At 43.3% G+C, this 66,645-nt stretch overlaps 2 protein-coding genes across 7 annotated transcripts; one reads left to right on the forward strand and one right to left on the reverse strand.

The window, feature by feature from the left end:
- Positions 1–7,881: 7,881 nt before the first annotated feature.
- Positions 7,882–47,852, reverse strand: WDFY1 (WD repeat and FYVE domain containing 1). 6 transcript variants are annotated; one of them, XM_036254808.1, is made up of 12 exons: positions 47,620–47,852; positions 32,042–32,109; positions 26,477–26,550; positions 23,288–23,342; positions 21,326–21,476; positions 19,259–19,371; positions 17,298–17,424; positions 16,003–16,108; positions 12,147–12,248; positions 10,520–10,650; positions 9,076–9,184; positions 7,882–8,343 (listed from the first exon to the last, which is right to left on the reverse strand). In XM_036254808.1, the coding sequence occupies exons 1-12, from the start codon at positions 47,754–47,756 to the stop codon at positions 8,284–8,286; spliced, it is 1,233 nt and encodes a 410-aa protein (XP_036110701.1). In that variant the 5' UTR covers positions 47,757–47,852; the 3' UTR covers positions 7,882–8,283. The 6 variants fall into 6 exon arrangements, with proteins under 6 accessions (XP_036110701.1, XP_036110704.1, XP_036110703.1 ...); XM_036254811.1 differs by lacking the exon at positions 47,620–47,852 and adding an exon at positions 42,704–42,923; XM_036254810.1 differs by lacking the exon at positions 47,620–47,852 and adding an exon at positions 39,626–39,647.
- Positions 47,853–51,498: 3,646 nt separating this feature from the next.
- MRPL44 (mitochondrial ribosomal protein L44) lies at positions 51,499–59,663 on the forward strand. Its single transcript, XM_036254256.1, has 4 exons — positions 51,499–51,674; positions 53,364–53,832; positions 57,629–57,807; positions 59,261–59,663. The coding sequence occupies exons 1-4, from the start codon at positions 51,499–51,501 to the stop codon at positions 59,430–59,432; spliced, it is 996 nt and encodes a 331-aa protein (XP_036110149.1). The 3' UTR covers positions 59,433–59,663.
- The last annotated feature ends 6,982 nt before the right edge of the window (positions 59,664–66,645 follow it).

Below are 66,645 nucleotides of genomic sequence, written 5' to 3' on the forward strand. Positions count from 1 at the left end.
AGCTAGACAAGTAGAAATAAAGTTTACATGGGAAAATTAAGCATGCCTGAGCAGTCAGGAAATATTTGCAAAGACCTATGACATGTGACTGGCCCTGCCAGGCACTAACACATCCTCTCAAGTCTAAAGTGAAGCAACGCAGACCAGGGGAACTGTACATTAAGTCTAGAAATAGAGCCGAGTACATTTGCAACTTGACAACAAAGCTGGTGTCTCATATCACTGAGGCAAAGACAGGATTCTCAAATAAATGGTGCGGGAATACTGACTTACCATTTGGGAAAAGATAAAATTAGATTCATACTTCACACCACATATGAGAATAACCTACATAGGAATCAGGTGGGAAATAAAAGAAAAATAGAAGGAAGGAAGGGAGGGAGAGAGAAAAAAGACAGAGAGAGAGAAACTATATAACTACTAGGAAAAAAGATACATAAATTCCTCTTTAATCTGTGTATAGGGAAGGGTTTTCTAACAAGAGCCAGAATCAATAAAAAGCAAAAATATATATGAAATAATACACATCACATATGGCATACAGTTGTGTTTCAGTGCTTGGGAAACTGAGAATTCCGATTCAGGACTCTCCGTGCTCTGGTCTTGGTACATAACTTGCATTTTATAGTGAGCAAAAACATTTAAAAAATTCGGTGTCCTCAAATATGGCCAATATAAAAATCTGGATATGCTTACTTCAGACTGAGTTAGTTCAAAACCAACGTCAATGTGGCGAAAGGAAGATCTAATGGGGTACTTCGGAGTATAAGCAGGGGGCTTGGTGGCAGAAAGGCGGAGGAAGTCTGAAGTAGGAGGACCATGACCCAAAGCCGTGGGCTCTAGAATATCCTTATGGAAAAATTTTTTAAACAAATTTTATTTTTCTTTATTGATTTTAGAGAAAGGAAGGGAGAGGAAAAGATAGAAACATCGATGAGAGAGAACATTGATTGGCCACCTCCTGCATGCCCCCCACTGGGGATCCGGCCCACAACCTGGGCCTGTGCCCTGACCGGGAATCAAACCGGTGACCTCTTGGTGCATGGGCGATGCTCACCCACGGAGCCACACTGGCCAGGCTCGACTTGTTTCTGAAAGCAGTACTTGATCTGTACTGTGTTGCCTTGTGTCATTACTTCTCTTGCTTGGCATGGGGGTGGGGTGCCCTGCTCTGTGGCCCCCAACCCCCATGAGGAATTAAGGGTCCAGGGACATACTGTTCAAGTTACTGTTAATGTGTAACAAATCACTTCACAATTTAGCAGCTTAAAACAACCATTTTATTTTGTTCAGATTTCTGTGGGTCAGGATTTCAGGACTCCAGGGGCAGCAGTCCTGCTACCGCAGTCACTTGTGGGCTGGCTCGGCAGCCGTCGGAGGGCTCAGCCGGCTGCACATCCGTGGGGGCGCGTGCACACGGCTGGTCGTTAATGCTGCCTGGCAGCTGAGCCCAGCCGCCGACCTGAACTCTGCTGGTCTCCAGGCAGCGGGCCCCCCGAGGACAACAGGTGGAAGCTGCAGAGCATTTTCTGATCCGACCTCAGACGCTGCCGAGTCACTTCTCACCTCTGCCAGTGAGTCACTAACGTTGGCCCGACTCAAGGGAAGAAAACGTGAATCCCACCACCCAGTAAGACAGGATAAGAATTTGCAGAAACATTTTGAAATCGACATGCCCACCCAAATGGAGTTGTCTTCAAGTTAATGTCTTATGTGATCAGACAACCAGAATTAGTGGTGGTTGTTTCAAAAAACAAAAAAAATATCTCATCGTGTCCCTTGTGTACTTATCCTCTATAGCCTGTCTCCGGAAATGTTAACAGCACATTGGTGAAGGAGATGGGCAGAAATGATGGGGAGCAGGGGCCGGGACAGCCACAACGAACTGTTTCACTCGCTGAGAAAGTTCCTTTTCATTTATCCACATAGCACCCAAACTGTACACATACAAGCATCATTATTTAGTGTCTTCTCATACACTACACTCAATGCTGGTTGTATGTACACACTCCCTGCTTCATAGAAGTCAGAGGAGGGCTAGACAGGAGTAAGCAAGGAGAGCATCATGATGTCAGGGAGATGAGGGGTCGTTGTAGCATGTGGGCTTCCACTGGGATGGGAGCTCTGAGGGTTTGTGTACAGGAATGGCATGATCTGAGTTGTGTTTTAACAAGTGTGTTAAGATAGGCTGTCAGGGCACGGGCAGGATCAGGGAGACCGGGTAGGAGGCTACTAGAACAATCCAGTTGACCGGGGACTGGACCATGATTAACAGCAGTCGAATGGCGAGGAGAGTTCTGGGATACACTTGACGGTACAGCCGATAAGCTTGTACTGAGGTTTGTGTTTGCAAGCTCGTCTGTGTTTCAAGCACACATCTGCAACTGGGTTTCATTTGCTAAATTAGCAGATGTGACTGGTGAAGCTAAAAGATAATCAGATGTCATATCTGACCATAAAATATAAGAAATATCAAAGTACATTAATGACTTGAAAATAAAGCCCCCATATTTCTTGTATAAAAAATTATTTTTACATAAGTAAATCCAGAAATGAACACATTTCAGTTTGATCATATGCTTTTTCCTCTCCCTTTCTTCCTCTTTTTAGTACCACGTGGGGTTAAATCAACCAGATGTTCCTACTTATTTATAGACGTAGGTATCCAATGAGTTCCTCTAACTCCAGGTAACAGCTCAATGAAGTACACATAACACAACGTTTTTGCATATTCGGCCGAATGTGACATTGTCAAAGGATGGGAAGAACCTACCTAGGTGTGCCCTCTAATCTGTTGAATAAATAAATGAAATACAGGAAAGATTTCGAGAATCCAAGGGCTAATAAAGCCTTTAAGGACTGAACAGGGCTTATGTGATGGGCACTGAGGATACAGACATAAAGTGGGTCCCTGCCCCACAGAGCATCGGGCCAGAACCAGGCACGTGTCCAGTCTCACAATGTGAGTCGAAGTGTGTGGTAGGTCCAGGAGCATGTGCCATTGTTCAAATACAATTTTCCTTTCTGTGACTGGAGAGATCTGGAATTCAATAAACTGCGCAATCAGGCAAGTTTCGTCATTACCCATAGAATTAACTGAAAGAATTCATAGCTATTGAAATATCTGGTTGTTTACTATCTCTTGTTGAAACTTAGTATTACATTTATTTAGTAAGGAAATGATACCTGCAATTCTGAAATACTGTAATCATGCGACTCTTTTGTGACTTTATTAGTTGGATTTGATTTTCATGGTAGTCTACAGGCTATTGGCTGCTCTTAAATCTTATAGGCATAGAGGATAATCCCTGTTATGAGGGTAGATTTAAGTAATAGTCTCTTAAGGGTGTTACAAGTCGAACTGCCATCTTTTAGGAGAGTGATTTCTTAAGTTATTTCAAATTCATCAGCTTGATTTGGGGATGACTTTATATTCTTTACTGTCCATTAAATGTTAATCTGGTTCAGATAAAAACAAAGTTCACTTTCTAAAAGAAATGACCTAAAAATAGTCAAATATCATAAGGTACAGATTAAGGATCACGGCTCTTCAGAACGGGTGAGAAACAAATGACGGGAGGCACGTCATCACGTACGCCACCTCTCGGTGCCACCACTGACTCATGATCCCAGGACAAAATAAAACGGCAAGTCCAGTTCTAAGGCCCCTCTTGATCTTCAACTCTAGGGTGTGTGAAAATCTGCCATTGTTAAGGGTGTAAAGAAATTCTTATTACTTTCTCTTTCCCCAGAATGTCAAATCAGGATCTGAAATGTCTTTACACATGAAAGAACCAGACGGGGACTGGGAAAAGGGGCTGGGCCTCGAGGTCAGACCAGAGTTCACGCCGTCAGTCTGCCACTTGGGCTTGACCTGGGAAGTCCTCTCCCAGGCTCCATGTCTGTACTACAAATGATGAGAATGAAGTCAGGAAGGTGGCCCCAGAGTGTACTGCTCACCTTCCACGGGAAATCCTACTTATCAACACGGACCAGCTTCCCAAGGGGTGGTTTGTAAGTGAAGCACAGATCTCGCATCCACTGCCCACGAAGAACTACGTGGAGCACAATTTTCTGGCAAGGCAACTGCCCGTAGTACATCAAATGGGGGGAAACATGGCTCCGTTAAAAATATAGCCTGGCTCTGGCTGGTTTGGCTCAGCAGTTAGAGCATCGACCTGCAGTCCAGAGAGACCCAGGTTCGGTTCCCGCTAAGGGCATGTACTTCGGTTGCAGTTTGTCCCCAGCCCTGGTTGGGTCGTGCGGGTGGCAGCCACTCGATGTGTCCCTTTCACGTCGATGTTTCTCTCTCTCTCTCTCTTCCTCCCACTCTAAACAAACAAACAAACAAACAAAAAAATATATATATATATATATATATATCTCCTGAGTGTGTGAGACACGTGTACACACACATTACAGACACTGGAAGGGTATACAGCCTGTATTTAACAGTGTTTTCTCCGGGTAGCAGGACTAAAGTTTTTTTTAAAAATCTTTTTTATATATATTTTTGGTACTGTCTTTTTATTTTCTTTTTCTTTTTATTATAATAAACATATTCTTTTGAGGATGAGGACAAATAAAACTCTATCTCTTTAATAGCATAGCAAACTGCCATTGTGGTTTCCAACCAGCCTCTTACCAGTTAAGCCAAGGAATCACTTCTCCTAGGTCAGAACCATGTTTACTGACACGACAGCTGTGACGGGGAGACTGGGGCACAGATCTGGTGTCTCTTCATGGTTCAGTGCAGTCCGAGCGCCTGGGTGTGCTGAGCCACCTGACCCCAGGGCTTCACATACTCCCACAGAAACATAACACCCACTTCCCTTACCTAACACACTCACGACGCACCAGCACGTCAAGGCAGGTGGTATGAAGAAGGCATGTGCTTTCAAGTCAGACAGACAGGAAGACGGACAGGACCGTCTCAGTTTTTCCATCTGTCAATGGGGACAATACGACTGGCTGAAGTGTTCCCAGGATTGAATAACATAGTCAGCAGACCACGCAGCATGGGAGGGGGACCAAACACATAGTAGCTACTATTACTGCCCTGTGTCCAGATCAAACAAAACAAGCTAAATTAAGCAACAGGGTAACAAGCAAGGAATATTTTATTGTACACATTTTCCCCCCAAAAAACCCACACCAACAGAACCCACAGACAGGAGCAAAGGACAAACTTCTCTAGCTCTCTGGGCTCCGCAGGCACCGCATCCCATAGAAACGCAGCTACTACAGGGACTAGATGGACGAATCAACATCGCCCTGCCTCCCCAGTCAAAAAGGCTACAGAGAATACATTTTAAATTGTATTCTAATGCAAATTTGTCGCACAAACTAAACTTCAACTTACTCAAAGAGTTACTGTATAATAAACCGCAGAAAATAGGAGTTGGCATTCAGGAATCCGCTCACATCAAATAAATATAGCCTGTGCTACATCTTTGTTAAGCTTCACATTTATAATGAGCAGATGGTCTGTCATTCGTAGTAACTGGTTTTACGAGACAGCAGATCCAGTCATGGAAGTAGAAAGTAATGTAAGAAAACTAAGTTTAGAAAACAGCTCTTTGGGTGTGAGCCACTATGGAGTTTATTACCTACTCAGGCCAGTTTCAACAGTTTAGAAATGTGGGCATTAACAAACTGACTTCTTGACGGAGAACCAAGTGACGCCAGCTGCAGCCACGTGTGCTGGGCAGCAGCACAGGACGGGACATGACAAACAGACGGACAGGAAAATGAGTGTCTCCACCCAACACTAGACTGGTATTTCTGCCACTTGAACTAATAAAGGGCCATTTAGAGAGACGTTTAAAATGAAGACTTGGCATTTTCTTATCCTGTACATACTAGAGCTAAACATAAGGATCTTCTCTAACATTCTGTACTTCTTAATCCGTTTGTACAAGTGAGCACGAGTATGCAGGAATGAAAAAACGAGTCAACGTTACCTGAAGAACTATTTTAAGTGGTCCATTTAAGAGTAACACTGTCAAAGGAAGGCAGTAACTATAAGCCTAGCTGTACTTTCCTTATGGGCCCAGTCAGTAAAATAGAGAAAATAATTTTTGCCCACCTCTTTAAAAAATATTACACTTGCTACTTGGTGTGTGGCGGAGACAAGGCGGCCAGGTGTGTCTCAAACAGAAAGATGAAGGCAGTCTCCGGCAGAGAGAACTACACTGCAACACCGCCTTTCCTGTTCCAATAGCACACCCGATTCTTCCTCAGATACACATTTCCTCTTGGATTTATATTAGCTTAACCCCTTCGGAGGTGCTATCACCCCTTCCAGTCTCTATGAAGCACTGGGGTTCTTCACTGAAAGAAGTTTGGAAGTGCTGGCATATTCTCGACAGCTGTGATGTTCTGCTCAGTCAACCACAGACATTTAAAAAAAACCACAGTTTACAGAATAAAGGAACACAAAATCACAGTTCCACACTCTTCATTGTGGCAAGGAATCGATGATATTACATTTTCCTTTCAGGACTTCATAAGATCCCCAGGATAGCACCTTTGGGTGGGCTGAACCCTAACTGAACACAAGTCAACATTCAGCAGTGCCATTTAGAGTCACTATCACTCAATTTTCCTTCCATATGATATTAGTAATGTACATTTTGCAGAAAGCCTAGAAAAAAATTTAAAGGAAAGATCTTTTTCAGGTGATATAAGACTAAAATTACAAGGAGCTAAAAACCCTCTGGTCTTATTTCTGAAGGCAAATCAATTTCACTGCGGATCATTGTAAAACAGAATGAGCCTGCCTCCTTCCCTCCCCTTAAAATGTGTGTCCCTTGGCCATTAAGACATGTCAGTTTGTCTGTCAACTGTTACAGTTCCTCTTAGCGACTGTTAAAAAACAGATTGAGTCCCTCAGTTGTATCACATAGAATAACATGTGGTCTTCATATGATCCCAACATAGTAATGCAGTACTGAGCCTTTATCAATATCCACTAGTAAGACTAACAAAATACTGTTGCTATTTTTAAATGTATCCTTACAAAAGATAGGCTTCTTTCCACCTCCATAGTCCTAAAGTAACAGGTACACGTACTACTCTGTTAAAAACAATCAAACAATAAATATCTGAATATTAAAAGTAGGTGCCCCACCCCCATCCTGGTACTAAGTGGCCAAAACCCTTTCAAAACACCATTTGATACAACAGATTTTGGAAGTTGTTAAAAAAGGAATTTATAAACTGGGAATCACTGCAGGACCTGGCTAATGCTTACTGCTCTGGGTTACCAGCTTCCTTGTATGAAATATTTAATATTAGTTATAATGACAAGCCAGCACTGTTTACAAAGCTTTGGAGTTCTTGTCTGGGGCGGACACTGAATTGCCAATGTCACGGGGGCGCATCTTGGAGCTAGAAATAGAACGTGTCTGTTAGGAGGGCTGGGCTGTCCCATGGAACAGAATGATCACCTCCCACCACACGCACGCTGGCCACTGGGTTTTCCATCCGTCCGTACTAACTGCAATGACAAAAAGTCAGGCGGCCTGTGTGACTCCCGTGGTAACAGCACCACAAAAACGTCTTGTCCGCGGGGCACGGGGGGAGGGGAGAGCGTGGACTGCTCGCTTAACAGAGAAATTCCACCCGCCACCGCTGCCCACCGTGGGGCTCGCTGCCGGCAAGGAAACCAGTGAAACGAGCCGCATGGTGGGTCAGCCCTGACGAGGACAGACATCTGGAACAAGTCTGTCAAGAACTGCGTACCCGCAGCACGCGAGGGAGGCATCTCAGGATGTAAAGTTCCTACTGTGTCCCCATGGATCAGGGGGGGGAGGGGAGAGAGAGAGAAAGAGGGAGGGGGAGGGGGGGAGAGAGGCCCTCCCTTCCCCACCCCACCCCACAGCAGAGCCACAGGTGCCCTGGGAGGCGCAGCAGGTGGAGGGGATGTGTGCTTGCAACTGCTGTAGAACCTCCTGGGCGCTAACTCTGTAGTTCAGTACTTTTCTCTACAATTCATTGGCTAGATTCATCTTGTCGTCACACCAGCTCACTGCTCACAAGGAAGTGTCGTCGGAGGCTTCCCATTCCTCCAGAAACCACTTCAGCTGAGCCTTCAGTCCCCACAGGTAGGTCCACAGATGCCCCGAAGCACACCTGCACATGTATTTTCCTGTGAAAAGTGTTGATCTGTGTTTAAGTGGCTACTCTCCATGCACGTGACAGTGACGGTGGCACCACAGGGACGGGTGGCATTGGGTTCACGCGGTGGCTGGGAAGGTGTGGACCTCGCTGGCTCCCGGGTCAGTGCGGAGAGAAGCCCGTGGCCAGGCTGCAGCCCACCACAGGCGTCATGTCCCATATCTGCAAGAAAGGAGATGCCGGGGGGCAGCACTGGTCACCTGGTCTGCCCGTGGGAGCCCACACTGCCACAAACAGCCGTGACACCGGAGAGGGGCCAACGAGACTCATCCTCGCGTTCTCTGCGATCACTGCCAAGCCGCCCCAAGACCGCACAGCGCGGAAACTCTAAGTGTGAAGGGGGCTTCTAGGTAGTATCTAGACACCTGAAAATTTATCATAATGGTGTTCTACTATTTTATTTTATTTCAAAAAAGTCCACTGGGGAAAAGCCCATTTTTGTTTTTATTATGAAATAATATATGTCACAGTTTCACAACTCAAGTGTGATACTAAGTACAAAACAGTTTCTTTTAGTTTCTGTGTTAGTGGGAATTAATGAAAAGTAAGTGTGATGATTTCTTATGACTCGAAGCCTTCCGCCCAGGATGAAAGAAACTTTAGCACAGGAAGGAGTAACCAGAGCATGCTGGGGAGGAGGAAACTGGGGGCTCATTCAGCCACATGGCAGCGACAAGGGGGCGCCAGGCCAAGGGAAATGCCAGGGGGTGCTCCGAGGCCAAGGGCGTGCAGTTTGTACTTCAGGCTTTCAAATGGCTGTGGGCTGCTTACGAAAAGGGAATGCAAGCTTGCCAACCAGAAAGCGAGAATGGACTAGAAATGTCTTATGCTCATTAGTAGCATGATGAAGGAGCAGTCAACAGAGATGCTAATTGGGACAATTAAGCCGGTTACCTTTACAACGCGATCGGTCCCACAGGTCACCATCAGTCCCCTAGCAACATCCATGGACATATGGGAGATGTTATGTTTTCCTTCATGAAAGGTTGCTAGAGAAGTCCGACTAACAAGGAGAAAAGAGACCATTTAGAACTCATCTGATTGTATCTAGAGCTGAGGGATACATTTTCTTAGTAACATAAAGGAAATACAGTTGCCCATGAACAACACAGGTGTGACTACATAGGTCCATTAACATGAAAATTTTTTTCAATAAATACATACAGCACAATAAATGTATTTTCTCTTCCCTATAGTTTTCTTAATAGCATTTTCTTTTCTCTAGCTTATTTTATTGTAAGAATACAGTAGTACACAATACATATAATGTACAAAATATGTGTTACTCAATTGTTTATGTTATTCATAAAGCTTCCGGTCAACAGTAGGCTATCAGTCGTTAGGTTTTGGGGGAGTCAAAAGTTACTGGTGGGTTTTCAATTGCCATAGGTTCAGCACCCCAAACCCCCACGTTGTTCAAGGGTCAAATATACTCATAATAACAGTGTTAAAATTTGCTCCCAAAAATGGGGCTACAGTTTTGAAAACTAACTTATAATTAAGGGGTAAGAAAAGTATGATAAGGTGTAAAACTGTTTCATAAAAGATTTATAAAACTCCCCAAATAACTGTTTTTGTTGTTGGTTGGTTGGTTGTTTTGTTTTAGTGGGAGGGGAGCATGTTCCTGGACATAAAAGCAAGCACCTTTCGTGCAGACGAGATCACCGGGAGGGCAAACACTCCCAAGCAGGCTGCAGGCTCCTGGGCCTCCCTGGCGCCCGCGGAGCTACTCTGCTCTGCAGCCCACAGCCCGGCCTCTGCCACCAGCTCACAGACAACACCAACAGTGCCCACTAGCTTTCCAGCTCGGGCCTCTGCCAAGGTTGGCCTGTCTACTACTTTCGAAGATGAATCAAAGCGAAGGGAAAGCAAATGACGGTTCTGCCCTAATGGATCTGCCTGGGTTGGGACAGGATGGGGAACAGACAGAAATGCCTTAACACAAATAGTTATTTAAGAAACGATTGCTAGATCAGATCTTGGTGGGGAAAAACCAACGGTCTCTGGAGTTTTCCGCTAATAAAATTTCCATGCAAAGGCGAGAGCATCAGATGCGTTTGGAAAGAACCAGCTCAGCCACTGCGTCAGTGTGCACGAGGCCATGACCCGGCCCAGCACCCTGAGTGCTCGGGGCTCAAATGTCCACTCAGCGGCTGGGCTGGTCCTAGCGACACCATTGCTCGCAGTGTTCAGGAGAAAGCTGTCCCATGTCAGAAAGCTAGAATGGGGTCCTCTCTTCAGAAGTCATTTCTGAAACTGGCAAACACGTGGGCAGAAGCACATCCACGTCACTCCCCATTTCACATGCGCAGTAAGACAGAGACAGGCAAACACTCACTCCTCATCTTTGATGGAGTCGTAACAGGAGTCACACATCCGGACCTGGAACTCGAAGCCCATGCTGGGGTAGCTCGAGCGCTTGCCGCTGCACTTGCCGCAGACAGCCTGGCCGCATTTCCTGCAGTGGTGCTGCGGGGCAGCCAGGGGAGAAGACGGTTCAGCTTGTGCTTCAGAGCCCGTGGCTCCCCTCGGAGGAGGGGAGTGGATGGGAGTGGGGAGGACTAGCCTGAATCACAAGCATCCCAATTCCATGCGGCAGTTACCAAGCAAAAGGTAGACAATTTCAGTATCTGACAAGCATTTCCAAATCACCTTACGGGATTGGCCAAATACTGCTTTTGTTCATTCATATTATGCCTTAACGTCAACAAACATTAAAACCAAATTCAAGTTCACTTAGGAGCCCAAATGACTAGAGATTTGGGTAATGATTCCTACATCAAAGGAAAGTTATGAAATAAGGTTTTAAATGTAATACGCTCTCATTAAAAACCCAACATCCATAATCAGATGTTTTACTATTTATTTCAGAATTTCAAATTGTGACTCTGCAAATAACCTTCAAGAACATTCCAAAATACTCCAGCCATTGTTACTGACTTGGACATACTCTTTTACCACCAAAAGACCTGTCATTTCCTCTGCTGTTAGTTGTTAACTCCTAAGAGTAAAACTAATGTCTTCATATTCCATTAGAAGTAGGGACTTCACCCATCAATTACAATGCACTAGTTACCACCAGGCATGCATTTTCAGAACTAGCTAACGAAACAATTCGGGTGCTATTTTCAGAGCATCAGAAAGTTTTAAGTGCTAAAATAATTCCCGTGTTGCCTGACAGTCTCATATTAGACCTTGCTGGAGAACAGTTTTGTAAGTAAAGTCTAAGAAAGTTTATCACCACACACACACTTCAGGCCAATTCTTCATAGAGGTGTAACCAGGAATAAAATAAGTAAAATCAGCATTCCTTTTTACTTATTTGCACAAATTCATATTAAACCTGAGTGAGTGGCTGGCTACCTTCAAGTCTGCTGTAAAAATGTATTTTTTTTTTTTGGTATAATTTTAGTATTATGTGAATACCTAGTGATAAGAGCATCTTTGTAATCTAAAGGCTATTGGGGACATGTTTCATTAAACAGAACTTGAAACATGCCTAATGAAAATATTCCAGATAGTTTTATGTGGAACCATTCAGGAGTAATTTACAGTATTTACAGGGTCACAGTATTCCAGTGAGGGCTGAGTTGTTACTTTGTAATGTGTGTGAAAGCAGGAGACTAGTATGCCCTAATTCATCCTAATTTGGTGCTTCGCTAGTGTGAAACAGAGATTTTAACGGCAGTCTAAGGGGAAACACCTGTATCTATTTACAAACAGGCTCTCGGTTTCCTACGCTCCCTGCTCTTCCAGTGCAGGACGAGCACGGGATAGTCAGGTAACAGTGTCTCTGGCCCCAGGAAAGGTCTTGCTCGTTATTGTCAGACAATGACGGTGACATGAAAAAAGTAGGAATTAATAGCATGCGTAGGGAAAAGTATGATGCCAAACAAAAGGACAGATTAACTACACAGATGACACAATACAACTAACCCTGTGGTGACTCAGTGCTGGCTACGCACCTGTCTCAACCCCAGCGTCTTCGTGTCCCACATCTGCTTTATGTTCCAGAAAAAGGGCTGCTCACACTTCTGGCAAGAATCACTTTCTAACCACTGAGGAGCCTGGGAGGAGAGAGACAGAGCCAACATCAGCACAGCGGCAGGTTGACCCTGAAATTCACACGACAGGTCTAGACATTGTTGAGGTTAGCATTTTTATCAAAAATCCCTCCATATATTACAGCTATTGCTGTATTCGATATTATGTGTGTGTTTTGAGTCATCTTTATCATTTTAGTAATGTTTATAAGATTGTTCAATTTCCGATCTATAGAAAAGAGGAAATAATTCCATTCTCACTGTGACCTCTTAGAGTTGTCTTTCTATATCTCTTTTTTAAATGCCAAACTTGCTTGAAATCTTGAACAAGTTGAGCAAAAACCCAATTCTTGCAGAATCTGGCAAACAACCACTTGGGGCAGTTTGGTGACCAACTGGAAAGTTCGCCTGGGTAGACATCAGGTCAGACAGATTTTCCGCCCCCTTTCCCAGGTCTCCCAGTGGGTCCCCACTCTGTACATCTACAGAGCCAAACTACAGACCTCATTCCAGCCATGAACTCTCTCCTACAGTTCTTTTTTTCATCCTCACCTAAAGACATTTTTGCATTTATCTTCAGAGAGAGCAGGAGGGAGAGAGGGAGGGTGAGGGAGAAACATCGACGAGAGAGAGACACATCGAGTGGTTGCCACCCACATGCCTCCAACCGGTGCCGGGGACAAACTACAACTGTGGTACACGCCCTTAGCAGGAACCGAACACGGGACTCTCTGGTCCACAGGCCGATGCTCTAACCACTGAGAATAACCGGCCAGGGCTCTACTGCAATTCTTTATGAACATTTATTCCCGCCCTCCTCCCCCACTTACCTATGAGTTACTCATTGGTCTTATCCATCTTTATATAAGTACAGCCTGTCATGAAGTAGGTTCTCAATACATTTTTGTTGAAAAGGACAACCAAAGTCTCAAAATTACACCCTGGCCAGTTTGGCTTAGGGGTTAGAGCATCGGCCCATGAACTCAAAGGTCAAAGGTTGGATTCCCAGTCAAGGGCACATACCTGGGATGCAGGTTCGATCCCTGGCCCTGGTCGGGGTCATGTGGGAGGCAACCATCGATGTCTCTCTCTCTCTCCCCCTCCTCCCTTCCACTCTCTCAATGGAAAAATATCCTCAGGTGAGGATTAACAACAACAAAAAAAGTCTCCAAATTACTTTCTTAAAAACTTAGAAAATATATCTATGTACAAAACACTACAAATTGTATTCAATAACAAGATGAACCTGTCAGAATATACTGATTATATAGTATACAGGGAATAAAAATAGAAAATATTAATATCTATAAATTAAACAAACAGAGATTATTAAGTAAGAAACCATCTTGAACTTGGAAGTTAACACTGAAGGAAAATGTCTCTGGGAGAGGGAGCCCGACGGGCGGGCAGACACAGCGCACGGACCCACTGACCGCGAGCACGCGCAGTGCGGTGCGAGCTCCCAGGCTGCAGGGGGGACGCTGGCGCTCGAGGATGGGTGCCCCTACTTCTGTTTCCCGCTGCACCGAAATGGCTGGCTTTCCTACTCCTTACTTTTGATGTGTCACTAGAAATACTTCTACGAATGACAGTCATTGCCAAGGTCGTGGGCAGGGAGCAGGGGCACACACACAGAATGCAGGGGGCGGAGCTAGAAGACAGGTCCCTCTAGGGAACTGCTGGAAGTAGGAGGGGGGGCAGGGAGCGCGACAGAGATGTGTCCTGCGGGAGAAATCACTGTCCTGACCTGGGGTGCAGACGGCTTCGCGTTGCTGAGATCAACCGGACAGGAAGGTGGTTTGGGACTAAATACTGTGCTGCCTGTGAGCACGCCCCTGGTGGACACAGACGACAGGGCAGGTCCATGGGGACGTCTAAGTGCAGGGGAAAGGAAAGCGGGTACTGACGACTCATCTTAAGTTTGCAACCACAGGCCGGCGTGACTCCTGCAATACCGCACATATGTGGAACAGAAAACCGTGCAAAGTTGTTCCGGGCGGCCCCAATCAAGTACGAGTACACACCTCGTGAGGACTGAATGAGTCAACGTGTGTGAAGGACTGAATGAGTCAACGTGTGTGAAGTGTTCACACAGTGCCTGGTGCACAGCAAGTGGGTCACAGAAGTCCAGGCACTGTGCCAAGTGCTCTATATGCTGCATTTCATTTAACGTCCATCACAAGCCTAAGAGATATGGGGCAACACTGTCCCCATTTACAGGCAAAGAAGTTGCCCAGAGACTGAAGCAGTGGATAAGTATAAAACACAGTTCAATAAATCTCTGCAGAGAAACAATGCCTTATTTTGTAATATTAACCAATGTTACATGTTTCATAACAAGTTACTCTAAGCCCTACCAAAATATTTTTAGAAAATTCAAAAAGAGAAATTAATCAGTACACATATGATCAAGATTTCCTCTACTTGTCTTATAAAGTCACTAAAAAAACCCGGCAATTGGTACTTGTCCATATCATGGCTGCATCTGACTATTTATAGGGTAGTCTGTCCACCACTAGATTACAAGCTTCCTGCAGGCAAGAGTCTCTGTGTATAGAACATGGTAACCATAAAGTCTGGAAACGAGTATCACTACTTTTTTAATAGTGTGAACCTCCTGGATTGCATCTTTTTTGGGGTATGCTAAAGATGCAGGTCTACCAGCGAGGGGCAGACTCACAGTACCCACAGCACACACAACGACACGCGCATGGGGTGGTGGGGACCCTGCACGCACACCTGGTGCCCACTGCAATGGTGCGCAGCACACGGAGCCATGCACTGCCGGAGGGCAGCCCCTGAAAATGCACCTGAGGCCAGGCGACATACGTGCATGGCCATGGGGTGCCAATAAACCACGTACGTGCACGTTCACCAAGTTCCCAGACTCCATGGCCACCCTGTAGGTGCCAAGTCCTTACATCCCTTACTCTCAAGTCTCCTCCGGAATCAGCTCTTTTATTCTCTACGTCACAGGCTGTCAATGCCTTTGGGAAAGGTGGATAACACTCATGCTGCAGCGGTGAAAATGGAAACCCTGCCTGGAAATCATCTGACATCTGTGAAAACCTTCAAGAAAGTACGTATCTTTGGCCCAAAAGGTCTGTTTCCAGAAATTTGTCTGAGATAAATACCTGAACAATCACAATGACAAGGTCAAGAATGTTCACTGCACACTATTTAAAACAGAAGAAAAGACAAGATAGTTTAGACAATGTGTCTGTCTGAAGGACTGAAAGGGCCTTGGAAGTCATCTCATTTGAATACTGCACTCTATGGAGGAGGGGACGGAGACCCGGGAAATGATGGCACTTCTCTAAACCAGGCCTCCCCACTAGGCAGTGGCCCAAACAAGTCCGATTCAGGTCTCCTGAAAGAACACCGTGTCAACATGGACTTGGCGGAACAGAACTCAGCAGAAAATAAAAGCAGAGAACAGAGACATATTTTTCCGGGAAGACATCAGGCACCCAGCTGTGGCCCTGGTGTAGCCACCTCTGAGTTTCCGGAACAGGTGTGCTGTGGGACCATCACAGTGCAGTCGTCCCCTGTGCTGGACACTGTCTCCAGTGTCCCCTCAGTGATTCTCAAGGCTGAAAATCAGCCTACCCGCTGTCTGTGTGCTGCCTGTCACTGTGGAAACTCGAATGGGCAGAGGATGTGGTGCAGACACGGGCACTGTCTACCTGCGCGGGCATTTACGGCCGGCAGGGTGGGAAACCGAGAGGCCAAGATCTTGGGGACAGCCCCTCGTCGCCTTGCCTGCCCCTTCTCTTACCTCCTCTCTGCTGACATCCATGTTCCACACGGCAATCCCACCATCCGAGGAACAGGAGACGAGCTGCCTCGTGAGCTGAAGGTAACACAGCGCCTGCACCCGGTCACTGCGGACGACACACACCGGCGCTCGACTCAGTGTGGGAACAGACATTGTCCTGGGGAGCCACTCTCTCCCGTCACAATCAGCCATTGGCACGTTATCACTGACGTTGGTTTGGTAATATGGATTTTCGTGTAATTACTTGGCTTTCTGTACCTTATTGTAGGTTCGACAAGACAAACACTACTTTCAGGTCAGCTGCTAAGAACTGCAGGACAGGAGGAGATGGTGCCTAGGGTTTCCTGAACCAATCACCATCCCGTGATTTCCCTGTCAGATGCACAAGATTTAGCTACTCATTCGGAAATGAAGAACAAAGGAGGCGTAACTCTCACCGGACACAACCATAAGAACAAGCGATCACACGCTATGGAGCTTACTGGTACACACGCACTCACGAGTACACACACATGTGCACATACTCACAAGTACACACACACACATGTGCAGACACTCTGGACACCCTGGGAAACAATCTCCTGGCCTGTCGGCTTGTATGGAGGGTGTTTCCAGGCCACCTTTGGTGTGCTTCCAGTTATGGTAAGCAGCAACCAGACGGCAAGAGCCTGAGTATTACAATGTCACAGCTCAGCCGATGCATCAAACCATATGTTCCTTCTTAATGACGTACGTTTTGGACTTTAAGACAGTTAGGCATTCAGTTCGAGAATGACTTAGTATCACATTATACACAATCTCCGTGGTCAAAGTCCTTAAGCTGATTATCGCAATGGGGTGGCTCACTGGGAGAAACTTGGGAAGTAATCTTTGGATGAAGAAGGAAGAAAATCCTGTGCTCTTTTTTGTCCCTTTTTTGCTACAGAACACCAGACACTCAGGACTAACAGAAAAGCAGTAAAAAGTGGACTCGGCCCATCCAGTGTGGCTCAATGGCTGAGCATCGACCCATGCACCAGGAGGCTGCCGGTTCGATTCCTAGTCAGGGCACATGCCCAGGTTGTGGGCTTAATCCCCAGTAAGGGGCATGCAGGAGGTGGCCAATCTATGTTCTCTCTCACTGATGTTTCTCTCTCTCTCTCCCTCTCCTCCCTTCCTCTCTCTGAAATCAATAAAAACATTTAAAAAAATGTAGACTCAGTGAGCCGTATCAAATGGCCATCTTCAAAACAGTAATGTTTCCCCTGCCTTCCCCAAACTCAGATTCCCTCCCCACCCCCAGAATAGTCACACACTGATGGCCCTGGAGCAAGAGCGTGCGGCCTTTTCTTCCTCCAATGTCCCACATGATGATGCTGTTGTCAGAGGCTCCCGAGAAGAGTAACCGTTGGATAGGGTCCCACCAGAGGGAGGCGACACTACCTGGGGGTGGGGGAGAGAAGGGAAGGAGGAGATAGGAAGGGGGAAGAGAGAGAGAGAGAGAGAGAGAGAGAGAGAGAGAGAGAGAGGACTGGTTAAATACAACTCTGTATTAGGACATACACATTTGACAGCGGAAGTCCTAACTAGCACAGCTGAGTCTCAGGACAAAAATATCTTTGCTCTGCAAAGGGCCCTTCAACACTTGCTGACAAGCTGTGGGGGAGACACAGCACGTCCACGCTCCCGAGGGGTGAGGCTGAAACCTCCCATTGCACACCAAAGACGACGTTCCCGTAAATGTTTCCGTGTTCTATACCACGAAATTATAAAACAGCTGTATGTGAAGGGTTAGCTCAGAAAAAGCTTTTGAAAAAAATTGCTGTTGATATTTAATGAGCACAGACAGTTGTGTTCACTGTGGTCATCTTATATAAGACAGAAATCTAGACTACTGCAGATCTCTGGGACTTGCAGGTGGTTTTACCCCAAGATGCCCATATTTAAGAAAAGCAAGTATCTCAAAGAAAACGTCTGCAGCTATACCACACAACTGTGCCAGAGAATTTAGATAAAAAATCCAAACCTTACATTTCACACTCTATATTGGCTAAATTTATCAAATTAGATGACCCTTGGGAAAACCAGATTTCTCTTTCAACAGATCTCGTTGTTATTCCTTTTTTGCTGCTTACCTAGAACAAAACGATTAACAAACTTAAAAATGAACCAGCCATACAAGCGAATCTTTTCGGTGGATATATAGAAAACAAATGAAGTCATATTCGAAAGCAAACAACACAGCTTGTTTCTCACAGAAACTTCGAAGTGGGAAAGAAAGTATTCTGCAAAACCGGCTTTAGAGATAATTTTGTACGAATCCTGACCCTGTGTAAGCCCAGGCCCCACACACTTCAGCTAGAGGTCTAACAGCAGACAAACACGATCTTTCTATACGGACAGGACCAGGTAGTTACCAGAACCCGCTCTATCCTAGCAACACAGAGAACACGTAAGAGCCTGGAGTCAGGAGACTGTTATCCATACATGGAAAGCGGTGTCCTCAGGGGCTGAGCTTCCCTGCCCACGTCCATTCTAACTTACGGTTCTTCTCTTCCTCTTTCTTCTACAAGGTCCCTGTCTGATGGACTTGGTTTCACCTAAGCAGTTCAGACAGCACGGAGAATATTTAACTTGCTATAATTAAGACGCTATTTTTGTGAAAGTCCATCATTAATTCTTTTCAACAAATCCCCAATTCTTCAATCTAAACCAGATGGCCTCAAAACTTCTAATTTGTCACCTAATACAGCCAATTGAGTTTTAAAACCCTTTCCTGGGGCCTTGCCCACTCACCACACTGCATAAGTAATGAAATTCCACCTGATCCCTCTTTTCCCTCAGTCCCTACCCAGGGGCGGTTTCCCAAGTAGCGGCCGACCCAGCCCATACATTGCTTTTCATTGTTCTGATCCACTGGTTAGGTTTTGTTCAGTGTTCCAGAAACTGACAAATTGAAAATAATAATAACATTCTTGAACAGATTTTACCATTTACAAGTAACTTTAAAAGATCTTCTGAAAATAGTTTAATTGAAAAAGATGAACAAAGTAGAAAGTATTATCCACACAGCAACCTAGAAGGGGTTCTGACCATACGAAACCCAGCCCAGCACCTACCTTCACTTAGCCGTCCCTCTGTGAGATCCAAATCCCTGTCTGTCCAGTCAAACTGAGATCTGACAGCTCACAGGGAGCTGCTCATCCATGAAACCAGAGCCGAGAACATCTAAATGCCCAAATCGGGTGGAAAACCTGTGGGAGACGACGCAGCCTACCTTCATGCCCTTTGAGGGTTGTGATAACTGAACAGGTGTTCTGTTCCATCTTCAGCAAGGTGATCTGTCCAGAATAATCGCCAACAAAAGCATACTGAGTATCGAAATCGTATCTGTGGGGCAGAGGTCAAGGATCTCGAACACAATTTATCTCAAAGATATAAAGCAGAAAATGTGCGCTTTGAAGAGAATAAGCACAAACTGAAAACTCTAAGGAAGGAAATACCCAACTGAAAATCATGCAATATGTAAACATTTTACAAAGAGTTTTAAGCTGGAATCATGGGGAAAACTAATACTCAATCATTCAACAAGAATTCATTGAATACCTGTTCCTCCTTGAACCAATGTCCTAGAACTTGGCAATAAAAATGCTAACAGCTGACTGAGAAGACAGACATGAAAACAAGTAGTTATAATCAAATTATAACAAAATGCAAAAAAGTACAATACTCAATAATGAAAAAAGCAAGAAAGAACTGGAAGAAAATGGCTATTTATGGAATGTCTCTGGAAATAATGTTAAGACCGACAGCAAGTACAGACATGAACCCATCCTTCCTTTGGCCCAGATGATTTAGCTTGAAGCCAAGAGGATGGTTCACTTCACATTGCTGTGGAGAGTGCATCAACCAAGAGGCAGTTATTTGGGGCAATAGTAAATTTAAATTGTAAAAATATATTAACTCATCACTTTTTCAGTGATGTTACGGCCGTGGAAATTTGTGGCAAATCAGCAGTTGACACACAGCAGGGCAACCACCACTTAAAGGTCAGAAGGAGCACTGTGGCTGGGCCACAACCGCGACTCTGTGCCATTTGCTCCCAATGCATATGAAAAGCCTAACTCAGAACAGAAACACTTATTTCACACATAACATATCTGAGTATTTTCCCTTGTTTGAGTCTAAAGTGTATGGTACCATTTTAAATGCTTAAACATCTCACGCTGCACATTAATTTGTAGCAAACCTTTTTTTATGAAGGCTTTCAATGGAAAAAAAGAATTTTACTACGCCAGATGTCCAACTCTGACAGCCCTGACTTTGCTGACACTAAGATACACTGCGACCACAGCTAGTCTTCGGCAAGGGCCAACTCCACGGGCAACATTGCATTTACCCGTAAAACATGTTAAAGCAGCAATTTCTTAACATCTTGGAGGTGCTGAGGCACCTTTGAGAGTATTATAAGAATTATGAACCCTCCCCACACACACAAACTATAAAATTTGTAGCCCATTATGAACTCCAGGGTCACAAGCCTTATTATATTTATATTCTATTGCAGGGTCTCCAAATAACCAATTACTAGAAAATCAATTCCTTTTTTCTTTTCTTTCTTTAACAAAAAGTCTTTCCTTTAACTTTGAAATGTAAAGGAAGAAGGGGAGGGGTTTGCATTAATAAGGGTTAGGTTCTCCAAGACTTGGTATTAAAAACGTATAGTACTTCCCAGCAGGGAATGATAAATCATTTAATAATTATTTTTAATAAACCAATTTTATACCAAGCAAAGTAGTTACACCAATTCTTAGATTTTAGGTGAAAAATCAGAAATCATCCAGTGTTTGGAACTCAATTAACAATTTATTCTTTGTTTATTTTTGTTTTTTTCTTTTAATTTTTTTTCTTTTTGCGCATTTCCCTCTTTCTTTTCTTTTGTCTTTTTTAATTTTTTCATATTTTGTTTTGGATTTTCATTTCTTAAAAATTTCTATTTTGGTCAATTAACAATTTATTCTTTTCTTTAACTTTTTTTCTCTTTTTGTGCATTTTCTTTTTTCGGTTTTTTTTTGCTTTTCATTTCTTAAAAAATTCTATTTTTTTGTGTTTTTGTCAATTATCAATTTATTCTTTTTTCTCTATTTTATTTTTTGTGTTTTGTTTTTATATTTTCTTTTCATGAATTTTCCTTTTATTTTTTTCATATTTTGCTTTGTTTTTCATTTCTTTAAAAAATCTATTTTTTGTGTTTTTTGTCAGTTAACAATTTATGACCCGGTTCAAAACGAATTATTGAGACAAGGAGCCCAAGCAGGCGGAGGCCCAGCCCTTCAAAGGACACTGCAGACAGGAAGCCCAGGACGTGAAGACGTGCCTCCCGAGCACGTCCCCGCTCCGGGTGCACATCCAGCTGACACACTTGTCGTGACCGGTGCTGACCACCCACTCTGAAGTCACGCTGAAGATGATCGCAGACACCCGGTTCTGATGAGCTGTAGGAACAGAAGGGAAGAGTCTGTGCCCTTCAGGAAGAAATGCGACCTTCAGAATCCAGTCTCGTGGGGTGAGAACTGAGGGTGACCTTCTCGACCTGGCTGGCCCAGGGAGGCGCAGACAGCCCGGTCACGGGATTGCCTGACTGTGAGGTTATCAGATCTGCTCTGCCCCGGCTCCCGACTCGGCTCCCAGGGCCCTGCCCCGCCTCGGACCCGCTGGACAGTCAGAGCCACAGACCATGGAAGAGTATGCTCAAGAGGGATTCCAATAACAGATCAGAGGACAGATGTTCACTTTGGGTAAAAACCCTCCCTACTAGTGAGTCCCATATGGAAAGCAGCAGCCGTTTCTTAAAAGAGCAACTTTTTCATTGTTCATACTTTAGTGTTTTGTCTCTTTAGAAAATACTGGCATTGCACACAAGAGCAACGATATTTTCTGTAATTAAGAAGTAGTGTAATTTGTGTGTAACTTTTTATTATTTATAAAGTATTGTGAAGTTCTATATTCCAAAATAACAGCTAAGAGTGAAGAAAGTGTTCCAACTATGACTTAACTTATGGAATATTTGTGTTTCCAGGTTAACGTAAGCCACGTAAGTGACAAATGTCTACTGCACCTGGCTGTAGACCTTGCGTGCAGCAGGTGTTTAATAAGTGCCTGGTCTGAATGAAGTCAGAGGCTAGACAGAGAAACCTGGCTCTCAGCTGTACAGGTTGCTTCAGAAGAACTGAGGAAGTCTGTCTATAAATTAATTAGAAAACACTGCAACTCCCTGGGAATATGGGCTAAAGCATGAACAGACATTCATAAAGGATGACAGAAGGGTTAGCGTTACATACACCCTACATAATCATTTTAACTTGGGAGCTCTTGTGACTATCAAACTGGCAGAGAGCACTTACAAAGAGCACTGTTATAAAGGTTTAGAGAGCAGGCACTCTCAGCCTCCACTCATAGGGTTGCAAAATCTGCACACCTGCTGGGAAGAGGTTTGCAAATAAATCTAGAGCATTAAAAACTTTTTAACATTTGACCCAGTTATTCCACTTTTATGAATTTGTCTTAGATAGAAGTAATTAGAATCAGAATAACAGTCAAAAACACACGAACATACATATATATGAAATGCACACACAGATATATATACACACATGCACACACATACACTATCATATCTGTTAGTGAGTGGTTGTCATCAAAAAATGGAAGTAGTATTCATGTTCAAAAATAGAAGAATGGCCCTGGCCAGTTTGGCTCAGCGGTTAGAGCGTCGGCCTGCGGTCCGGAGAGACCCGGGTTCGGTTCCCGCTAAGGGCACGTACTTCGGTTGCAGTTTGTCCCCGGCCCTGGTTGGTCGTGCGGGTGGCAGCCACTCGATGTGTCCCTTCACGTCGATGTTTCTCACTCTCTCTCCCTTCCTCTCTCTCCCTCCCACTCTATCTGTACAAAAAATGGAAAAAATATCCTCGGGTGAGGATAAAAAAAAAAAAAAAAAAATAGAAGAATGGTTAAATCTGATACATCCACCCAAATGGACTAGTATACAAAATGTTAAATGTTAATAAGCAGGTAAAGAATAGTAAATAACACCAAAAAACTAATAGTCTCTCACATAATTGGGGTAACATAACTAAAAAGTTAATGTGAAAACCTAATTTTGATCATATGAAATGGTGTCCTACTCTTGAATTTTTTATACTCTTGTATTTTCCAAATTTTGTGTCCTAGTTTTGTGTACGTAGATCTACTTCTGTGTTTGTGTGTTGTGTGTGTGTGTGTGTGTGTGTGTGTGTATTATAATTACCTGGATAGGTCTTGATAAAGTTCATTTTATTAAAATCTTCAGAAACATGAAATTCCTAAAAACAAAAACACATGCAATAAGAAAATAATTGCGATTTAAAAAACAACAGTAACTTAACTTTGACAACAAAGTGAGATCCAGAATGAACTATCATCAGAACCGGGGCTGGAGATCAGCTATACAACAGTAATACAGATTGCTCTTTCTATCAGACCTGTCCTCAGGCTACCCTTTGGCTTGGGGACCAGATCAAACTAAGCAGTGCCACGGACCAGCACAGCATTTCTGTCCAGTTCTTCTTCCACCAGTGGGTGCTTTGAATCCCCTTCTCCTTCTAACTGCAAAGGAAGTATCTTGCTGATTTTTCCCTCGGCTACACCAAAAATTCCTCAAGATGATATGCATAAAGCAAAATTGCAAAGACCCCATTACTAAGAGAGTTCTCAGCTACAGTGAAAATAAAACAGGGTATTTCAGCAATGTAAGGGAGAAAACTAGACATATTTAATATAAACACAAAAAAAGAAAATTAAGAGGTTGTGGGTGGTTTTCTTTTTTTATACTCTTGTATTTTCCAAATTTTTATACACTATATAATACTTTATAACTAGAAAAATTAGAAGCTTACTGAAAAAAATAAGCTTCAACATACAACCAAGAACATAAAATTCTAAAAAAAAAAGCCCTAATAAAACATTCTGTCGACCAATATACTAAATTGGTAAGTTCTTAAGGCTCTAGGCAACATGGACTTTATAAATTGTTGACTGCTCAGACTGAAAAAACAAAAATACTAATTCCTTGTTCTCCATCTCGGTTTTGCAAACTATAAAAGAGTATTAGCATTTTAAAGACAGTAATCTGTACTGGGTAGAAGATCAATAGATCAATAGCTAACTAACGATAGAGTGGATTTACATTGCCCTTTCCACTGAAGAGTTATAAGAGTTTCTATAGGCCATCCTATTACTTATCCCTTGAACCAGGAGCCACAAGAAGGTCCCTAGAAAAATAAATGCTCCACGGTTGCCACCACTTGAGAAAGAATTTGAGACTGAAGTTCGTGGGCCCTTGTTATACCTGTACAAGCACATCACCAAGATAGCCCTGTAAGATTTTCAGAAGGAGAAGAGCCGGAATGTGCATATTCCACTACAGAACGTATTTACAGCAGCCCCAGGCTCACAGGGCACCGAGCTCATCAATCCCCACCTACAGCCCCAAGTCCTTACCATCTGCCTACTACTGAGTGGATTGTTCATGCTGAGAACCTGTCTTTGTACTGGCTATTTCCTTCTTGGCCCAGAAAGACATAAACAACAAATATAAACTGAAGAAGAAATAGAAAATTTATAACAAGTGAGTGAAGGGATTAAATTAGTAGTCAAGAAACTTTCCACAATGAAAAACCCAGGACATCAGACGGTTTCTCTGGTAACTTCTTCCAAGCTTCAAGTCTGAGTCTCTTAGTACTCAATAATTTTTTTTTTAATTTTATTATTTTTTTATTTTTTTATCCTCACCCGAGGATATTTTTCCATTTTTTGTACAGATAGAGTGGGAGGGAGAGAGAGAGAGAGAGAGAGAGAGAGAGAGAGAGAGAGAGAGAGAAACATCGATGTGAAAGGGACACTTCGAGTGGCTGCCACCCGCACGACCAACCAGGGCCGGGGACAAACTGCAACCGAAGTACATGCCCTTAGTGGGAACCGAACCCGGGTCTCTCTGGACCGCAGGCTGACACTCTAACCGCTGAGCCAAACTGGCCAGGGCTTTTTTAAATTTTAAAATGGGCAAAGGTCTTGAATAAATATTTCTCCAAAGAAGAATTACAAATGACCAACAAGTACATGAGATGCTCAACATCACTAGTCGCTGGGTAAACGCAAATGAAAACTATAATGAGATACCACTGGGATGGCCACATTAAAGACAAAATAACCAGTGCTGGTAATGATGTAGACAAACCAGAACCCTTACAAGCTGGCCGTGGGAATGTACAGGGGTACAGCCACTTCGAAACAAACAGCTTGGTGGTTCCTCAGTGAGTTAAATACAGACTTAACCATATGACTCCCAATTCCATTCCTAGGTATATATACCTAATAGAATTGAAAACTTGGGTTCACATACAAACTTGCACATGCATGTTCATAGCAGTATTATTCAGAAAAAAAAAAAAGTGACAACAACCCACATGTCCATCAATTGATGCATGGATAAACAAAATATGGTCTATCTACATAATAATAAAAAAGAATGAAGTACTAATTCAAACTATAATGCAGATGAACCTAAAACATTACGGGCTAAGTGAAAGAAGCCAGACATGAAAGGCAACACATACTACATGATTCTACTTACATAAAAGGTCAGAACAGGCAAATGCCTGGGCTCAGAAAGGAGACTGGTGATTGCCAGGAGCTGGGAAAGGGGAAGGGGGTGTGACTGCTAATGGGCTTGGGGTTTCTTTGGGGGAGGGGATGTGATGAAAATGTTCTGGAATTAGAGTGTTAATGGTTGTATAATCTTGTGAACATACCAGAAAACCATGAAATTGCACACTTTAAAATGGTGAATTTTATGGTATATGAATTATATCTCAATTAAGAAAATATATATATGTATATATACACATAGATGCACACAATCTGACCCACAAAATACCAATCTACAATAAATTAGGAATGTAAATATCTGATCCTTCACCAAACATATCTTGTGAAGCACTGCCCTAAAAAGCTAGACAAGTGGTTGGTTGAATGACTAATTACTAATGTCATTCTCCTTCCCCCTTCCTGTAACAGGTGTGCATGCATGCATGTGTGCGTGTGCATGTGTGCGTGTGCATGCATGCATATGCACACACCCAGGTTCCCCACCATGCTCTCCTGGCCCTGGCCCCCTTTGTGGTCAGGGATGGGGCTGCTACCGGCTCGAGTCCACTGCGCGGAGACCGTGCCTCGTGGGCCTGCACACCCTACCACCCGTCATGACAGCATTGAGATCCATGGAACTTATTTAAAATTAAGCGCTCATTAAAATTAATTCATGTTTCGGTCTAATAGCTATACTGAATTCAATATTTTCTATGCCAATCAGGCATTCACTGTTAACTTTATTTAAAATGTCCAACAGACACGAACATGGGGAGGTTAACATAATGAATAGGTGCTGAAAAGTACCTACCATGACGGCTCCGTTATCCTGGCCCACAAATATCCGTCTGCTATCGTGATGGTAAGTCATGGCTGAGCAAGGAGCTGCCAGAAAGACAAAGACCGTATTACCAGCAAAGCTAAGCACTGGGGCATTGTTCAAAATTCATTATCAAGCCCCGCCGGAGTGGCTCAGTGGACTGAGCACCGTCCCATGGACTGAGAGGTCCTGGCTCGATTCCTGGTCAGGGCACATGCCCGGGTTGTGGGCTCGATACCCGGTAGGGGGTGCGGGAGGCAGCCGATCCATGTTTCTCTCACGTTGATGTTTCTCTCTCTCTCTCTGTAAAAAAAATCAATAAAAACGCTTTTTAAAAAAAAAATCATTACTAAAAAGAGCTAAACGATTTACGTTAATAAAAAAAAGAGGGCAGCACTGGCCAGTCAGGCTCAGTGGTTAGAGCGTCGGCCTACGGACCAGAGTCCTGGGTTCGGTTCCCGCTAAGGGCATGTACCTTGGTTGCAGTTTGGTCCTCAGCCCTGGTCGAGGTCGTGTGGGTGGCAACCAGTCAATGTGTCTCTCTCACATCCATGCCCCCCCCCACTCTATCTGAAGATAAATGCAAAAAAAGAGGGTAAAATGGTTTTGTAAAAAATAATGATGTAAATTGAAAATGCTATTAAAGATCTTTCTGTTGTTTTAATTTAAAATTCTCATATAGAGTTATTTTTAAAACTTTGGGTGAAGCGATCCAGGACGAAGTTTCATCTGACGCTTCCGGAAAGTCTGGGACCAGTGCTTACAGTGCGTGATCCACCCTCAAATTCAGCAGGCCATCCCCCCCCCCATCACAGGTAAGAGCAGCTGTGATGTGTGGAAAGAGGGGCTCCCAGTACTGGAATTCCCACTCTGAGGCAGATGTGAGCAAGCTGAAAAAACCACTTTGGAATTACTTTTCCCCCTCAACGGCCAAAAAAGGTTCCCTTGTACAATGACACAAACCCCAGTGTGTAGTAAGTGAATTTGTGAGGTGAAGACACTTTTCCTTGTCCACAGCAGGAGCATGTGACTGGGTAGCACCTGTTTCCTCATGTACAGACCCCTCCGGGTTCTGGCTACCCCTCCAGACAGCCTGGGCCAGATAATGAGTTTCAGGAAAAAAGAAACTCTACCTCATCTCCTTCTGCTACAAATCAGAATTAATGTGATTTAGAAAATGGAACATTTGGCAGAGGAAATGTTTGGGTTCATTTCAGCCGAGGAATTTTAAGTGACCAAGGAGGAGCCACAACAAGGAAATGCATGCCAAGAAAAAACAACAACAAACTTAAGTTTACTTTGAAATAAAATTGCTTATGAAAAAGGAAAAAAAACATATACATAAAGTCACCATTTGAAAATTGTTTAATTTAATTTCAAGTTCTCTCTCTATAATGGGCTAATATTCTTCACCAAAGGAAGAAAATAAACCATAATACTGGATTGCATTCAAAGGCAAGAACACAGCTACCTGCATGATCAACCTACAGAAAGTGACTGTTTGAGTTGCAAAGAACCACCTGCTTGAAAGATAGGTACCGCTTTTGTCTGTACACAAAACAATTAGAAGTGACAAGAAGCCTGTACATCCTTATTCACCATATTGCTGAATAATTTGCAGCCCAAGCTGCAAAAAATGATCATGTTTAAGAATTATAACCAAAAGCTGTGGTACATATACACAATGGAATACTATGCAGCTGTAAGAAAGAAAGATCTCTTATCCTTTGAGACGACATGGAGGGACATGGAAAGTATTATCCTAAGTGAAATAAGCCAAGCAGAAAAAGACAAATACCACATGATCTCACTTATATATGGAATATAATGAACATAACAGTCTGAGGAATACGGTAGACCCAGAAACATGGAAGTAGGGCACAGACTGACATCCCTCAGAAGTGGGGGTGGGGGGGGTGGGAAGAGATAAACCACAGAACTTATATGCATGTATGCATGACCAATTGACATAGACAACAAAGCCGGGGACGGGGCAGGGGTGGGGTGGGGAAGGGGGTGCCAATGGGGTAAAAAAGGAGAAACATCTGTAACAAATAAATAAATAAATAAATTTTTTAAAAATTTTAGCACAAAAAAAAAAAAAAAAGAATTAGAACCAGTGTGGCTCAGTGGCTGAGCATGACTCATGCACCAAGAGGTCACCAGTTTGATTGCAGGTCAGGGCACATGCCCAGGTTGTGGGCCTGATCCCCAGTGGAGGTGTGCAGGAGGTGGCCAATCGATGTTCACGCTCATCAATGTTTCTATCTCTCTCTCCCTGTCCCTTCCTCCCTCTCTTAAATCAATAAAGAAAAAAAAAGGTTTTTAATTTATAAAAGAATTATAACCACAAAGATATATATGTATCTTCATATACAGCCCTCTTTAATAACCACACATAAAATTATCATTGGCAAATCAAATCACGCTTTGATGATTTCAAAGATTCACTGTCATCATTTTTACTCCCTTTTCAGCTGGTACTAAAATCTTAATGCTTTAAACTTCTTTTTAATTCTTTTTATGCCTAACCCTCTAACAAACTGTTCGTAAATATGTAAGTCCTTTTTTGTGTAAAAAATACACTGTGCCGAGTTATTTGGTGAGGCTGTAGAATTCTTGTAGTTTAAACAAAAAGCTTCCCTAGTTTATTTGTCTTGTATATAAAGATGTCTTGGCTTTTATTCCTAGAAGAGAAGCTTCTAGTGAGATAAGCAATAAATTTTTTTTTTAAAGTTTGGATATTCTCATAGTTTTATAAACGAACAAAATATAAATCTGTGGCCTACTGCTGTCCCAAATCATCTGCTTCAACTCTAGTTTTGTAAATAAAGTTTTTGTTTTGTTTTCCTGCAAGACAGCCAGGCTCCTCCTTTTTGCATTGTTTGTGATCACTTTGTGCTACAAGGGCAGAAGAGTTAATAGTTGCCACAGAGATTGTTTGGTCCAAAAAGTCTTAATATTTACTGTCTGGCCCTTTCAGAAAAGCTCAAGGACCCACCCCAGAACTGTGGTGGGGAGCACAGTTTTGGAGTCAGACACGCGTGGCCTGGAATTCCTACCACAAGCAATCAACTTAACCCCCCTGGCCTCCGTTCCCTCACCTACTAATGGTGAAAATATCACCTTCCTTCCCCAGTTGTTGTGATGGCTTCATAAAGTGACATTTTTTTTTTTTTTAGGTCATGAGGTACACAATAGATACAGAAACTAAGGGTTACTGTTTTTCTTCAGCTAAGGCAGATTGTGAAAGTTGTTTTTGTTATGGGAGGTAATATTCTGAAACATAATCAGATTACATATAGCAATACACAAAGGCCTGGCTCATTGATCAGTCAGGTCCTGGGAAAAAGTCTAAATTAGTATCTTAAATTGGGTAAATCTACAGACAGCATTTAGAGCCAACCTGCACTTCTCTTCTCATATTTTGAATTTGTTTTAATAAAAGTCATGACTTTTATTATTTGTAAAAGTCATCCTAAAACAGACAAGCAATTATTTCTCAGAATTCATTCATTCTGTTTTCTCCTGGCAGTGTTCCTGCAGCTGCATCAGTAGATCCATCTCCAGATGAATGCAGTAAAGAAGCTTCTGGAAGCAACAAGCTAAATACGTGTAAGTACAAACATGCAGCAGTCAGCAGAGACGCTGGGCCTGTTCTTTCCAGTTTCTATGGTCTCTCCAGCCACAGTGTTCTGGGAACTATTTCCAGGGGTACCATTAAGCCAGGTTAGCAAGGAATGGCCAAAGCCACGTGCCCTGGACCTAAGAGCCAAAGAAGAGTAACCTCTTCTGCCAGGTTTCGGTGCCTGGGACAGAAATTAATTACAACGCTGTGTGCTAAACATCTGGGCAAACTACAGTCAAAGAGTAACTGAACTGAATGTAGAACACACTCCGTCTCAGTCTCTCTCTATCTGAATGCGCATGAACTAACTCCAAGGCTCCTCACCTATGGAGATTAACCTATGGCCAGAATGTGAAGAGCGGGGAAAGGAGAGATGGGAGGAGTCACGGCAGCAGCTTTACCAAGACTGTCCGCACACGCAGTGAAATACCCCAGCACTGCACGGTTCCTCGGGTTTCACTACTTCCAGTTATCGGATCCATCCTCGGGCCGCTGGAAGGCGTTATCAGTCTGAAAGAAACCCTTTGTTTCGTTGGGTAAAGGGTGGGCTCAGAGGCCCAAGGTTTCCCACTCTCCTCTGCCCCCCACTCCAAAAATATCCCAAAGTAAACTGATCGGACAGGCCCCATGAGCAGGCTGATGATGACATCAGTCACTTCATATCTCAGAGGAGTAACCAAGGTTATGCTTCCTCAGCAAATACAACAAATTATGATTAGATATGCTTCTAACGTGCTCCATATTATAAAGTTTTATGGTGCCTTTTATAGCAGTGACCTTTACACCAGTAGACCAACAAGCTGACTTCATTTTCGGCGAGTGGCGATGGAGACAGGTGCTGAGAAGCCTGCCCGCACTGCAGGTGCAGACAGAACAAACGGCGCCCTGGCCCGCTGCGCGCGGTGTGCAGCGACTGACCACAGGATCCGGGCAGTGCACGTGCACGTGCACGGGAACACGTGCAGATGAGAAAGTGCGGGCCCAGAGAGGGTGCCGGGGGGATGACACCCTGACTGCAGAGAATGGGCTGAATAACCGGCTGCCCTGTGTTTCCAACAACCCCGCTGCCCCATGAACAACCCCGAAGAAGGCTGTCGCCAGTGTCTGGAACAACTGGCAAGAGGTCTTCCTCGGAGAACTTGACAATGGCCTTCAGAAGCAAAGCCATCCCGCATGCCCTAAAGCCTCTGTTCTTCTCCCAGGGGGTCCTCTGAATACTGCAACCTTCACTGAGGAAAATCCTCATTAGAGACCAAAACCACAAGGAAGTTAGCAGCTCTGGACGCCTTCTGTGTGGCCATTTGGGATAACACAGTCCAACCCAGCTGCACCCCGACAGGGCTCTCTCGCAGAAAGGATGAAGAAAGAGGGGGGAAGGGTGGCCCTGCTGCTCACATCCACAGGAAGCACTGGAATTTAAATTAACTTCCTGTCGCTACAGCCAGGGCGGCCTTAAAAACCTCAATGCAAAAGAATGATCTAGATTTATTTTTAGAACACATTTAGCTACTGAGAAAACTCTCTGTTTAGAATGTGCTGTCCGTGGGACCAAATCTTCATTGGAACCCAGAGGGCTGTGAGAGGGTTGGGCACAAGGCCAGTGAGGAGGGTCTGGGGTGTGTGCAGAGCCCCTTTTCAGGTCAATACCAGCTACTCCTAAGTATAAAGTCACTACCAGGGTAAGTTGGCAAAATTAAGGAACACCTGTGGGGGGAGGGGAGGCCCCTCCCTTTTTTATTTCGTTTTGCTCAAGTTTGCTTCAGTTAAGCCAGTAAACCCAACTTCCTCTGCAGCTTTCCTGCAGTTGGGCACAGACTGCGGGAGGTATCGGCAACTGAGGACCTCATTCCGAAAGCCAGCAGCACTGGTCCCTGAGCCGCTTTGAAATTAAATCACCAAGGACATGAGAGACCTGTCCCGCTACTTACAGGCCATTGTGTGGTAGATGCTGGGCCAGTACTGGCCGCTGTCTCTTTTCAGCCATACTCGGATGGTTCTGTGGAGGAAAGGAAAGAAACAAATAGCAATTGTATCTTCCTGTATGCTCCTGTAAAATGTATTTCTTTTATTTTCAATACTGTGTCCCAATTAACTTACAAAGTTAATCAATTGGACAAACACATACAGGAGTGGGCAAAAGTAGGTTTACAGTCCTGAGTCCATGAAACAGAGCTAATAAAGGTCCTGTAATCAGCATAACCTGCATGTCTTCTTCCACACAACAACTGTAGACCTGCTTTTGCCCATGCCTGTACATACACACATTCATACAGTATATAGTACATTTACATACAGCACGAATACTCTATATACACACCTATTACATATAGTCATACTGTATATCATATGCCCATATGTGGTAAGTCAGGAGTCTGGATTTGAAATCACTAACAATATGGAAAATGCTCATGATCTACATACAAAGAAAACGGAGACTCATTCACTGCTTCTTGGTAGAACCGAACTGTGTGGACGCAGTGGCCCGACGTGTGAGCCATGCGGAGAGCCGGTGAGCGTGGCAGGGACGTTTCTGGAGATCCTGGAGACGCGCGTGCAAAGCAGAGCCCACGCCACAGCTCGCTCACCCAGAACCCCCGTCTCCACGCCAGGCCTTGGGGACTCTGCTTTCCTCAGGGAACACACAGATGAGGACATCCGGCGCACGGGCCGGGAGTGACAAATCGCTAAAATAGCCCAAGTTCCACGTTTTGGCTAGTTTCTCGAGGAACAGCAGGGAATACTGTGACCCCTGCTCGGCCATGTGACCCCTGCTCGTCCGCTCGCAGAACCTCAGAGCGCTCTGCCCCGTCTCCTGTCCCTGTTGTCAGCGCTGTCACAGTCATTCCTGCGTTCCTAACAGTGACACAGATTCTGGCACCCAGCCAGCACCGGCTTACTGGCGACAACCCCGACTAAATGCTGGCATTAGTGTGTGTCCATTCTGACTGAAGTTCAAGACAAGTAAGACTGGTCCATGAGGATCTGATGTTTGCTTCTGGGGGGCACAGAATGCTAAGGAGTATGGGGGAACTCGCTGGGTAAATGGCAGGCTCCAGGGGTTGGTGCCATGGGTGCACTCACTTGTCAGAACCCATCCCACCACGCTGAAGGTCTGTGCAGATTCCCGTGTGTGACTGGACTGTGACAAAAGAAAACAAAGACTAGATCTTAACCTTCATTCATCCGAGCAGGTCAGATGATAAGTCAGATGACCCAGCAGCACAGTGGGCATCATGCTGGTTTGTACGTGAACTGTAGGCATTTGTACAACATGCCCTCTCTTCCGGCCACCGCCGTTGGCCACAGAGGAACCTTTGCCAAGCTGAATCATTCGGGATTTTTCTTTATATCCCAACCCTGATTACAGCTGGCTAGACCGAAATGGGCGTCTGATGCTAGGTGAATAAATCGGTTCCTTCCCTGGGAAATCGGAAACCAAGAAAGAGAACAATAGATCCGTATGTCTCTAGTAGCTGAAATGGCTGTTTCTGGTCATGTTTTGCAACTGAGACTGGAGGACTGCATACATTAAAAAAAAAAAAAAAAAGTTTAAGAATGAGGCTGAGCTATGGAGAGAACCAGAAATGAGTTGAAGAGAGTCGAGGTGGAAAATCCATCATGCCAGCTGATCTTGATGTGAAGCTATGTCCCTAGACTTGGCTTCTGGGAGGCAGACACCCTGGCATATTCACCATAATACCCACAGCAGCTTAAACCAGTCTAAGTTATTTTGTTGTTTGCTATAAGCAGGTACTAATACACTATGTCTGCATGAGACACCAAGAAAAGTCCCAAACACGGTCTCTTCATTCAAACACATTTAACAAAGTAAGATAACGAGGCAGGCTCTTTTCTTTCTCTCTCTCTCTCTTTTTTGAGGTGCCTATATTGTGACAGGAAGTTCTAGAAAGTCCAAGTTCATATCCAAAATTAAAAGACAGAGAGAGGGAGATCAGACTAAAGCGTGTATAAACAAACGTTTGATTTTTACAGTTTCTAATTCAATACCTTAATTCAAAATCTAACACTCGTGGAGGAAACGTTTAAACACTCTGGTGTTACTTGGTTACTGTGCATGATTACTTGGCTTTCTTCTTTCACAAACCTCAAAGGTTAAAACTTTCTCATGATATGCTTCTTTCTTGTTTGGAACCATTTAAATCAAGTTATGAAAAATACTTAAAGCATGGGAAAATACTCATGACATGATGTTAAGTGAAAGCCCTATACAAACTGATAAATTCAGCATAATACCAACTGTGTTTTATTTATTTATTTATTTATTTATTTATTTTTTTATTTTTTAATCCTCACCCGAGGACATTTTTCCATTTTTTGTTCAGAAAGGGTGGGAGGGAGAAAAAAGAAGAGAGAGAGAGAGAGAGAGGGAGAGAGAGAGGGAGAGAGAGAGGGAGAAACATCGACGTGAAAGGGACACATCGAGTGGCTGCCCCCTGCACGACCCCAACCAGGGCCGGGGACAAACTGCAACCGAGGTACATGCCCTTAGCGGGAACTGAACCCCGGTCTCTCTGGACCACAGGCTGACGTTCTAACTGCTGAGCCAAACTGGCCAGGGCGATACCAACTGTATTTTAAAATGCAATCTGACCAAACTTCTAGATCCAACTACCAATTTACAGAAAATACAGAGAAATATAATAAACACTACCACAGGGGTGCATTTAGCAAAAACTGAGATTGTAGGAAAGTCTACAGACAAATAACTCCATTTTCCTGCAAGTAATTTGCGAAGGAGGGGGAAAGAGTGATAGAGGCCAGCCTGTGAAGAAAATGGTTTCAGAGGCATATTAAGCGATCACAGTGCACAGACTTATTTGGATTTCAGTTCAATCAAGCTGTTAAATACACGTACATCATTATGAAACCACTGAAAATATGAATACTGACTAGGTATTTCATGTTATTTATTTTTATTTATTTATTTATTTTTTATCCTTACCCGAGGATATTTTTACATTTATCTTCAGACAGAGTGGGGAAAGGGGGGAGAGAGAGAAAGAGAGAGAAGGAGAGAGAGACAGAGAGAGAGAGAGAGAGAGAGAGAGAAAGAGAGAGAGAGAAAGAAACATCGATGTGAGAGAAACACATCGATTGGTTGCCACTCACACAACCCCAACCGATGCTGGGGACAAACTGCAACCAGGGTACGTGCCCTTGGCCAGAATCAAACCTGGGACTCTTTGGTCCACAGGCCAACGCTCTAACCGCTGAGCCAAACTGGCCAGGGCTATTGCATGTTATTTAAAAAGTGCTGTTCATTTCCTTAGGTGTGATAATGGTGTTGCAGGTTTTTGCCTGTTTGCTTTTTAAGAAGCAATCATTCCTTACCAAGACGCTGGCCCGTTCTCAGCACGCCCACCACAGTGCAGCCTCCTCTCAGGTTACCTGGGCCCTTCCCTCTGGTCCTTGTCAGGCATGGCCATTAGCAGCTACATCCCCCAAGGAGCTATGCATCCCACTGTCCCTGTGCTCAGAGCCCACCAGGGGTTGGTTGTTTCAAATCAGGGTTTCAACCAACCTAGACCCTGCATCCCAGAGAGATGTGATCAAGTGGCCCAAATATAAGGAGCACAGGTTATGTTCTAAGCCCTCCTCCCCCACCCAGAACTTTCCTCAGGCAGCAGTTTATCTGGGCACATCGCAGGATGGGTACCACTGCAGTATGACTCCCTCGTCAAAAATAATCAGCAGAAGCTCACAATGGTGATCCCGAGGTCTGAACTACTAACACTACACTACATTTTGTTGATTATATTTGATGTCACTTAACAAAGAGTGCTTATGGATACATTTTATTACTTATGTTCAACACAGGGCTTGAAGCCAAAGGAGCTGTAATAAGTGAAAGGCCAACTGCCCTGGAAGCATCAAATCTGCTCACAGATTCTGCTCCATTTCCAGAGACAGGCAGAGGCCGGGCACTTGAAGATCAGGGCGGCGTGCAGGGCCTTGTCAAGGTCACTGCCTTCACGCACACAGGGTCACAAAGGGGTTGGACCTGCTAGCTCCCTCCCTGTTAGGGTTTTTAAGTGTCTAGAGAACAGAATGCTGGCACATTCTAAAGCCCTTCAAATCAACCGCCAAAGTGTGGATCAGGAATGCGCAGGGAGCTCAGTGGAGGACTCGGGCACGTGCTCGTCCCTGTGTCCCCTCGAGAGAAGAGCAGGTTCAGACAGCAGAGCCCGCTGCGAGCCAGAACTCTAGAGGTTGTCTCTTCCAACCGATCACCTCCCCTGGGCAGCGTCAGAATGATATTTAAACTAGCCCAAGGTCACAGTGGAACCTGCCTAGACCCCAGCATTTTGGAAACAGTATTATTTCCTTTGGACAAGCGTCAGTACTACAACTTGATCTGGACCCAGCTGACACACTAGGAAAGGAGCAAGACTTAAATGATCTCTTGGGGTGGTTCATCCGAAAAGTGTTAATCAGGTCCAGGCTGAGAGTAGACCAGCCTTGCTTGGGAATCAGGTTCCAAGTTAAGCATTTGACCTTGGTAATCAGCTCTACCTCTGTATTCACGTCTTCTGTCTGGAATTCCCTTCCTTCGGGTTTTCAAACCACATTCTTTCCCTTCCTTAGACAATGCATTAAAATCTCCCACTTCCAAGATTAAATCAAAACAATGTTAGGTTGATCCCCAGCACTCCAGCACTTCCAAGAAACTAACAAAGTTGTATTATTTCTACTAAGTAATATAGGAATTTGTTTTGTGTTTTCTTCAGAACATGTCTCGTTGGTTTAACAAATGGCTGTAAAAACAGGCTTAAGTTGGGCTGCTTACTAAAAAGTCAAGAAACTCCACAGACAAAATAAAATTACTGTTCAATAAATTGGAAGTAAAATCTACTATTCAATAAGTTGAAAGCAGCACAATAATAGTTTAGTAACATTTTACAAGCGCAAACTATTATAAACTCTAGGATGGTATTAATAAACCAATAAACCATATGATCACTAAAGTGTCAAGATCAAACAGTTTTAGTTTTACAAAAACCACAATATTTTCTGCCTAGATGAATATCTCAGCCATTCTCTCCACTAACATAAAACAACTTAACTTTTCTTAATATTTTGACAAATTTACACCCACTCACCTAAACTAATTTTATGTTTTTCTTACTGTTTATTCTATCCATTTCTCTAGTGCATGGATTTTCTTTAATATTCCAAGACCAAGTGCATCTGAAAAAAAGTCTTCTCTTAAAACCTGAGAAACATGGTCATTCTGTGCCAAGCTCTATTTTTAAGTTATTTTAAAACAATAGTCTGACATTTTTCCAAAAGGTACTTAGAAAGGAAATGTGTCATTTCTTTCAGTGCCTACATAAATGTTTTCAAACTTCCCCACGCTGCGGATTTCCTCGTGCAGGGCTCTGCCAGCCGTCTCCTCGGCCTTCTCGTTAGAGGACAGCCCCACAGGTAGCTAGTGTCTTCCATGGAGAGACGAGGAAAGGCATCTCTGTGCATTGTTATATGTACCTAACCACAATGTACACACACTGCCAGCCGTCTCCTCGGCCTTCTCGTTAGAGGACAGCCCCACAGGTAGCTAGTGTCTTCCATGGAGAGACAAGGAAAGGCATCTCTGTGCACTGTTATATGTACCTAACCACAATGTACACACACTGACAGCCGTCTCCTCGGCCTTCTCGTTAGAGGACAGCCCCACAGGTAGCTAGTGTCTTCCATGGAGAGACAAGGAAAGGCATCTCTGTGCACTGTTATATGTACCTAACCACAATGTACACACACTACCATCCCCTTGCCTATCGATAATGACACATTTGTTTTCTAGATAAATGAAATCTCAAAGTTAGATTGCAGCACTTTATTTTAAATACTTCAGACTGAAATGTTTTTAAAGTGTATTATTACTGTGCAGGAATAAGCAAAGGAACAGCTGAAAACAATGTAAAGTGCCATTTCTAGTATTCTCATAATTTTTTGTCAGCACTGTAAATTGGAACTGACTCTTGGGCAAAAATTTTGTTATTTTGCTTCATACAGTGAGAAACAAATTTCCCACCTAATAATAATAATAATGATACCAACAACAGTAATGACAACAATGAAAAATTGATTTAGGAATTCCATGCTTGGCAACTGATCCTGAAGATTATTTAATAGGATGAAAAAGAACTATACATTTAAAAAGTTCATATGAGCATCAATCAAAGGAATAAAAATTGAAAAAAATGTTAAATAATGATAGGTTTATGACATTCATCAATAGCTCATAAAGTCATTCAAAATTAGTTGTGAAGAACATAGAACCATGAAAAAAGTTTATGAAATACTAATTTTTTAAAAAAGCATACTATAGCCTGGCTGGTGTGGCTCAGTGGTTGAGTGTCATCCCATGTACCAAGAGGTCGCCGGTTCGATTCCTGGTCAGGATACATGCCCAGGTTGTGGGCCTGATCCCCAGTAGGGGCATGCAGGAGGCGGACAATTGATGTTCTCTCTGATCGATGTTTCTCTCTCTCTCTCCCTCTCCCTTCCTCTCTCTCTAAAATCAATAAAAAAAAAAAAATTTTTAAAGCACAATATAAAATGATGTAACTAACTTCCATAACTACGCCGAGTCAGGCTGTGCAGGGAGGGGAAGAGGCTGAGTGGGGGCAGGTAGAAGAGAAGGTACCCTACCTGAGGGCAGGCAATGACTGGTTCCTTGTGGGGCCCTGGAGGAAATACCCGGAGCTGAGCCGAGAGGGGAAGCAGTTCCCGGGTCCCGCTCAGCAAGCCCTAACGAGCCAGCACCTCCTCATGAGCCCGCTGCAGCCACCCTCCACCAGCTTCTAGCTAGCTAACCCCCACACGCGTGAAAGGACCAGCTGACACCAGCAGAGCTGACACACACGAGTGGGCCTGGCTGTGTGACCAGAAGGGCTGTCCGGGTGACCCACAGGCTCAGGAACATTCATAATACATTGGAAAGCCACTGAAATTTGAGGCGGCTTTTTATGGCGCGATAGCTAACTGAGACAAGGTCATCTGTTCAAACAGAATACCTTTAAGAAGATTTAGGAACCTGATCTTAAAATTAAAAACAGCCTTCGTCCCCTGACCAGCCTGCGGACCAAAGAGTCACAGGTTCGATTATGGTCAAGAGCACGTACCTCATTTGCCATTTGGTCACTGGTCCCGGTCAGGATTGTGCAGGAGGCAACCAATCAATGTGCCTCTCTCATCAATGTTTCTCTCTCTCTCTCTCTCTCTCTCTCTCCCCTTCCCACTCTATCTGAAAATCAATGGAAAAATATCCTCAAGTGAGGTTAAAAAAAAAAAATAGCCTTTGCTATTAACTTCGTGCCAAGGATTCCAAAGTACTTAGTAAACAAACAACTCCACTTTAACTTTTAATTTAAACACAGGGTCAAAAACTGAAGAAATTACTGTAAAAGCATAAATGAAGTTATTACTCAAATGTTGTTCAATATTTTTCACTTCTCTACCAAGGATAATAAATCTGTATGTTCTTTTACCTCATTACAGTAGATACTTGAAAAGCAGACCAAAACCCACAGTTCTGATTAGGAATAAAGTACTTATTCCAGGAAGATTAATCTTTGATCTTCTCAGAGATACGCCTGAGGGTGAGAATAGGCAGAGAGGCTCCTTTTATTTTCTTCCAGCCCCTTTGTTTAACTCCTTCAAAGAGCTGACTAGAAGGAAGTTAAAAATATACATCAGGGAATCACCAAATCTATAAAGCTTCATCTAATCAAGCTAAATACAGTGGGAGCAATGACAGACCTTAAAGGATGAATTTTCTTCAGAAAAGCAATGTCTCCCAAGCCAAGAGGCATCTGTGGACATCATGATCAATACCATGTTTAAACCTGTAACTCCCTAAGAACATACATTTGGGCTCTGTGCATGTTATTTCCCAGTATGATCACCGTGAAGACTGTGCCCACACTTGGACAGGCAGATTCCAACACGCACACGAGTGTTCCTGTAAACTCACAAGGGCACCTTCCACCTCGCCTGACAAGTCAGCATTTCTAAAACCAGATCTTTTCTAAAATTTCTCAAAAAAAAACCCTAATCATCTCCAAACAATTTAATATTTAATAAAGCAATTTAACCGTATTTCAAGTATAAACTGAGAGAGAGATTATCCAATTCATCAATCAAAAAGAGAATGCAGAGCAGAGCATATGTTACAAATTAAGCCCAAGGCCTGATTTCTTTTAAACTGTGAGCAAAAATGGTATGCTTGAGGGAAACGTATTTTCCAGTCTCTCTTTGGACTGCTGATACTATTTTGTATCTTGATAAATTTCCAAACATGTCTATTATCTATAGAAAAGGGTATTTTTCCAAGTCTAACAAAGTCTGGTAGCCAGGATGGATCCGTAAGATTAAGAGGTTAGCCTGAAAGGGAGAGGAACAGACAGGGCCATTGGTACAGTCTGCTCTTATCAAATAAATAGTCATTTCCTTCACCAAGTCTCCTGAACTCTGCCCCCTGCATTCCTGCTGCAGAAATAAGCCTTTCTCCTTTGGCAAAAAAGGGGAGAAGCACAAGGCTTTGACTGAATCAATATCTAAATGGAAAGGCAGAGAGAAACCAGCCTCTTTTTACAGAGACTTAGATTTGCTAAGAAAAATGAAATGCCCATCCCTTCTGCAGTCTGGGGAAGGAATCTCCGGCAGCTTCAAGGGTCCACGTGACGATGATGCTCCGACTGCGGATTCCTGGCTGGCACACTGTATGGGGCTTGGGGCGGGGGGGTCACTTCTGTGGCTTCTGCACCTAAACGAATAACTCCTCTCCTAAAGCCAGGTGGCAGGCTCTTTGTCACTCGAGAAACAAACTCCTGCTGCTATCTTTTGACTTAGCGACCAAATGATTTCTTGTGACCTCTGTGCCACCAAGAAGGCTATAAACCATCTCCACCTCTGAAAAGGAGAAGCCATTCCAGACAGAACAGAGTCAGCGCAGGGTCCAGGAAACAGTTTCTTAACTTGGAAAAACAAAAAAAAGTTCGAACTCTATCCACAGCCTAGAAGTCTTAAAACACACAAGGTTAAACTAATCGCGAAGAGCCCAGTCTGAGGCAGTAAGGGAGAGGAGCCTGTGTTAACTCCACGCTTCCTTATTCCTACCGGAATGTTTCCTGATTCACTAAAATAACATCTGCGAGACGGGTGGACACGGGCTCTCCCGCGGAGAGTCTGGAATCCTGGCAGGTGACCAGCCCCACTGCACCCCGGGTCCTGAGAACATCATGAGCTTCCTGGGAGACAGTCTGTCCCCCGGGGTCAGAACTCGGTCCTGAAGGAAGGAAGCACTCCCGGGGGACTGCACGGGACAGGACTCTTGGAAGCTCATGCCTGGTTCCCTCTGGGCTTCACCCCATACCTCTGCCTTCACGGGTTTTGTTCCGTGTCCTTTGCTCTCGAGAATCATGGCCATAAGGACGAGCATGTGGTGGCAGTCTTCCTAGTGAATCAACACACCTGGGGGTGGTCTTGGATCCTCTAGCACATCAGGGCAAAGATTTTATACAGGAAAACTTATGACTGACATGACTTGTGAGTGAACAAATATGGAAATGATGAAGAGGCATGACTCACAGTTACAACTTCAATCTGTAAGTGACCCCGCAAAATGGCACTGTCCTATTCAGAAGGAAAATTTTTATTTTATTCGTATACATACACAGTAAGCAGAGACATCTTTAGCTTTTGATGAGACTTCAATAATTGAATGGAAAATAGATGGGAATGAGAATAATAATAGTCAGAACGGCGCTTTCTCTGTGCTGGGCACTATTCCATGGGCTGCACACAGATCGAAACCCGAGGAAGTAGGTCCTATTATTGTCTACATTTTGTAGACGAGAAAACTATGATAAGTAACCTGCCCAATGTCACATGGGATTCAAACTCAGGCATCCTGGATCCGGAATCTTTTCTTAACCATGCTATAAAAAGAAAATGAATAGAACAATGAGGGACCACTCTCACAACAGAGGAATAAAGGCATTCCTACCCAGGCTGCCTGAATTCTCACTCTTTCACTTTACAACACAATCAAAGGGTCTACTCCTAGGCACTGTGTGATGACATAAATTCAGCAGTTAGCAGCCTGCCTTTCTATACAAACTAGCTACGCCAGGCTTCCTTCTAAGCATAACACTTAACAATCAAGTTGTGTATTTAAGATTGTTTCCACGTGAACAGTTAGTAAATATACAACTTTCCCCTCAAACCATCTTCCTATGTCTAAGGGTAAACAAATATATTAAAGAAAATCGCTGATATGACAACAGAAAAGATGCTACCGCAATAGTTTTCAAAGTTGGTTTTCTATTATCCTTATTGTTTACCAGCCTAAGTGCAACATCCTAAAATATTTTCACACACATGAGATCTGTCTATGCTTGGCTTGGGCCAGACAAAACTGAGTTTCTTCTGCAAGATTTCTGCAAATGGTCTTGGCCCCGAAGCAATGGTATAAGCACACTCATCTTCAAACTCTGTTTTTCAAAAATAAAGACAGCAGGCTACAGCCTTAACTTATTTATAAGACTTTATAATAAAGCGTTTACCTTTTAAAGTCTATCCTTCAACCAACTGACGCCTAAATTTTTGGTGCATTCCAGAGGAAAGAAGTTCAAAAGGCGAATGTGTCTAGGGAACCAATTCCTGCTGCCTCATCACATTCAGCTCTGTTCTGAAGGCGGGGTCTCATTTTCTGTTTCTCTGTCCGGAGAAGGATGGCTACAGTTCCAACTCTTCAACTTAGTACTGTGGTTATGTTATTTTTACAGTTTCCTGACCAGAAAGACAGTCACACTTTTTTGACTCAACAAATTTTTTACACTTTACAAATTTATCATTCTTACACTTTGAAAAGTATGCATGCTCAAATATTCTAGTTCCAAACTGCAGACAACTTAAACTAAAGTTAAAAAGACTACTTCATGCCCAGCCTCTGTGGCTCAGTGGATGAGCGTTGACCTATGCACTAAGAGGTCGCCAGTTCGATTCCCAGTCTGGGCACATGCCCAGGTTGAGAGCCGATCCCCAGTGCGGGGGTGTACAGGATGTTTCTATCTCTCCCTCTCTCTCTAAAATCAATAAAGAAAAATATTTTAAAAAGACTACTTTAGGTATAGTGGGAGAATAAAGTTCAAACAAAAGAACTAAGGGAATTTATTACTCCAACAAAGCAGAATGAATACACACAGAGAACACAGCCTTTCTCTGTTAAACCTCTGAATGTTTCTTTTTATTTATTTATTTTCCATTAAATTTATTGAGGTGACATTGGCTAATAGGATCATAGAGGTGACTCCAGGTATGATGAAATTCAGCTCGATATTCCACACTGGTTCAATACATTTGGGGGCGGGGGGTATTTGTATTTAGCTCTGTCATGTATAGTTTGGTTTTACTGGGAAGTAGATGGGTATATGTGAATGACTCCAGGAAAATATATCCCAGAAGCTGAAAAAAAGAAGACAAACTTTTGTCTCCCGGTGGGTCTGCACAGGCAAGCAGTAGCCAATCACTGGTCGGTCTCTCTGGTAGAGCAGGGCTTTCACAGTGTGGTTCCCGGACCAGCAGCATCAGCATCAGCATCACTGGGAATGTGGCATAAATGCGAACTCCCAGGCTCCACCCCAGACTCACTGAATCAGAATCTCAGGCGCCTGTGTATTATCAGGACCTCCAAGTAAACCTAATGCTTGCTCAAGTCTGAGAACCACTCACTGTCTAGAGAGACCAGATAAGCAAACCCAGACCAGGGTTTCTCAACCTTGGCACTAATGACTTGGGGCTGGATAATTCTTTTTATGAGGGACTGTCCTGTGCATTACAGGGTGTTGAGCAGCATCCCTGTCCTCTACCGACTAGGTGCCATTAGCACCCTCCTCCAATGGTGATAACCAAAATGTCTCAAGATATTGCCAAATGTCCCCGGGAGTGTGTGTGTGTGGGGGGGGGGGGGGGGGGCCAATTACTCCTGGCTCAGAATCACTGGCCTAGAGTTTAGAAAAATAGACACTAAATTCACATCTTTCACTTTTCCTCTCAAAATGCTCTCAGCCAGTTCTCACTGCTTTTAGGTTTTATAAATGAACTAACTTCAGCTAGACCCTACCTTAAAGATTAAAAGTTACTTTTTCTGAACATTAAAGCGGAAGTTGTAGAGAAAAGGTGCAAGCCAATTTTTTTTTAACCCTGAAAACTACTATAAAGGAAGAAGCAAAAGGCAGAACCCAAATTGGACACTTACAGTCAATCTCAGTCTCTCCAAATGTGCAGAAAAACTGGATCATGGCGGAAGGAACCAGAGCCTCAGAGTCAGACATGGGTTCAAATCTCAGCCCTATTATTTACTAGCTATGTGCCCTTGGGCAGTTACTGCAATGTCTTTGTACCTCAGTTTTCTAAACTGTCAAATGTCCACTGCAATAGGACATGTATCCAGTGACACTCCCAGGGGGGCCTGGGAGAGCACCTGCAACTAAATGCATTGCTGTCTCTGCAGGAAAACAAATATTCACGTTGCACGGGATAAAGATTACACACAGCCTCACCTATTCAGGTTAATTTTTTAGCACCAATGAGTTTTCAGGCCCAACTTACAAAAAAACAGACACCAAAAACAAAAACAAACCAAAAAACCCCACACTTCTGACTTTTTAGAATGTACTGAATGTTGGAACTGCTGGGGACGGTGACTGCACCCACCTCGTGGGGAGATGTGAGGATTCATGTGGTAACATACATAACGTCCAATTCTGGACTGACACAAAGAAGGGGCTTTACAGAGGTTAGCTAGCTATTGTTATTTCTACAGTACAAATTCTGATTATGTCATCTGCTTGCTCTGAATTCTGATGGTTACTCACTACCTACAAAATAAAGTCCAAATTCCTGAGTGGCCCACAACGAAGTCCCTTCCAAAACTGGACATGGGGCCCTCCAACTGTCATTACTCTCTCCTGCCATGACCACCAATGCACCTTTTGCCTTGGTCACCTAGAAATAACTGTGGTTCTTTCCTCCCTCCTGTTCTTTCCCTCTGCCTGGAAGATGGATGGGAAACCTCCTTCCTTCACACCGACCCCTCCTCTATCCAGTGACATCTCCCCTAGGAGGCTTTCCTTGAGCCTGGCCCTCACTTAATGACACTCCTTTCTGTCTTCCCCGCACCCTGGAAGCTGAGAGCACAGGGCCATATCTCTCTACCCAGCCTTTTGGAAACAGTGATTTTGGAGTCAGCTGTCTTTCTGGGCCACAGGTCCACACACAGTAAGCGCCCAACAAATGCTTGTTTGATGAATAAGGGTGGTCAATATTCTGTTTTCTTAATATGCTGGTTGTGTCCAGTCAGGGGCCATAAAAATCAATGAATCAGAAGTTATATGAAGGCAGGTACTGTGGCTTTTGATCCCTGTTGTATCCCCAGGGACTAGTACTCAATAAGCACAGCACTTCTAAACATATGAATAAGTAAATAAATGAATGATTGAAGAGTATGACACATATTTATGACAATGTAGAAACAAACCACCATGACCAACAACCAAAAAACAAACCCACAGCTATATTCTTTCATTAAATCTCAAAATGTGGCACTAGCTAAAAGGGTTGTCCTACCTTCAAAAAAGTTCCACAGGCCTGAAACACAAATTAGAATCCCAAGGTGCCAACCCTCACCTGGCCTAGTCATCTGCCAGTGCCCTGCTGTGCCCAAGTAAAAAAATGAGCTGATCTAAGGCTCCCCCAGAACATTTCAGTCCCAGAGCAGCTACATAATCACTTCCCATAAAACATTTATCAGCACTGTTCCTGGCCAATAATCTCAAATATTCAGCAATTTACCCAATGTGCATGAGTCATAAATAAAATATTTTACTGAATAAAAACAGCAAACTTTTATAAAGTGTCCCCACTGATGTTCATTTCATGCAAATATCATTATTCTGTCCTTCACCTTTTTTTACATTCCCCTCTTCTCCTTAGGATTCTTGCACCCCTCTCTCTCCCACATCCGGGTCCTTCCCTACTTTGTTTGAGGTCAGTGACTTGTAAACTGGGAGGGAGAGGCCACTACGTTGTTCACAATAAACTCACTCAGAAGCAGAATACAGAGGTCGAGTAGGCACTGCGGCTTCAGGTTTTTTCTCCCACTCTGCACAGGCTCTCAAAGTTACTTATTTCCAAACATATGATTACAAAAGGCTGGACCCTAGGCCTCCCGCTTTAAGAGAACAGCAGTACCTTCCGTCTTTCAGAAGAGAGCCTTTCATCTCCTGGAACATCACCATCTAAGACCACTCATTGTACCAAGGAAACACTTTCATGCAATAAACACCAGTCATCTCCTCCAAATTCTCACAGTCAAGCACTAACCCTTTAAAACGTTGAGGGTTTTTAAAAACACTAACGTTTTAAACAAATCTCTCTCCAATCAATCACACCGCCCTGGGAAGAACAGAGAGCTGGAGTGGGGGAGTCCTGGGTGGCATTTCTGGCTTCACCAATATCTTGGAGATTCTCCAAAGGCCTCAGTTTCCTCTTGGGTAAAATGAGAAAATCGGATCATATCAGTGTTTCCCAAAGTACAGTGGGCATTCAAAGGAAGAAGTCTCATAACAAGAATGAGATGACTTTAGCTGCACAGAGTAACATGTTTTAACTATTAGTTTAAGGGGTTATGGCAAGTAATACTGGCTTTCCATTAATGGTGGACACGTAAAACTTCCTTGAAAATAAAAACATCTAAGCCTTAAAGAAAAATTAGTCGCTTTTAGAAAAAAAGCAAACAAACACGATTCAGTAAACAAGAGTTCAGGTGGTTCTGGCAGTTATGCAGAAATAAACTACCCAGGGACCTTGGTGTTGGGCAGAAGAGCGGGTACAGCCCAGAGTGAAGCAGAAGAAAGGGGGGAAGCCCTGGAGGTTCCTGGCTCTCAGGGAATCCCGGCCGCCAGGGCCACGAGGACTGGCTGCCCGCCCTCCTGCTTCCCAGCGACGGAGGCTGGGAACTGACCGGGGCGAGCCGAGAAGCCCCGCGGAGGTCGGGACGAGATCCACAACGGAGAGGAGGGGACTGGGGTCCCGGGATGGAAGGGGCAGGATACGGCTAGAGGGGCGGTGGGGGTCCCCGGCCGGAGAGACACTGCGGATTTGCGAGTCTCAGGCTGGAGGGGCGCTTGGGATGGGGGTCCCTGGCTGGAAGGGCGCAGTGGGACGCGGGAACCGGGGTGCCCTCGCTGGAGGGGCGCCAGGGGTCAGGGGTCCCGGAGTGGAGGGGCGTGGCAGGGACCCCGGGGCCGGACGGGGGAGGAGTGGCGGGGATCGAAACCCGGGGTCTCAGCCGACAGAGGGGTGCAGCGGGCCGCGCGTCCTAGGAACCGGGGACGCCCCCACGGGGAGAGGGGCCGGCCCGCGGACCCCACTGCCCGGAACCCCGCCGCCCTCGGCCCGCGCTGAACCGCCGCCAGACCTGTCCTCGCTGGCGGTGATCACGCCGTCCTCCTTGGGGATGAGCAGCGCGGCGGTGACGGCGTCCTGGTGCCCCTCGATCTTGCTCAGCAGCACCGGGCGGCTGCTCTGCGGCCTGGAGTGGATCTCGGCCGCCATGTTCGCGCGGCGGCGGCGGCGGCCTCCCGGGAGAGCGGCCCATCAGCTGACCGCCGGGCGGGCGGGGCGGGCGAGACCCGCCGGTTTCGCTCTGGCTCCTGGCGCGTGGGCGCCGCGCTGCCGTAAGCCCCCGAGTGCCGCGCACCGTGTTCCCGTATTGCCTGGGGAAGCGGCGCAGCCAAATGTACAGGGCCCGGAGAGAGCCACAGAGGACGCCTGCCCACAAGGAAGGAAAGGTGTAAAGGTTGAAAATGTAGAGGAAAGAAAGTTCAGCCTAAGGAAAGGTCTTCTACCAGTTTATTTGAGCCAAACTGACCACGGTTTCCGGAAAACAAAATCTCAACAGATGGAGAAAATGCTCCAGAGAATGGCAATTTTGCATCTTATTTTATACATTAGAATAAAAGAAGGAGACAAAAGAGAGTGACAAGAAATCCCTTGGTGGTGGATTAAGGGGGCAGGAGAAAGCAAAGAGTGGAAATCTCTGGGATTAGATAAAAAGTAAAACAGAGAGACACATGGTGGGTACAACATAGTTAACATTTGCAGCACATAGAGATGGTATTGGGGGCAAACATGATAACAATGAGGGCTTCTGTTGTCTTGTGTCCTGAGACATCTGGTAAAGGAGATAACTCTGACACTCCAAAGGTATGCTGTCTTAGATGGAAAACGACAATAGCTAGGCTCACTTAAGGTAACGAGTGACCTTTGTCAGAAAGCTTTAGGCCTAGGATGTGACTACCTGTCATGACTTGCTTTTAGTTAGGAATTTTTATGTTCAGACCATCTTATGTGGCTACTTTTGTTTGTAGGGCCGCCACGCAGGCCTTCCTTGGGCTTGTTAGGTTTAGTATGTGGGCCCCTTTTGTCCACAAAAACTAAACTCCTTTACTCAAGAATGGATTGAGCAGTTGGCAGGGAAGAAAAATTGTCCCCCATACCAAAACCTTCAGAAAATGATACTACTACATTGTATTCATTCTAAAAGCCTTTATTTAGAAGATATCTTCCTTTCAGAGATGTTAATGTGAAAAAATATAGTGCAATTGAGAATCTTTGAAAGACAGCGGGTGACACACACAGAGTGGTGACTATATGCTAGACACTATCCCAGTTTCTTTACATGGATTATCTCCTTTAATACTGGTAACCTTAAGAAATGGAGAGATAATTGCTCTTGCGTCCTCATATTAGAGACAAGAAAACTGAACCAAGGAGAAGTTAAATCACTTGCTTAAGGTCACATAACTATGAGAAAGAGAAAGCCAGCCCTGACCTCCAAGAGTTGGCCTAGTATTATCAACCAGTCTTCAATATTGCTAGGAGCTGGCTGGGTGCTCACAGCTCATTCCTGTGGAACATAAACATCAGACAAGGCGACTTCATAAGCATATTTAAACACAGTAAGAATATGAACATTGTCCAAATCGCAAAAATGACCATAAGCCCCCCTATTCTGGCTAATATGAGTGACTCCTGTTCCTTTACCATTTACAGCATTAGCCTCAGTCTAGTCTTCCTACATAAAGACAAGATTTATTAAGATATCCAATCATAGAATTAACCCCACTTCCTGACAGTATCCAGTCCAGAGGGACGCCCTTCTTCCTTAAACTTTCCCCAGTATCACCTAACACAAATGTAAATCAAAGTCCTTCCTATCACTGACTCCCCTCCAACAGGCAATCAACCCAACTTGTTCAACTACAGATGTGTTCCTGGTGGCTATTGATGGAAAACATCAACAGCTAGTAAGTTAAAGAGCCATGATTGGGACCCAAGAAGTCATTAACTCCAAAGACATCCTCTTTCGAACCCTCCTCCCCACTATATATTATTTTGACTCCTGAATTGCAGAATTGTATCCAGCACTGGAAATGTATCTTAGTCCAAAATGAGATGTAGTATGAACAGAAAATTTTGAAGACTTAATACAGAACAAAAGATGTAAGATATGTCATTCATAATTTTTACATTGATTACATGCTGAAATGATACATTTTAGATACAGTGAATTAAATTAGATATTAGTAAAATTAATCTTATCTGTTTAAAAATTTTTAAATTATATATGTAGCTCATATAGTATTTCTGTTGGACATTGCTGTACTAGTAATTTCTTATGATACAGCTAATATCCATTCATGGATGTATTTATTCATCTATTCGACAAATGTGTATTGTATACCTACTATGTGCCATGCTTTGACAAGATGAATAAGATGTGGTTCTTGTAAGGCTTGTACAGTATAATGACTGAATAGGCTGTTGAACAACTTTTTCCCAACAACAAATATTTATTTATTATTCTAAATGCAGTTGTGCCTAAGTGAGACAAAATCGCCCTATCATTAGAACTTATATTTCAGTAGAAGAACCAGATAATAAAATAAGTAACAAATTACATAGTCTATTAACAGATGTTAAAACACTGTGGAGAAAGTAGTTGGAAGGGTGATAGGGACTCTAGGAAGTTTTGCAATTTTACATAGGATGGTGTGGTATATCCGGAGGTACACTCCACAGACCCAACTTCACGGAAGGAGGACAGTCAGCAGGCAGTCTCTAGCTTTTATCTCTTGAGAGTCTGCCTTAGCTGCAGAGTGCCACTGTGGCTCAGCCAAGCCCTCCACGGGGCAGCCTGAGTTCAGTAACTAAACGAGACATGAATATAAAGATGTGCCTATTTCAACTTGACCCAGGACACACAAATGGGCAATACTGGCTCCAGAACTCTCTCCTGTGTTGGATGAGGCTTTGCCAGGCCTGCATTGCAGCTGACTTGATCTGCCTACTCCTGTTACATCTCCCTGTCTTCACAGCTATGAATCCCCAATGAACACTCTGTGCACCAACCCCTGTCTCAGCATCTGCTTGCAGAGAATGCAACCTGAGACAAGTAGCCAGGGAAGGCTTCACGGAGAAGGTGACATTTGAACCAAAGAGAGGAGGGAGTAAGCTGTGTGGAAATACCGGAGAACGTCCTGGAAAGGGGTGCAGGAAGGCCCTGAGGGGACAGCGTGCCTAGGGTTTTCTAGCATTGGCAAGACATCTAGGAGGCTGGAGCAGAGTGAGTGAGGCCTGCAGAGGGTGATGAGGACAGAGGGTCACCAGACAGACCATGTCAAGCACCAAGAAATGGTAAAAAACCTTGGCTTTAACTTTAAGTGAGATGGAAAAACCACTGGAGGGAATGAGCAGACTAGCTTAATCCGTCTTCAATTTTATTTTATTTTACTTTATTATTTTTTACAGCAACTCGGGGCCATGTTTACTTCAAGAATAACCCCACCTACTCCCACCCTAATTATTTTGAAAATCTGAGATACTTTATTTTTCACAAGTAAATATTTCAGTGGAAATTTCTAAAAAGTAAAGACAAAAAAAACCCCCAAAAATCACCACAACTAAAATACCATCATTGTAACGACCCCCCAATCATTCTCTGATAGTATTTAAAAACTTGTTAGTACTAAAATAATCCATATCTCCTTTTTATTTGAGTTGATGTGTTCCAACGAGGGTTCACGTTGGCTGAGTCTCCTAAACCTCTCTAAGTCTGTAGATGCTCCGTCTTTTTGTGATCCTGCGTTTGTTCCCGGAAAAAACCACAGCCGCCCCGCCCACTGCCTGCTGGCCCCGCCCCCGCCTGGCTCAGCGCCCCAGTTCCGGGGGACTGTGTCACCGCGACACCGGTCCGACGCTTTTCCTTCCGGCCGCCATTGCCGTCTGCCCTGCCATGGCGTCGGGGCTGGGGCGGCTGCTGCTGCGGGCGCCTCGCTGCCTCCTGGCGCCGGCCGCGCCCGCCCTCGCCCCGCCGGTGCGGGAAGTGAAGAGCTTCCGCGCCGCCGTCCGCTTCCAGAAGGAGCTGGAGCGGCGGCGCCTGCTCCGGTGCCCGCCGCCGCCCGTCCGCCGGTAGGGCCGCCTCGGGACGGGTCCGGGTGGCGGTCGAGGTCCCGGCGGCGGGGAGGGTAGTTCGTCGCTAACGCGCTCCTGGTTGGAGCCGAGGAGGGTTGCGATGCAGACAACACGAGCACGCGTGGACTGGGCCACAGGAAATGGGTTTCTGCCGCGCGTGGAGCGCGGGGCCGCCCGACGCTTCCCTCTGGCCTTTGGAAGCCAGTCCTCTGCGCGCTGTGCGACGGGCCGGCTGGGGCGAAGCCCGGCCGAGGGCCGGGGCGTGGTGGCCCGTTTTGTCACGTCCGAGACGTCTGTGGGAGCGGTGATGGGAGGAGACACCCCACAGCATCGCGATAGGGGGAGAAACACGTCGTGTGTTACACAAGTGCACTGTCCAGAGTAAAAGGGAAGCCTCTTCGCTTTAGGGGTTTGCGCTCATTAATCTTGTCCCGGGAATAGAAGGTCCGGTAGAAAGAGACGCGGATCTTGACAGCTCCTAAGCAGATCCTGCTGTACACGAGATTCCGCATCTTTTTTCCTTTGGTAATGTGTCTGACATACCGTCGTGGCAGCATAAATACATGCGCGTCACTCTTTCATGGTTCCGTATATAGGTTTTTGAATTCCATATTACTGCTATTATAACTGACGTAACAGTGAATAGCTTTGAAGTTATTACTTCTTTGGAGATTTAGCATGAAATGTTGCTAGCTATCAAATGTTACCACCCCCCCAAAGTTAATCTAGTTTATACACCTGTCAGGAATATACCTGTTCATATTACTGTACTCTTTGAACACAAATATTAAGTTATTTTCCTAATAGGAAAAAAAAACATTTCTTTTTAATTCACATTTCATTGTTATTGTACAGTTAGTCGTCTTAGGCTTTTATAGTTGGAAGAAACTTTTGGATTGGATATTCCATCTTATTATTTACAACTCAGATTTTATACTTTGCTGATCTCTTTTACTTCGAAGTTTTATTTTGGGTTCATTGTCTGTCTTTTTTAAAAAAAAGGACCTTTTAGTCATTCTTGGGAATGATTATGAACTTTTAACCTACTTAGAATATTGGTACTAGATTGCTTAATTGCTAATTTAAATGGATTTTTTCAAAACTTAATCAAATATAAGATAAATACTATGAACTTATTATTTATGGCTTGAACCTGTGAAATTATAATTTATGTTTTTATTGATTTTTTTTTTTAGAGAGAGAGGAAGGGAGAGAGAGCTAGAAACATCAGTGTGAGAAACACAGTGGCTGCCTCCTGCACACCCCCTGGTGAGGATCGAGCCTGCAACCCTGGGCATGTGCCCTGACCAGAACTGACCGGAAATTAAACTCTGACCTCTCAGTCCATGGGACGATGCTCAATCCACTGATCCACATGGGCCTGGCTGAAATTATATTTTGCATTTTACACCTAGGTGTTAAGTGTAGTTCCATGTTTAGGGCGCTTTAATGTAGCATTTGGCTCAAAGGGAAAATTAATCCAACAATGTATCTAGCAAAAAACAAGCAGTCATCTGACTTGAATTTTAACTTTTAGAAAATCAAAGCCTAGCTTTAAATGAAAATCTTTTAAGTTTCCTTTATATAATTAACAACATTGCATCACAGTGAAAACTTTTTTGCACCATAGTAACATCTTGTTTTTCTCTTTACCATCTGTTACTGTCTTGTGTTTTACATTTTCAGTTCAGAGAAGCCCAACTGGGATTACCATGCTGAAATACAAGCATTTGGACATCGGCTACAGGAAACCTTTTCCCTCGATCTTCTCAAAACTGCATTTGTTAATAGCTGCTACATTAAAAGTGAGGAGGCCAAACGACAAAAACTTGGAATAGATAAAGAAGCCGTTCTTCTGAATGTTAAAGATAATCAAGAACTATCTGAACAAGGCTCATCTTTTTCACAAAGTTGCCTCACACAGTTTCTTGAGGATGCATTCCCAGACTTGCCCGCTGAAGGTGTTCAAAGTCTTGTTGACTTTCTCACTGGTGAGGAAGTCGTGTGTCATGTGGCTAGGAACTTGGCTGTTGAGCAGTTAACGCTGAGTGCGGAATTTCCAGTCCCCCCGGCTGTATTACAGCAGACTTTCTTTGCAGTAATTGGAGCCCTGCTACAGAGCAGCGGCTCTGAGAGGACCGCACTTTTCATCAGGGTAGGTCATTATTGATTGCACATACAGAAACATACTTGAGGTGGGCAGAGAGAAAATTTTCTATTCATAATTCATTTCTGTGCTATATGACCATGGGAGGTTGTGGTGTGAAATTTGCTTGCTACCAATACTGAGAAAGACCTAAAGCTTTTTTATGGTAGCATATGAATCGTTCCAGTTATCTCTCATCGAGGACATCATCAGGGGTGAATATTAAGTACTGGGTTGTGGGTTTGTAAGGACTGCAAGCCATGTTTTAGCTTTGCATCCTTAGGTCCAAGGACACTGCTTCCAGAGCAGGTGCTCAGTAGATGTGCAGTGAATGAATGAGACTAAGGACACCAGGGGAGGGCCTCGTGTGCTTAGGAACCTTCATGTTTACGTGATGAAATCTTGGAATTCTGAGTTCCTGTGATGTACACCTAACTTCTTGTTAGCCTATAACTTAGCTAATTAAAACAAAATATATTTGGTATGACTTGACTTCCACTGTCCATTTAGAAGTTATTAACTGGGAGAATTTTTATCCTCTGTGTTGGATGAAAATATGGTGGGGTTTTTTTTGTTGTTGTTTGTATGTTTTTTAGTTACTCTTACATAATGAAAATTCCACACAACCATTTAAAAAAAAAAAATGAAAACAGTCTTGAATCAGACGTTTGCACGTTGGGTCTTTTAAACCAGCATCCCTTGCTGTTGGAATCTATCCACTTGGTTTTGATACTGAGTTTGATTTTTTTTTTTTTTTTAAATCCTCACCCAAGGACATTTTTGCATTTATCTTCAGATAGAGAGGGAGGAAGAAAGAGAAACATCGACGTGAGAGAGACACATTGACTGGTTGCCATCCAACCAGTGCCGGGGACAAACTGCAACTGAAGTACATGCCCTAGTGGGAACCAAACCAGGGTCTCTCTGGTCCACGGGCCGACACTCGAACTGCTGAGCCAAACCAGCCAGGGCGAGTTTGATAATTTTTGTAGAGAAGGATACCTGTGCTAACCAACGTTCAGGCTTTGTTCATAGGTAAAAGCTGTCTTCTTTCCCCGGCTGAGGCCTATGATAGGTGGGCTTCCTGTTTGCCTTTGGGAAGCAGGTGTGTTAACTGTCCCCTCTGGAGTAGGAGCTCAGGGAAAGAAAAGGAGAAAGGAAGGCAGATTTTTACTTGACTTGATGACTGTAAGTTGGTGTAGTGCTTCTGAACCTAGTTGATGATTAAAACAGACTCTAATGGGCATTGTGTCCCCTGCTGGAACCTTCCAACCGTGGTCCTTGACATGCTATTGGCTGCTCCTTCCCTTCTCAGCTTCTGGTTTCCTGGACAGAGTTCCTTAAAAATGGCATCCCTCTGAGTTCCACATCAGGTCCTAAGGGTTTATGCCTTAGACATCAGCTGCAGACATGTCCCCTATTACAGGCAGCTTCCGCCAGCCTGTTGCCTGGATGCCAGGAATGTGGGTTAGCTGCCAGCTGCCTCTACGCCCCTCGCCCCAAATTCAGAGGCCAGTGGACACTTTCTCAAGGCCCCCAGGCTGAAGGTGAAAGGGAAGAGCATCCCCTGCTTTCCGTCCCAGGATTAAATAGCTTTTTTCTAAGGAAATTCTCACAAGTTCTTCCTTGATTTTCATTCTTTTTATCACTAGCTTATGTGGAGGCTTAGAACGCTCTAAACCAGTGGTTCTCAACCTTCCTAATGCCACGACCCTTTAATACAGTTCCTCATGTTTTGGTGACCTCCAACCATAAAATTATTTTTCTTACTACTTCATAACTAATTTTGCTACTGTTATGAATTGCCATCGGAAATATGTGTTTTCCGATGGTCTTAGGCGACCCCTGTGAAAGGGTCGTTCAACCCCCAAAGGGGTCGTGACCCACAGACTGAGAACCGCTGCTCTAAACAATTGTTGGTCATTTTTTAAAATTTTCTATGAGGTAGTCATGAGATTATTTCAGAAATATTTGCTAACCATACTTTAGTGCCACTTTGACAGATCCAGTTTCAGAGCCTATTAGGTAATTCGGATGCCTTTCTCAAGTCAAGACTTTTTGTCTCCAGCATTAGAATGGACAGGTTGGAAATGTCTTAGTCCTGCCAGGCCCTGTGCTGAGCACTGGTGCCTGGGCTAAATAGGATATGGTTTTTGCCATCAGGATCCCATTCACAGCTCATTGGACAGATAGTGGAATGTGGGAGGTGCATTCATGGAGGTACTACAGAGAGGAGGCAACTCTGCAGGGTTAGGGCAGATGTACAGACATGCTTGCCCCTAAGGACATTTCAGGAAGACGCCTTAAGGTGAGTTTGTGATTGGGGAACTGGCCAGATTGTTTTGTATCTGGGAAAGTGATAGAGAATCTGGTCCTTTAAGAGCAAAAGTGTGGAAGATCTTTTGAACTTGTGTGTCCTTAGAACATGGTTTGGCAGAGGTGACATTAGTGTCACTGAGAATGTGTTAGAAATGCAGGTTCTCAGGCACCACCTCAGACTACTGAATCAGAATCTGTGAGGAGGGCCGAGGAATCTGCTTTAACTAGCTCTCCAGGTGGTACTTCTGCCCCCCAAAACTTGAGCAGCACTGTTCTTAGCCAGGCTAAGGAGTATAATTTGATGATCTTGTCAGGGCTGATGTAGAGACAGCTGGGGAGAATCATATGTGCAGTTTAGAAACATTTCTTCATACTGCTTCTGTATACTGGGAAAAGAGATTGGAATATTCAACAACCCACACCCTGACAGCTCTAATAATAAAGAGGAAACAATAGGAGGCATAGGCAGTCATCCCAGAGATTTCTGTACTTCTACAAATATCTTAGGCATTAGAATTGTTTTCCTTACCCTACAGTTGGTATTCTATGTGAAATAGGTTATTCTATGTGAAATGTGAATAACCATGTATGTCTCACAAGGAATCTCTATCTCTGTACATTAAACAATTCAAAATCCCCAACTGAGAATAAGAAATATTTTTTATTAACGAAACTGAAATAGAGGTCTGGCTTTGGGGCAGTGGTGTAATGAAATAGACTAATTTTTGAACTGAGGAATCTTTATTTCTCCTGCCTGCCCCCATTTACCCACTCTATTATGTACTGTGTTTGTTAACACAAGTTAATTGCAGTGTACTGTGAAAATTAATGTTTCTTCCCATATATTCTATATAATACGATTTATTGCCAAAAACAATTCTCTTCTGCTTTGAATGTTCATACTTTCTTCCTCTGTTTTTTGTGTGTTTTTTTAGTTCATAAATTGAAAGTATATCAAGTCATAAACACTTGTAAAAGGTAGTTAATGTGAAATTATTATATTGGGGGGGTAAATCAAAGCGTTTTATTGGAGCATCCAGGGAGGTTCGAAGGGCTGGGAGAACCGAGCGCACACCCTCAGCCTGTTCGCCATCTCGCAGCTTCACAGCTGCCGAAATAATGAAATTATTATTTAAATGATTTCTTAAAAATATGAACTAGGCAAAGAAGTATTATTATCTAAAAGACCCTTACTGCCTTTTTACAAGAGTTTCTGTCAGAAGTTATTACTGTTTATTCATTAAACTCTTTTTAAAAATATTTTTCTTACTGATAAGAATATATTTCTAAATTATAAGATAGGATTTCACCTTTATGGTTTTTGTAATAAAATTTATATGAGAAAACTATATGGGAATGAAAAGGAATTGTACATTTTTTTTCTTTTCCCATTTAGTTTTTAATTTCTATTAAAATTGTAAATTGAATTATGGTCCTTATTTTGTTTATACTAATTTAAACATATAAATTGTATTTTTATATTCAGGACTTCTTAATTACTCAACTGACTGGGAAAGAACTCTTTGAGATTTGGAAGATCGTCAATCCCATGGGGCTGCTGGTGGAAGAGTTGAAAAAAAGGAATATTTCAGCTCCTGAGTCGAGACTTACCAGGCAGTCTGGGAGCACCACAGCCTTGCCTGTGTATTTCGTTGGCTTATACTGGTCAGTAGAATCTTAAACTTAACTTCATAACATTGATTGGGAGCCTTAAAAAATGACTTTTCATAATTCCTTAGTATAACCTCTAATTACATTAAAAGACTTTGTAAAATCTAATTCCTCTGATTATGTACTACTTCCTTTCCTGCTGGTCATCCTTCGCAAAAGGTCATCTGTGGAGTGCTAGTAGTAGCTTTTCCCCCTGAATTTTTTCTTTTTAAATCTTATTTTTCAATTACAGTTGACATTCAATATTATTTTATATTGGTTTCATGTATACAGCATAGTGGTTAGATAGTTATCTAATTTACAAAGAGGTCCCCCTGATAATTCTCTGGTTTCGCGGGTTGACACTCTAACTGCTGAGCCAAACCAGCCAGGGCTCCCCCTGATAATTCAAGTACCCACCTGGCACCATACATAGTTACTACAATATTATTGACTGTGTTTCCTGTGCTGTATTTTACATCCCTGTGCCTCTTTTTGTAACTCCGAATTTATACTTCTAATCCCTTCACTTTTTTCATGCTAATAGCAGCTGTTGATAACCAGCTATTATTACTGTAGAATTTTGTGGAATATATGTTAATCTAAATATTTCTGTAGGAAAAAATAAAAGTTTTTTTGTTTTTTTTTTATCCTCATCCGAGGACATTTTTCTATTTTTTGTACAGACAGAGTGGGAGGGAGAGAGAGGAAGAGAGAGAGAGAGGGAAACATCGATGTGAAAGAGACACATCGAGTGGCTGCCACCCGCACGACCAACCAGGGCCGGGGACAAACTGCAACCGAGGTACATGCCCTTAGCGGGAACCGAACCCGGGTCTCTCGGGACCGCAGGCGGACGCTCTAACCGCTGAGCCAAACCGGCCAGGGCGGAAAAAATAAAAGTTTTGACTCAGGTTTTACAGCTTTAACCCTATCTACACTTGTAACAGCTTTAGCTGAGCCAAGCACTGGGAAAGGAAGGGTTTACTAGTCCATCAAAATGTATAAATGTATAACTCATGTTCAGAACTCTTTAGTTTTCTTAGTCAACAGTTGACCTGCCCCAAACTAATTTTAGGTAGATTAGAGTGTTAAATATAAACAGTGAATATCTAAGATCACTAAGAATTTGGATAAATATATTTCTAATCTTTATATGATGTAGGGCTTTATAGCTATAAAAGCAACGGAGGACATCACAGAAGAAAAATGGGTGGTATTGTAAACTTTCATCTTTAGTTTTAATTAAAGTACAAAGCAAAACGATATATACTCTTGCTCCTCAGATCCAGATCAGCAACCCTTAAACACTTCCTTTACCGGCAGTTCATATACTATTGCTGGTAGAAAGAGTGGTACGATATTTCTGTCCTGGTGGACAATGTCAGATTCACAAGCTAAACTGATCTGTGGGCTGAGCTCTGTAATGCATCAGACAGTTTCCGAATGTTGCTATTTTTTATTCTAGTGATAAAAAGCTGATTGCAGAAGGACCTGGGGAGACAGTCCTGGTTGCAGAAGAGGAAGCTGCTCGAGTGGCCCTCAGGAAGCTCTATGGGTTCACTGAGAACAGACGGCCGTGGGATTATTCCAAACCCAAAGAGAATTTCAGAGCAGAAAAGACCATCACTGCCAGCTAGCCAGCCAAAGACGTGGGAACCTGAAGTTTGTGAGCCAGGCATTGAGACAAGTGTCAGGTGTTCAAAGTTGGACATTTTTCAAATTGTAAAGGAATGTGTTTTATTCCTTAAACTGAGTTCCTAAAATTAAACAAGTCTTCATCAGGGCACATGTTTTTTTTCTTAAATTATTTTTGTTTCCTCATCTTTTTTGATGTTTTCCCAGTAAATTTTTCCATGGTCTTTGATTTTTTTATTGTATATATTGCACAATTAGGTATGTTTTATTCACCTCTAGCTCTGAGGTATCATAATTTGAATGTATGTTTTATGTGAACTTTGCTGTAATACAATAAAAAAGTTACTCTTTCTCTAATTGTTTCATTATAGTTTGATATACCTAGGTGAGTGAACTTTGCCTCTAGTATAATTTTAGCTAAAATAGTGATGTTATAACTTAACCTTTAGAAACATAAGGTGCATATTATAGCAGTAAGGTATTGACATGATCTCTAGATTCTATCCAGGTTTAAAAATCTGTATAGTAATTCATTTCCTAGTTATTCAATTTCTATAAAACGAATGCTTTTAAAAGAACACAAAGGTCAAAAGCAGCTTAAAGGACTGATGCCATGGCTAATGTGAAAATAAAATATGTATTTATCAATTTAATATTCCATAATCATACTCATAGCTACTGTGTGCCAAGCACTGTTCTAAGTATTTTACTATAACATTAATTCAGTGGAGGACAAATCTTAAGTGTATCTTCTGGTTCTTTAATCCTTCCTGTTCAATTCTGTAATCCACTTGCCAATTCAGTTCCCTCTGATTTCTTGACCTTTTTGGCAACAGTAATAATTTTCTGTTTCAGTCTGCCAGTAGTTATGCCCAGGGGTTAATAAGAAAACGGGAATGGGAGTTGAGAATAGAAAAGGTAAAATGTTTTAAACGGATAGCACTTTGCCATGAAATCTTTTTATAAAGGAAGGTGAAGGGCCTTTGAGACTTTCCTGAGACTGGTCAGGAAAGTGGAACTTGCGTCACCTGTAAGAGGGTTTACAGATAGCACAGCTAATGGAGACTGTTTGGGGAGTAGAAGGTTCGAGGATTATGTAGTTGGTTGAATTGATAGGTTAAATATAAATTATTTCACTTTCCTTTTGAGAGTTAACTCCCAATAATTGAGCACGGACAGAGGACTAAACCCAGCGGTAAAATGTCACACTTAGTGTGTCACCCACAACAAGTAAACCTGATTTGATAAGCTGCTCATTAACACTAGAGAAAAAAGATTACAGAACATTTCTGGAAAGCAAAAGATGATAAATGTCCTCCAAATACTGACTCATTCATCATGCAAAGCATCAGGTTCCAGCTAGAGTATTCAAATTTTATTTTAGGTGAACATTTTTACAAAGAATTTTTTTTTTTAAAGAATTTAGTTGCAAAGTCAGTAATTCTTTATCCCCTACCCCCCACCCCCCAAATAGTGTGATCCTAAATTTCTCCTGTTTAGGGCAGTTTGCAGGACTTTAACCTACTGGGTTGTTGGGGAAGTATCCTCAGCTTTAGGTTTCCAAGCTTCTAAACCTTGAATGCTTTTAGATTTACATATGGAACAAAGCTAGCTGTTGTTCATAAACACTGTTTTGCAAGTTAAGAGATCCAGATTCCTTATGGAGAATGTGATTTCAACATACTTCTAAGTAAAGCCTTATTTGAACCTAAATTAAGTTGTACTTTTTTAAAGCACCCATGAACATATGGGCCGGAATGGAGAAAACAAATTATTAACACACTTTGCAGTTCTAGTGAAATAATTTGAAACTTGGAACCAACCTGGACAACTATTTAATTTTCTCTAACAGAATAAATTCTGCATAAGTCTCACGTGGGCAAGAGGAACATGGGTTACGAGGATGTCAGAAGGGGTGTGTAGCCCTGACCAGTTTTGCTCAGTGGTTAGAGTGTCAGTCGGTGGAGCAAAGAGTCGGGTTTAATTCCAGTCAAAGGCACTTAGTTGCAGTTCGGTCCCTGGCCCTGGTTGGGGTCGTGTGGGAGGCAATCAATCGATGTGTCTCTCTCACATCAATGTTTCTATTTCCCTCCCTCCCACTCTATCTAAAGATAAATGGAAAAAATATGTATACTAGGGTGAGGATTAAAAGTGTGTGTGGGGGGGGCAGGTGTAATTAAGAGTATTCAGTGGCCATTTGGAGGACTAGGCTTTTAACTAAGGTCTAGTCCATGTTAAGAAGACAGTTGTTGACCATGGGAAGTTGATGGGATATATAAGTACTGATACTTGAACCTGGCACAGGAGAAAGACATTAGAGTCATTTACTTTAAAATTATGACATCCCTTTCTCACCTTTTTGTACTCTAGTTCCCTAAGCCCTAAATATAATAGTACCAAGAGAAGTTCCTTAGCCAAAAATGTAAGACCGATGTCTACAGACTCAATTACATAAGCCTTATTCTTTTTAGTACGTAATTTGCTTTTATTATATGCATACATAAAAATAGGAATACTATTCTCAAAGTATTTTATGTGATCATGAGAAAATGAACTATATTACTAAAAACTCAAACTCCCAAGAATGAAATAGGGCCTGTTTATTGTGTTCAGCATGTTATATATTTGGCCACAAGATGGTGCTCTAATCCCACAAAACAGTTAAGTAATATGCAAAGGGCCATGACGGAGGTCACTGCCTTTTCTTCCCTACAGGAGTGATTATGTATGTGTAGGGTATGTGATTACAGTGACACATGACTTTTCTAGGCCCCTTACAACTCTAATATTCTATGAATATGTGTGGAGAAGCTAGCTCACCTCTCCCCTCAGGATGTTAAGCAGAGCATTTTCTGCAAGAACGACTCATCTCTGATGCCAAGGTCTGGATGTTTTCGCTCTTTTATATTTACTGGAAAGAGGGAAAATGGTATTTTCCATAGGTAAAACTTTTAAAATACTTTTTTTGTGGAGGGAGGGCATTTCTTGCTATTTTTTTCTCCCAACATTTTTTAATGATGGAAGAAAATGCGCTGACTACAGAGGCAAGGGTATCTTCAAGCGTAGAACCAGGACAAGCGAAGACCAGAATGACACACACCAGACCATCATTTGACCAGTTTTGAAATCCTGATCAGAAGGGACTATGCTGGTCTGCACATAGAGGACATTTCAACCCTGTCCCCTTGATCTCTTTGTTCTGCTGTTCCTCTCCCTCCTTATAAAGACATCTACCAACACTGAGGTAGGGTGATGGGCTTTGGACAGGAGTCCCCCTTCTTCTCAGGTAGCTGACACTTGAATAAACCTCTTTCCTTTTCACCAGCATCTGTCTCATGAGTTTGACTTTTGTGGTGACAGACAGCCAAACCTTGGTTTAGGTTACAGTTTTGGTGTGTCAGCCAGGAGCAACAAGGATACCTCTGGCTGGTAAGTTCCTGGACTTTGGAGGGGTTCCCCAGGCTGCCCATGGCTGACCAATCCTGTGAGAAAACTTGGGAGTCCCTAGCAGCTGCCAAGTGATTTTACTCAAGCACTGTCCTTCGCTCTCTCGGCACTGGTTGCTGTTATGCCCAGCTGGGGAGAGGAAATGGGTTGTTGGTGGGCTGTAAAGTCCCTGTGTGCAGGACTAAGAGCCCTCTGCCCCACCATTTGGGTTCTCTGAACTGCTTGGGATTCCATAGGAATAAATAGGTGCTGCTTGGGGTAGTCACAGTTCAGTGACAAGAAAAATCCCAGTTTCCCAGTGTTAGCTCTTAACTTCCATATTACTGCCCTAAACCTCTCATCCCAGAAAACCAAAACCCATCACTCCAGTCAGGCAGAATGGAATGATGGAACCACCCTAACCCACCCCAAACTGCAAGTGGTCGCTGGATAAGAAAAACAAGTTTCAGGAGACCCCAGCCCTGGACCAATCAAGAACTCGGAGACCCTGGGCCCGACCAATCAAAGACGACCACGTCTCCTCAGCTGAACGACCACCCCACCCCCAGCCCTAAGTTTAAAAATCCCTAGTCTGTACAAGCCGGTTGCTACTCTCTCCTTAGAGGTACTCCGGCAGGCTGATTCCCAATATATCTGCACTCTGGATACCCTGCACCACCTCGTCCCGCCTCGTTCTTACATCCAGTATGTGATTTGGTGGAGTGCTCTTTTGGTTTTGGTATGTGGATTTTGGGATATTGTTTGTTTTTCTTGTTGCCTAGATTTTTTGAGGTGTCTTAATAGTTGTGTTTTTAATTTGGGATATCATTGCTTAGGGAAATTTGCATAGAAACCATACTGCTATATGGTTGCTTGCTCCTTCCTGTTTGCCTAATTGTGATTTTCTGTGTAACCCTTGACTCTTAAGTATGGGAGAGGTGGCTTGGGGCTTGGCCTCTGCACCCAGTGGTAGCCCCCTGGGTCACAAACTGGTCAATTGGTCCACCTCTGGCTATGAGCCAATGGCCAAGAAAAAGATGATCTTTTATTACACCACAGTTAAAATTGTTTTGCCAAAGGTCTAGTAAATAGGATAAGGTCTCTTATATGCAAGCTTTTATGTTGTTACATCATAAGAATTCTATGAAGACTGAATTTATAGTTCAAAGAGGGGGAAAGATCTCACTCCCTTCCCAGACAGTAAAACTCAAAAAGAAAAATGTGAGAAAAGAAGTCATTTAAACACTCTGAATTCTCCTCCCAGAGGCCTAGGAGCAGTCCTGGGAACAATGGGGAAATTAATACCACTCCAAACTCCTGCACAGGCTGTGGAAGCAGCAGGGGCAACTGTCCCACCTCAATGTGCAGGAAACAATGGTACGTTTAAACCTAAGCAGCAGAGTCTGATATCCCCCTCCCTCCACACCTCCTTTTTTTTTTTATCCTCACCCGAGGACGTTTTTGCATTTATCTTCAGGTAGAGCAGGAGGGATGGAAGGGGGAAGCAAGAGAAAGAAACATCGATGTGAGCGAGACACATTGACTGGGGGGTTGCCATCCACACAACCCCAACCGGGGCCAGGAACAAACTGCAACCGAGGTACGTGTTTTTAGTGAAAACCGAACCTGGGACTCTCTGGTCTGCAGGTCGATGCTCTAACTGCTGAGTCAAACCAGCCAGGGCCACACCACTTCTCCTAAAAGTGGTCAAAGACACTAGATAAACAGCTCACTTTTAAGCATACTAAAGAAATGACTCATGTTATCTCTGTCATGCCTCTTAAAACATGTAAGTGTATTTGCCAATGAAAAAGCCTGTTTCTGAAAGTTATTTAATGTATTCATAAATTTGCCAATCTAAAGAAAGCTACTTACTTACTTTTAGTTGTCACTAAACATTAAAAACTCTAAGTGTTTAAAAGTGTATGGTTTTAGTAATAAAAATTGTAAGTTATAGCAATGTAGTTTTTTAAAAATAGAATTGAAAGTAGGGTGTTCTGAAGTTGGTTGTTTCTGAATAACTTAGAAGAAGCAATCTGAGGGGCCAGGAAAGTTGCAGAAGGACTGTGTACGTTGCAGAGGGTTTGTAAAGCGGAAGGAGGGAGTTGGTATAGAGGGAAGAAGCAAAAAGAGAAAGAATTGAGGAATTGAAAAAGGGAGAAAAGGGATATAATAAAGGGACATTGAAAGAGAAATACTCAGGAAGGGAAATGGAAATGGGAAAAAAAGAAAAAAACACCAAAGGCGTATTAAAAAAAATAGTAAAGCAGAGAGGTATTTTTAATGACAAATGAAAACGTCAGAAGCTCCCTTTAATTTTACAAAACCAATTGTAATTTTCTCACAGGAACCCCATGTATTAATCAAGGCTTTGACTGGAATGTCATGTTGAAGAAAAACATGTCTAACTCTGGAAGCCAGTAAAAAAAACTTGAAGGAATGAAGACTGACTTTAAAGCTGGTAAAAGCCCCTTAGAAAAATGGTCTGGTACTTACTTATTTACATGGTTCATGGCAGTCTTTACAGGTAAGGGATGAAGGTTGCTTTCCTGGGAAATGGCAAAAAAACCCCAAAACCCGCAAGAGCCCAGCCAGTGTGGCTCAGTGGTTGAGCACTGACCCATGCACCAAGAGGTTGCCTATTCGATTCCTGGTCAGGGCACATGCCCAGGTTGTGGGCCCAATCCCCAGTGGGGGGCATGCAGGAGGCAGCCAATTGATGTTCTCTCTCATTGATGTTTCTATCTCTCTCTCTAAAATCAATAAAGGAAAAAAAATTTAAGACATTTTGGGGACCTCAAGAACTTAAAGAATTTACCCAAAATTAGAAGTGTTGCAGGTAAAGACTGATGGCAACTGAGTGGCTTGGCTTCTTTGCCCTAAGAGGCTAAAGTTTAATATGCAAATTCTTATAAAATTCTAGCAAAACAGATTTAAGAAAGCCTACATGATCAATAGCTATTCCTGTTGTGTTTATGCAAATAATCAAGCCAAATTGAAATTGGACTTAATACAGTAAATGAATTAGTATTTATTTGGCACTTTGATAAAAATGAAGGTTATTTTAGGGGGAAAATTGTGTTTCCATAAAATCTGTAACACACAGTTGTAGATATTAGACTGTAGTTCAATTGTTTGTAAAATTTTCTTTTTCACCTGTAAACTAGGCTAGATCCTGAATTTTTCTAGTTTTCTGAGATATTTTGACTACAACCCACTAACTTCCATGGAAATGAAAAAAAAAAAAAAAATTGAGTGGGGAATTGTAACCCACCTGTCATTCTTTTGACAGTTTCTGTAAATGCTGGCTCTGACTAATATGTAGCCTGTAGACAAACAGCATGTTTGTATAAGAATCTTAGGAATTAACTTCAGAAGATGCAGACTCCAACCTTCAGTCATCCCAGTTCCAGATTTGCTGACCTTCAGCCATAGAACCAGGATGCCAAAGACCAGGATGACGCACACCAGACCATCACTGGGCCAGTTTTGAGATCCTTATTGGAATGGTCTCGGCCCCTTGATTTCTTTGTTCTGATTTCCTTCTCCCTCCTTATAAAAACCTCTCCCTGCACTGAGGTGAGGTTGGCTTTGGACAGGAGTCCCCCTTCTTCTCAGGTTCCCGACACTTTAATAAACCTTTCCTTTTTACCAGCACCCGTCTCATGAGTTTGGCTTTCATGCAACAGGCTGAATCTTAGTTTCAGTTCCAAGAGGCTATATAATTTAGGAGCAGCCAGATGGAAGAAATGTAAAGGGCAGGTAAGGGAAAGAAGCACAAAGCTTCCA

Source organism: Molossus molossus, unplaced genomic scaffold (assembly GCF_014108415.1).
Source record: "Molossus molossus isolate mMolMol1 unplaced genomic scaffold, mMolMol1.p scaffold_m16_p_11, whole genome shotgun sequence".
NCBI classification, from domain to species: domain Eukaryota; kingdom Metazoa; phylum Chordata; class Mammalia; order Chiroptera; family Molossidae; genus Molossus; species Molossus molossus.

Coding starts and splice junctions, on each gene's coding strand:
- WDFY1 (XM_036254808.1), bottom strand. CDS start 47,756: ATGGCGGCCGAGATCCACTCCAGGCCGCAGAGCAGCCGCCCGGTGCTG. Junction 19,372..21,325: donor TCCTGGGCTTCCTGTCTGCA/GTGTCCTTTGAA, acceptor TCTGCCCCACAG/ATACGATTTCGATACTCAGT. Junction 10,651..12,146: donor AGACGCTGGGGTTGAGACAG/GTGCGTAGCCAG, acceptor GCTGCCCCGCAG/CACCACTGCAGGAAATGCGG.
- MRPL44 (XM_036254256.1), top strand. CDS start 51,499: ATGGCGTCGGGGCTGGGGCGGCTGCTGCTGCGGGCGCCTCGCTGCCTC. Junction 53,833..57,628: donor GGACCGCACTTTTCATCAGG/GTAGGTCATTAT, acceptor TTTTATATTCAG/GACTTCTTAATTACTCAACT. Junction 57,808..59,260: donor TATTTCGTTGGCTTATACTG/GTCAGTAGAATC, acceptor TTTTTATTCTAG/TGATAAAAAGCTGATTGCAG.